Genomic DNA, 69798 nt, shown 5'->3' on the forward strand with positions numbered 1-69798 from the left:
AATTTGTACAGGACAGAAAAATGGACAGACAAGTCACAGAAGAGGAAATGTCAAAGGTCAACACACATATTAAAAGGAGCTTATCAAGGAAAAAACTAGGGAGTTTTCTTGCAGTCCAGTGGTTAGGACTCCACGCTTCCACTGCGGGGGCTGGGGGCACGGGTTGGATCCCTGGTGGGGGTATCCTGCATGCCTAGCAGCGTGGCCAAAAAAAAAAGAAAATGAAAATTAAAACAGTAATTATACATACACATATTTTATCATTTATAGATAATATGTATATTACATGTAATATACGTGTGTGTGTGTGTGTGTGTGTGTGTGTGTGTGTGTGTATACATACACACCAGATTGGCAAAAAAACAAAAGTACTCTCTCTCATCTCTCATTTGCATAATGTTAAAATGTAGTAATTTTAACATTATTGGTGGAGGGATAGCCGGGACATAACTGAACGAACTTCATGTTCTGGTCTCCCATCCACTAGCGGATTGAGAGGTAGCTACACGCAGGCCAGGGCAGACAGACTGAGAGCAGGAAGAAGGGAGAGCTTGGATGAATAAACAAACAGAACAAAATGAGAAGTAAAAAGTAAAAAATCTAAAGAGACTAACGATCCGGGCTGTCAAGGGTGAGGACAAGTGGTCCAGCACTTGCACTTAAACCCCCCAGCCCTGGAGTCAACCCCCCATCATAGCACACAAGTCACGCAGCCTCTGTAGTGAAAGCCCTAAGGCACCAGGAAACATGCATCCGCTTTTATTTTAAGAAGGCAAGGAAGTATGTAAAGCAGTTTTCAAAATTTCCCGATTGCTAAAATGTAACGAAACGGTTAAAGTGAAAAATTTACATACAGAAGGCACTGAACTGGAACCGCATTTTTGTAGACTAGCTGGTACTCTGGGAGGGTTTTTAAAGGACTGTTACTGGGGATTTGCCTAAAGCAGGGTGGGCTCTCTGAAATCCCCAGTCCCACCCCCTCTAAAATGCCATTTTTCCTTGTGAGGAAAAATGAAGGTCTTTTAAAAGGTGCATCTTAGGGTCCTGTGTAGGCATCTTCCCCCTGCCCCTCAAAATGGAGGTGTCTGGGGGCCCAGGACCCAAGATTTTCCTCTGAGAGGTGTAGACGTTTCAAAATCAGGCTTCCTCTGGACACTCTTGCTCAGGAGCATCGATTTAAACTTGAGCTGTGCTTCCTTTGAAGGCTGAGCTCACAGATCATCTCCCCGTGGGGCCTGGGCCACTCCAGCCGCAAGTGCTCTCCAGGTGCGAGGACATTCCAATCACGAACTTCTCGTCGGGCTTATTTTTGCATCTCGCACTGTGGTCAGAACAGTGCTCCCAGAACAGAGCTCACACAGGGCCGGTCCTTTGTGGACTGACAGTGTGAGACTCACATCCTGGCTCAATAGCTAGGACTGTCCTGGAAAGATGGGCTGCCTTCTCTGGGGCGCCTCTGGAGAGAGCTGGCTGGAGGTCACTCTGTGACCTCGTTATCCGGAATGACAGGAGCAGCTCGCAAATTCAGAGACACCAGATTCAGGGAGAGACTCCAGGAGAGACAGAGACAGGCACGGAGGGAGGGACTTTCAGGTGGCCAGTGCACCTTCTCTGCGGGTAGATTGACCTTAACCCCAGGCCATCAAGGTCCCCAGGATGCCACGATGTCCTCAGAGAGGCAGACTGAATCTCAGTCTCAGTGACCCTTGTGGTTGTCTCATCTGTACTAACAATAGTACTCAAGCATTGATTAGCACTTAACAAAACTTACCTCCTGGTACTGCGGTAGGAGCTATGCTGGTACACACTGCAGGATACAGTGACAACACCCAGGGGAAATGGGGGTTTTCTGGTGGGCCCTGAGACAACTTCTGTGCACTGAAATTTTATTTGCAAAGTTACTTAAGTTTTTTTTTTTTTTTTAATTTTTGTCTGCGTTGGGTCTTCGTTGCTGCGAGTGGGCTTTCTCTAGTTGCAGAGAGCGGGGGCTACTCTTCATTGCAGTGTGTGGGCTTCTCATTGCTGTGGCTTGTCTTTGTTGCAGAGCACAGGCTCTAGGAGTGCAGGCTTCAGTACTTGCGGCTCGCCGGCGCTAGAGCTCAGGCTCAGGAGTTGTAGTGCCCGGGCTTAGTTGCTCTGTGGCATGTGGGACCTTCCCGGACCAGGGCTCGAACCTGTGTCCCCTGCAATGGCAGGCCAATTCTTAACCACTGCACTACCAGGGAAATCCCCCTTAAGATTTTCCTGACTTGTGAAAATTACGCATTTGAAAAACCTTGTCCTTCCTTAAGCTTTCAAGTTCACTTTACAAATCTTATTTTTCTTTTTATCACTCTAGCTAATTTTGGGGGGTTTTTTGGCCTCACCGTGTGGCTTGCGGGATCTTAGTTTCTTGACATGGGATCAAACCTGGGTCCCTGGCAGTGGAAATGCAGAGTTCTAACCACTGGACCGCCAGGGAATTCCCAATTCTAGCTCTTATTTATTTATTTATGGCTGCATTGGGTCTTTGTTTCTATGCACGGGCTTTCTCTGGTTGTGGCGAGTGGGGGCTACTCTTCGTTGTGGTGTGCGGGCTTCTAATTGCGGTGGCTTCTCTTGTGGCGGAGCACAGGCTCTAGGCACACGGGCTTCAGTAGTTGCAGCACGCAGGCTCAGCAATTGTGGCTCACAGGCTTAGTTGCTTCGTGGCATGTGGGATCTTCCCAGACCGGGCCACGAATCCGTGTCCCCTGCATCGGCAGGCGGACTCTCAACCACTGTGCCACCAGGGAAGCCCTCCCTCTAGCTCTTTTTGACAGTGACTTTTAAAGGTCTTTATAGATACAATACATTTTATCTGTCAAACATTTATAAATTCAACATATTTGATTCCCTTCTTAAGTATCTCAGTTATCTGACAAACCTTCCAAGTATTTAAATATATCTCATAAATCTAACAATTTAAACGTCTGTACTTCCGAAACTCCCTGGGATTATTCATTCATTGGAAACAAAGTGCCAACGTCTGCCAAGCACCACTGGAGGCACTGGCAACAGCAGTGACTGAGATGAAGAGAAATCCTTGCCATCATTAAACATTCTAATGGGGGGAGGGGGGTTGCACACACAATACATACATAATACCTATTTATCAGCTAGAGTTAGGTTATAGAGAAAAAAGAAAAGCAGGGTAGGGAGGAAAGGAATTGGTGGGAGGAGGGGAACAGGGAAGACTTGGTGAGTAGATGACACAGAGCAGAGATCAGAAGGAACCAAGGAAGCAAGTGGACATTGGAGGCAACAGCAAGTGCAAAGGTCCTGAGGTGGATGTGCTTGGCCCTTTTCATCAAGAACTAGGAGGCCCATGTGTCTGGAATCGAGTGTACGAGGGAAGAGTGGTAGAAAGGGAAGTCAGAGAAATGGCTGCATGGAGGTAAGACATATGGGGCCCTACAGGGCTTGGGTTTTTACTCTAAATATGCTGTGAGGTTTTATCTGGAGACCTTCTCCAGAAAGTCATTCTAATGACTCTTGTTAAATTAAAGATGCCCTTACCCGGGGCACAGTAGTTCCATTTCTAGGTATCCACCCTAGAGAAACTGTCTCAGAATGGAATACTCTGCGGCAGAAAACAAATTAATTCATTCAGCAAGTTTTCCTGAGCACCTACTTTGTTCCAGACAATGAAAAAAAAGAGACAACAATTCCACTCTCGGGGAGTTTACATCCTAGAAAAGGAAACAGACCTATCTAGATAAAGCTCAGAAACATAACGCTAAGTGAGAAAAACAAATTGCAAAGTTATACACAGCATGATTCGATTTATGGAAAATTTTAAACACCCCCAAACAATAGTACATCATGTTAACAGAGAATCTATGCCTTAACCAAGTTCAAAAGCATATAAACATCCAGGCCCTGGGCTCAGACCACCTAGTCTATAGTCTAGATCCAGACTCTACCCCTTCCTCATGGAGAGACCTTGGGAACCACAGCTTGACCTCTCCGTGCCTCAGTTTCCTCTTCTGTAAAGTGAAGGTGGAAAAGGGAAGAGGAGAGAACAGGATGGAGTGCTTTGGCTGTAACCATAAAATTTTCTTTCTTTCTTTTTTTATTATTTTTGGCTGTGTTGGATCTTCGTTTCTGTGTGAGGGCTTTCTCTAGTTGTGGCAAGCGGGGGCCAGTCTTCATCACGGTGCACGGGCCTCTCACTATCGCGGCCTCTCTTCTTGTGGAGCACAGGCCCCAGAAGCGCAGGCTCAGTAGTTGTGGCTCACGGGCCTAGGTGCTCTGCGGCATATGGGATCTTCCCAGACCAGGGCTCGAATCCGTGTTCCCTGCGTTAGCAGGCAGATTCTCAACCACTGCACCACCAGGGAAGCCCTCTTTCTTTTTTTTTAAAAGAAGGCAAAAAAAATTTTTTTTATACAAGGTCATTTTATTTTATTTTATTTATAATAAATTTATTTGTTTGTTTTTATTTTGGGCGGTTCTGGGTCTTCGTTGCTGTGCGTGGCTTTCTGTAGTTGCAGCGAGCAGGGGCTGCTCTTCATTGCGGTGCGCCGGCTTCTCATTGCAGTGGCTTCTCTTGTTGCGGAGCATGGGCTCTAGGCTTGCAGGCTTCAGTAGTTGTGGCACACGGGCTTAGTAGCTCCGCAGCATGTGGGATCTTCCCGGACCAGGGATCGAACCCCTGTCCCCTGCATTGGCAGGCAGATTCTTAACCACTGCGCCACCAGGGAAGCCCAAGGCAAAATGTTAACATCTGTCTTGGTGGCGAGTACATGAATGTGGATATTATTTTCAGTCTATTTGAAATGTTTTACAGTTTAAAATTTAGAAATTGGGACTTCCCTGGCGGCCCAGTGGCTAAGACTCCACGCTTCCACTGCAGGGGGTGTGGGTTCGATCCCTGGTCAGGGAACTAAGATCCTGCAAGCTTCTCAGTGCGGCCAAAAATAAAAAAGTATCATCATTAGAAATTAAAAGATCACAAAAAAACACAAACAATTCTGTACGCATTTCCTCCACATGCACGCTTGCCTCCCTCCAGACCACCTGAGGCACAGTAACCAGAGTGATCGAAACATAAACTGGGTCGTGTGGCTATTACCCAGCCTCCTCCAGGGGCTCCCTACTCTTGCCCTGCATGCTCTGGTCCCTGTAGGCCTCAACTCTCTCCAACCCCAACACCCGCTCATCCCAGATCCATCTGTCCGTCACTCATCCCTTCAGGACAAATGGAGCACTTACGCTGGGCTAGCACTACAGGCAACGGGGAGAAATGATGACCAGGACAGACAGAGTTCCTCTTCTTAACAAGCTGTCATTCTAGGAGGGGAAACAAACAATAAACAAGGCAATAAACCCAGATAATCGTGGGTAAGTACAATAAAGAAATAAACAGAGTGAGAGGGAAGACAGTCATGGGAGAGAAGGAGGGGGTTAGGAGGTGCTTGCCAGGCAAAGCCAACAGAGATTCAGGATTCAGATCTCAAGTTAAATGCCTCCTCCCCAGCAAAGCCCTTCCCGACCTCCCAGGTGAGGTGGTACCCTAGGGCTGATATCCTAACAACCAGTCAGTGCTTTTTCTAACACGTCATAATCACAGCTAAGTAAACGTATGATTGGCTGCCTGGTGTCCCTTTCTCTCCCTACAAGCTCCTTAGGGACTGAAGCTTGCCCTGTTCATACATCCAGTGCCCATAACAGCGGCTGTAGGCTCTCAATCAATATTGTTAGACAGGAACCAAGAGTCAGGCTAAATGGTTTCCAGCTTCCAAATCCCGCAAATCTGATCAGAGCAATTCCCGAGAACAAATCCTTATACTGTAGATATGTTTAGGATGTATGCTTTTTCACTACAAAATGAGCGTTAGTTTTAATATTGAAAATGCTAATGAGAATGTTAGAAAAACTCTACCGGTGATGGAAGACTGCGGTGTCTGAGGGCAAACAATTATTTCAGTGATAGTATCACTATTAGCTAAAATTCATAAGGAAATCCACTAGAAAACAACAAAGGAATTTTTAAAACTTCAGTGTAAACAAAGCAAACAGCATCAGGTAGGTTCAACATTCTGGGCCAATGGAGGCTACAAGTGGGTGGAAAGCTGGAATATCTGGCAGTCCTGGTCCTGAGATGCCACCAGATTTCCAAACCCACATCCTGCAACGTCATGTGAGAAGTGAGCTGTACTTTAATGGTCAAAGTCAAGATGTCATCTTGACCAAGACTTGTTGCCTGTCCCATTTGATAAATTTGATTGAAAGCTTCTGGCTTTAGGTAAACGATTTTGTTTTCAATTTTATTACCTTTTGACATCTTTCCTCTTTTCTCTAATTGCCCTCTTGTGATAAGAGTCTGGGAGCTTAGCCTATATGTGAATTCAATTTCCTGGGATTTCACAGATTTGTCAGGAGAGAAGTGGAAGATTTGCTTGGACTCCTCTTGCCCTTTTACAAGAGCCTGTGGTTTCCCCAACACTCCTTGGTCCCTCCATGTGGCTGCTGTGTGGCCCTAGGGGAGTGGCTGGAGCTTTTAAGATCTAAGCTCTGGGGCTTCCCTGGTGGCACTGTGGTTGGGAGTCCGCCTGCCGGTGCAGGGGACGCGGGTTCGTGCCCCGGTCCGGGAGGATCCTGCATGCCGCGGAGCGGCTGGGCCCGTGAGCCATGGCCGCTGAGCCTGTGCGTCTGGAGCCTGTGCTCCGCAATGGGAGAGGCCACAGCAATGGGGGGCCCGTGTGCCGCAAAAAAAAAAAAAAAAAAGATTTAAGCTCTGTCTGGGCCCAAGTCCAACAAATCACAGAAGGCTCAGACTAGAAAAAAGAAAAAAATGTCCTGATGGTGCAGTTCTGCCTCAAAGGTCATCTTCTGATTCTCCTGGTATTCTAATCACATCAATGAACGCGGGGTCCTGGGAGCACCAACAAGCCCCTCTAGAGTGGGGTTTTTGGAGAACCAGGAAAGAGGAAAGAATTATACACCACTTTCTGCATTTACTGAAAATGTTTAGTTTCTAAACTGTGTATGTGGTGGGACATGTGTGTGTGAGTGACAGCTGACTCTCAGGAAAATATGAATATTACCACATGGGAACAATCCCAAGGGAAAACCACAAAGAGACATTTCAAAAAACGTTTATATTTCAAGAAAACTTGTATTTTCTCCTCCAGAGAAATAAAGGACCTGTGAATAATGACTCTAAAAATACACAGGATGGCTCTGTTAGTTTAAAGGGGAACGGATGAGATATAGCCAACTTCAAGTATTTTTTTCCCAAATCACATAAAAGGGGAGAAGAAAAACACTGAGTTAGTTTTGAACCTGGAGACTGAAATAATTACCATCATTAAAACAAACTGCTTCAGAATCTGAGTCATTTGAGGTTCCTGCCCAACTGGCAATAGCTTGAAAAGAATGCGGAAGCACATGTGTTCTTCCCAGCTCATAGAACACAATTGTAAATTGTGCCCACTGTCTTGAGCTTGCTAGCCTGGCTGCATAACTGGAAGAAGCAACTGGCAGACATCAATTCCATGCCGCTTATATACAAGGGAAGAAAATAGGAATCGAGGGGCAGGTCCCATGTCCTCAAGGAGCTAAATAAACACTCAGGTTGGAAAGATGAAGCACAGAGTTTACGCATGAAAAATGAATAGAACAGCAATACTGTCTTCCCCAATAAATTTCCATAATGGGCTCGGTTTCTTGAGGGAAAGAAAATTGAAAAATAAGGATAAAAAGAGAAAACAAACAATTACTTGCAGTATATATTCTGGAGCACATATTTATTTGAAAGACCAATCAACTGCCCAGAAGAGAAGTCTTCTCCCTGTAATATATACATATTTTAACTGATGATGAAAGGAAAACATTCATGGGGCTTTCGTCAGTTCTCCGATGAAAGCAACCCAGTGCCTCACAGCTGACCCAAGCGGGTCTGGAAACATGGATCCCTACTGTTCATTAAAGATACTCATATTGAACACTTACAGAGCACCAGGCCTTGTGCTAAGCAACAGGGTAGAGATGAAGAGGTCCCAATTCTTGCCTTCAATTCAGACTTTTTTTTTTTGGCAGCTTGCAAGATCTTAGTTCCCTGACCAGGGATTGAACCTGGGTCCTCGGCAGTGAAATCACAGAATCCTAACCATTAAAGTCAGATTTCATCCCGAAATTATGATGCAATACGGTATGTGCAATAAAACAGAATTTTATATGAACTGTTTTGGCAACATGGTGGGTTGGCTCCACCACTTACAACCCAAATGACACTGGACAAATTAGTCATTCTCAAGCCTGTTTCTTCATCCGTAAAACAAGGGTAATGTGAGTATCCACCTCGGGTCTAGTGCATAGTAGAGGATAGTAAATATAGTCACCATTCGTTATTTTTATTAGTTGTTATTATTATGTTAGCTAGGCAATGGGAGGAAAGATTAGTTCAACAGGTAGAGAACCAGCCCAAAAGAATACTCAAAGCACTTGTGAATATGCAGTATCTATTTTTCTGGAATGAAATTGATTCATATTTTACAGAGGGGCAGTTCCTCCTCTGCAAAATGAGAGTAATTCCCATTTTGTAGCATTATGAGAATTTCCTGATAATAAACGTCAAGTTCCAGGGTGCAGGAGCCCACCCAATGGGAGCTAGTGTTCCGCATGGGGACATTCTGAGCAATCGAGAAAAGTGGGCAAGGGCAGGTCCCAGACGTCGGCTCCGGCCTTCCGCCGTCCAGGACCGCTGGACATCAGTCCCTGTCTGTGTCCGCCGTCAGGTCCTGCGTTTGGGCGGAATGTCCACAGGCTCCGGCTTCTCCCTGCACCGGGCAGGATGCTCCTACCCTGCCAGGCCTGTCTGGCGTGCGGCCCCACCTCCGTGCAGCGGTTCCCCACGGGCCGCACAGAGAGGGCCTCCCCGACAAATCTCACAAAGACAAAAACCAACGAACGTCCCTTATTGGAGCGACCAGCCTTCTCGGAAGGCGACGCGGTCCGGTCTCGCCTTCCACTCACTACCCAGACCGTACACCAGTTGCCGTCAATAGCAACTAGCTCCCCCGCCAGGCCAGTGCCCTCTGCGCAGGCGCAGAAAGGGGCGGGCAGAAGGCTTCCGCTCGCGCCCAGAGTCCCTCGCAAGCAAGGGGCGGTGCCTGCGTGATGGCGTCATGGGGTGAGGTCTCTGGAGGCGGGAAGAGGCGGCGGGAGAATGGACGCGCAGGAGAGTGGCGGTGGCAGTGGCGAGTGCGGGGCCCAGGACCCTGATCCGGCCCCCAGCAAGGCCCCCGGCAGTGCCGGCCAGTACGAGCTGCCGTGGTGAGGATCCAGGCCATCAACGATGGGTTCTCTGGACATGTGGGTGGGCGAGTGGCGGGCCGTGTGTCCCGGGGTAACCAGGGGCGGGAGCTCATTTGGGGGTCACCTGAGCGGAGCAGGAGGCCCCGGGGTGGTGTCCAGTAGATTATTATTTGAAGAAGGCAAAGGATGTGGGTCGCTAAGCCCACCTGGGGTGGAGAGTGACCAGTCTGAACTCTGGAAGCGGGGTCTTGGTCAGAACAATGCTAGTTGTGATAATAGCCGCCCGCTGCGACCACGCACTGTGCACCAGGCGCTGTGCCAGCCGCGACTCTGATGGTCGCTCGGCGGGAAGTGTCGGACGCAGATCCGGAATCGGGATGGTGTGAAGGCCCCCGCCTGTTTTCCGTGGCTTGCTCACTTTAAATAGCAACATCCTGGGCAGCTGGGAGGAAAGGTGACTTGGGAAGTCACCTGCCAACAGGCGCAGGTGTAGGGCAGGCTCTCCACTCGGTTTCCACTCCCTGTGCGCACCTCTCGGAACTCTCCACTGGGCGTGGGAATGGTTTCCTCCCTGTCCGCTGCGTATTCCCATCCCTCCAGCCCACCCCTCTTCTTGACGAGACCAGATACCTAAATGATGGGCAGTATAGCTTACTGGAATATCTACGCTGCGCTATCCAGTCCCCCCACCACTAGCCACATGAGTCTGATGCTAGTCCGAATTGAGATGGGCTTGTAAGTGTACAATACACGCCGTATTTCAAGGACTTAGTTTTAAAAAAACTCAGTAATTTTTATATTGATTACATGTTGAAAATGATAATATTTTGAATATATTAGGTTCTCTAAATCATATTAGTAAAATAACTTCACCCATTTTCTTTTTACCTTTTTAAATGTGACTATGAGAAAGTTTAAGATTACATATGTGGTTTGCATTATAATTTTCACACACGACCCTATTTTAGATGCTTAAGATACTTCAGTGTGCAAAACAAATGCTGTTGTCACAGAGCTTACATTTGATAGAGAAAGACAAAGTAAAAAATGAACAAGTAGACATATAATATATTTGATGGTGACAGCTTCTGTGGAGTAAATCGCTATGGTGGTCAGGGAAGGCCTCTGATGAGATGATATTTGAGTAAAGACCTGAATTCAGGGAAGAAGCCATGTGGCCATGGAGGCAGAGAGAGCTTTCAGTCAGGGAGCAGCTATGAAGGTCCTGAAGGAGGAGTATGTTTGCCTTGTTCAAAGTCTAGCTGAGAGGGACTTCCCTGGTGGCTCAGTGGTTAAGAACCTGCCTGCCAATACAGGGTACACGGGTTCTGAGCCGTGGTCCAGGAAGAACCCACATGCCGCAGAGCAACTAATCCCGTGCGCCACAACTACTGAGCCTGCGCTCTAGGGCTTGCGAGCCACAACTACTGAGGCCGTGTGCCACAACTACTGAAGTCCTGGCGCCTAGAGCCCGTGCTCTGCAACAAGAGAAGCCACCGCAAATGAGAAGCCCATGGACCACAACGAAGAGTAGCCCCCGCTCACCGCGACTAGAGAAAGCCCGTGCAACGAAGACCCAATGCAGCCAAAAATAAATAAATAAAATAAATTTATTAAAACAGAACAAAATCTAGCTGAGATTTCAGCTCCAAACATTCCCAGGTGGCGATTCCTCCCTCCTCTGGGCTTCCACAGCCCGTGGTTTTCATAAGCAGTTTAGCATTGTAGTGGGATTTGCCAAGCTGTATCTCCCCTCTAGTGGGAAAGCCCTTGAGAGCAAGAACTATGTTTTGCTCATGTCTGCACCTTCTACCTTCTTCCCGTTGAGTGTGCTAACTCCTTACACACCGCTTGGCACCTGGAGGGGGCTGAGCATGAAGAATAAGTGAGGAGGAACAAGCATGCTCCATCTGCGGACCTTGGAAGAGAGCTGTCTCTGTTTTCTGCAGTATGTGGCAAAAAAGCTTTGCATGCAGCTCCTTCTGGTGCAAAACCAGTACCTGGAGGGAATACAAGCTAAGAGTAAATCAGGGACTATAATAAAGGCAGAGGAAGTCCTGATGGTCAAATCATTGCAAATCTACTTCCACTTCTATTCTCAGAGCCAGAGAAAGTCACTTTCTCTCATAGCATAGCTTGCTTAGTAGAAGAAGTATTGGTCTGAAAAGGCCACTAGGCTGTCCAGTCCACACAGCCTAATAGGATCACAGGATAGGCCTGCGGTTTCTGTCTAATCAGCCGTGCTGGGCACCTGGCACAAGTCTGCAGACACTGGCAGTTAAAGGATGAGAAGGGGCCCAGTTGCATCCATGTCTGTCAGAGCAAATGGTGTCAGTGCTGCGTGCGCTGGACCTCTGTTGTGATGGGCAGACTGTGTGGCCACACAGTGTCACATTTCTCCAGATGGCCTGCTCTGGCCCTTCTCCAGCACCAGCAGGTGTTTCTCTGCTGTGGCGGGTTTGAAGTCTTTGGTGCACAATTCTCATGCGCTTGACTTTTCAAATGGCACTCGGGCATCTCTTTAAATTTAAAACCTGCAACCATTTGATGTATTTTTATTGAATGTATAGCATCTTCTGACAAAGCTCCCAGAATTGCCCTTTAGTGCTTTCTTTTGGGTAGCGTGAAAATAGCCGTGTCAACATCTTTATGCATTTTCTTAAAAACAGGGTTGAAAAATATAGACCAGTAAAGCTGAATGAAATTGTCGGGAATGAAGACACAGTGAGCAGGCTGGAGGTGAGTTTTTAAAAGAGGATCTTACATCTCATTATTGTGACTTTGATAAGCTCAAGGCATTTGGAGGAAGACAGCCAAGGTAGCGAGCTGGGGGCTGGCCACAGATCCAGAAGAATTAAGGGAATGGGAGACATTCAGTTTGGAGAGGAATCTAGAAGACAGGGTGGGTAACTTCAGATGTTTGAAGGACTGGCTCATTGGAGAGGGCTTATCAGACTTGTTTTGTATTCTTCAAGAGCAGAGGTGGCAAACTTTGTCTGCAGAAGCCGATGAATAGATATTTTAGGCTTTGCAAACCATATAAAGTCTTTGTCAAATATTCTCTGTATTTTTTTTTGGCCGTGCCGCGTGTGCAGCTCATGGGGTCTTAGTTCCCCGACCAGGGATTGAACCCGCGCCCCCTGAACCCGCGCCCCCTGCAGTGGAAGCGCAGTCTTAACCACTGGACCCCCAGGGGAAGTCCCTTTGTTTATTTTTTAAACAACCCTTTAAAAATGTGAAAACCATTCTTAGCTAGGGAGCTTATAAAAACGGGTCTCAGGGTGGACTCCCCCCACTCCCCCCACCTTCCTCTCCATCATAATTGCTAAGCCCTGCCTAAAGCAACTAAGTGACAAGGCAACCGACTTCAGGATGACACAAACCGGGAGCAAGCAGAAACAGTCAGCAGTAGAGGAAGCTTTGAATTCCCAGCCCTAGAGGTCTTTAGGCAGAATCTAGAAGCCCAGCTATCTGAGACATGACAGAGGCGGTCTCTGTAGTGACTGGGGCTTAGACTTCAATAGCTACCAAGGTATTTATTTATTTTACAGACTTATTCATGTGGCAAATATTTGAATATCTTCTCTGGGCTAGTTATGGTGCGGTTTTAGGAACGGTTGATATAATGGTGAACAGACTAGACCTGAGCCCAGCTCTGCGTGGGATTTACAGTCGAACTGGGGCAGCATTAAAGTCATCAGGCCATGTGATAAGCACTCTGCCAGGGGATGTACAGGGGCTGTGGGGGCATGTGGGTTAGTTCAGGGAAGAGTTAACCTGTTTACAGAGTCCTAATTCCCAAATGGAAGAAGTGACACCAAAGCTAAGTGAGTGGGAGTCAGCCAGACTTGGGGGGTCGGGGGTGGAGAGAGGGGAGGCAGCAGGAACAGCATGTGCAAAGGCCCGGAGGTGAGCGAGAGCATGGTTTATTCTATGGCGGGGGTGGGGGGTGGGGGGTGGGGAACGCCATCTGAGTGGAATACAGAGTAGTGCTTTCCCGACATGGATGGCATACGAATCGCCTGGGGATGCTGTCAAAATGCAGGTTCGGATCTGGTAGTTCTGGAGTGGGGTCAGAGAGTCTGCATTTCTGACAAGCTCCCAGGAGATGCCGATGCTGCTGGTCTGTGGAGCCTACCAAGTAACGAGGCTGTAGAGCACATGTACTGGGGGGTGGGAGGGGTGAGCTGGTGAGGTGGGCAGGGCCTCGTGAGCCAGGTTTAAGGGTTTGAGTCATCCAAGAGTTCCAGTCAGGTAAGAGTGTTTTCAGAGATGTGTATTTTAGAAAATTGGTTATGTTACCATATGGGAAATGGATTGGAGTGGGGCAAGATTAGATGCAAGGAGACCAGCCAATGGCCTGTTGAAAGCAATGCAGGCAAGAGGTAATGGGCTAAGAAGAATCTAAAAAAGAGTGGCTATATGTACGTGTATAACTGATTCACTCTGCTGTACACCTGAAACTAACACAACATTGTAAATCAACTAGACTCCAATAAAAATGTAAAAAAATAATAATTTTTTTTTTTTTTTTAAATAATTTTTTAAAAAGAGGTCATGGGCTAAGAAAGTGGCAGTGGGCTGCAGAGAAGGAAGTGGTCTCCAGATAAAGGAGAAAGAGGGGCCCAGCCTTTGTCACTGAGGGGCCGCATGGGGTGAGGGAGAAGGCCAATCAGGGATGACGGTGACCTCCAGGTTCCTGGTGTGGGCGGGAGGGTTGATGCCGTTGACAGTCCACGGAAGGGGAAACATGGGGGGACCTCAGGTTTATAGGGGAAAGTGTTGAATTCAGTTTAGAGTGCGTTGACCTGAGTGTTCCACGGGGCATCCCCATGGAACAGTTTGTAGCCATGTTTGCTACACGGGCCTGTGTGGTTGGGGAGATCTGGCTCCTCAAGTTTGCAGATGAACCAGTTTTAACGAGCATTTCTTCCTTCAGGTCTTTTCAAGAGAAGGGAATGTGCCCAATATCATCATTTCTGTGAGTACTGGGTCCTGGCCCTGTCGGACATCTTGGAGGCTCGTTTTCGCCCCCTCTTAAGCGCTTTCTCATGTACAGAGCTTCCTCCTCAGAGAAGCCCATGACCACCAGAGCCCATACCATTCCCACCTCCCACTGGTCAGGCCTGCGGGTTGGTTGCTGTATTGATCTGGTGTGTGCTATGGGTTGGGAGGGCTCTAGGCGGGGGCTGAGCGCAAAGAGTGGTGAGCAGTAAATCGGGAGTTCTCATTACGTTCCTTCTGTTGGCTTGAAGCACTTACTGGAGATCTCATTCCTAGGGCCCCCCAGGAACCGGCAAAACTACCAGCATCCTGTGTTTGGCACGAGCCCTGCTGGGCCCGGCCTTCAAGGATGCCGTTTTGGAGCTCAATGCCTCAAATGACAGGTACACCTGGGAGTTAGGCCTGAAGGGTGGCAAGTGTTTTACATTTTGAGCTGTTATAGAAACAACATTTTTCAGGTCTCTAGCACTTATAGAGCTTGTTTTGCTGGCTTTGTGTTTTCCTTTAATCTTTCCAATGAAAGAGAATGGGGATTGCTGGCTTGTTGATGTGGCATCATAAGCACTTGACTTGTTGGTTTAGTTTTTTTTTTTTTAATGGAGAGTTTAAAAATTACTTTTAATTGTGCTGAAATACACATCGCATAAAATTTACCATCTTGCGACTTCCCTGGCGGCGCAGTGGCTAAGGATCCGCCTGCCAATGCAGGGGACACGGGTTCAAGCCCTGGTCCGGGAAGATCCCACATGCCGCAGAGCAACTAAGCCCGTGCGCCACAACTACTGAGTCCGCACTCTAGAGCCCGCGAGCCACAACTACTGAGCCCGCATGCCTAGAGCCCGTGCTCTGCAACAAGAGAAGCCACCGCAATGAGAAGCCTGCCTGCTGCAACGAAGAGTAGCCCCCGTTCGTTGCAACTAGAGAAAGCCCGTGCGTGGTGATGAAGACCCAACACAGCCAAAAATAAATAAATAAAATAAATAAATTTATTAAAAAAAAAATTTACCATCTTAACCATCTTTAAGTGTACAGTTCAGTGGCGTTGGGTACATTCACATTGTTGTGCAACAGATCTCCAGAACTGTTTTCTTCTTCCCAAACGGAAACTCTGCACCCATTAAACAACAACTCCCCATTCCCCTCCCCTAGCCCTTGGCACCCACCATGTGACTTTGTGTCTCTATGAATTGACTATTCTAGGAACCGCACACAAGTAGAATCATACAGCATTTGTGCTTTTGTGACTGGCTTATTTCACGCACATTTCAGGTTCCTCCATGTTGTAGCACGTGTCAGAATGTCCCTCCTTTTTCAGGCTGAGTGGTATATACCACTATGTTTTGTTTATCCATTCAGCTGACAATGGACACTTGCGTTGCTTTTATCTTTTGAATATTATGAACTGTGAATAATACTGCTATGAGCAGGAGTGCACAAATATCTCTTTGAGACCCCGCTTTCAATTCTTTCAGATATAGACTCAGAAATGGAATCACTGGATTATTTGGTAATTCTATGTTTCAATTTTTGAGGGACCGCCGTACTGTTTTCCATAGTGGCTGCACCATTTTACATTCCCATCGACAGCACACAAGGGCTCCCTTTTCTTCACATCCTCACCAACACTTGTTATTTTCTGTTGTTGTTAGTAACCATCCTAATGGAGGTGGGCTGCTAGTTTACTTTTTTTTTTTTAATTTATTTTTGGCTGCGTTGGATCTTCATTGCTACACGCTAGCTTTCTCTAGTCACATCGAGCGGAGGCTACTCTTCGTTGAGGTGCACAGGCTTCTCACTGCGGTGGTTTCTCTTGTTGCAGAGCATGGGCTCTAGAGCGCAGGCTCAGTAGTTGTGGCACACGGGCTTAGTTGCTCCGCGGCACGTGGGATCTTCCCGGACCAGGGATCGAACCCGTGTCCCCTGCATTGGCAGGCAGATTCTTAACCATTGCGCCACCAGGGAAGTCCTGTCACATGTTCTTTTAGCAAAACAGGATGGTCCAAGTTCTTGTCACAAGACATTGGAGAGCTAAGTCCTTCCTGTTGAGTGACCAACTGGGTGAAAATATGTTTAGTTTTTGTCCTTAGAGATATGTTCACACCTTGGTTCTTCAGTTTGAGAAAATTCATGGAGGATTTTGGCATCTGAAGACTCGTAGTCTAAAATTTTGTTTATGTGATCTATTTCACCATCAGCATCATCAGAGTCTAGAATCCTGCTGTCTCTCTACTTCATTTTCTGACTTGTCTTATAATGATGAAACATCTTCCGCTGTCATTTCTTTTCTCTGTGACATTATGGGTAGAAAATGAAAAATTTTGAATTTTTGGCTGTGGTCAATGAAAGCTGTCAGATGGTGTATCTGAACTACTTTTGTATCTTCCAGAAAGATAATGTAGTACCTCACAAAACAATAAAAAACCGAAGGATGAGGCAGTAGTAACAGTTTTTCCGAATATTGCATTGATCTTCTAAGCATTTCCATCATTCTTTCATTTTATTATTTTAGTCTTTTTTAGCATAGTTGGGAATAATTGATGAGTAATGATGAAATAAGTACTAGGATGATGAAGTAGCAAATATTTTAAGATACAGGAAGCATAAGATTACTGAGACCCCCAAAATGTATCTTAGATTATAAAGAATCCAGTGGACCCATATGATAATTGCAAGATAAAATGAGTTTCATTCTGTTTTTAAAAAGTAAGTAAATTTTTTCCTTTGTTCTTCTGAAGACCTCCAAGAAGGAATAAAAGTAATGAATGACAATCCTTATAAATAGTTAGATTGCCCAAAAAGAAACTTAAAAACTAAAGTTGGGTCCATGATGGTGTCCTGAGGGTTAAAAGTCCCCGTGAAGGTGAGTGAATTGGTCTCAGAAGGTGACAATAATATTGTGGCTCATTGTTTCAGGGGCATTGACGTTGTGAGGAACAAAATCAAAATGTTTGCCCAACAGAAAGTCACCCTTCCCAAAGGGCGACACAAGATCATCATCCTGGATGAAGCAGACAGGTAGAGAGTGCTTTGCTGGGAATTTGTTACCTTGATCTCTAAGTCTTTTATCTGGCCGTATTAAATCAGGAGGAAAAGCTCTCACCTTTGCACTTCTGTGACAGATTTGCGTATCACATCTTCAAAAGAGATTTAATAGAGGCCTGAGCCCTAAACCTGATCTTAATTAAGTCATTTACAAACATTTGTCTAAGACAGTTAAGGTGTTTGTTCCAACATCACTTACATGTATAATTTAAATGATTTTTTTAAATTGTGGTGAAATATATCTAACAGAAAATTTACCATTTCAGCCATTTTCAAGTGTACCGTTCAGCGGCACTTAGTACATTCACAACATCGTGCGATCATTATCAGTATAAATGAAAAAATGTTAGGTGCCATTTAGAAAAATAACAGTAATTCATGTTCTTTGAAGAAACTTTTAAAGATATGGGTAATTTCTTGCTTTATTTTATCTCCTGTTTTTCTACACTGTGCATTTTTATTTTTACATAGTTGAGATGATAATAATTATAATTTTTGTATCCTGGTTTTGCGTTTTAACGCGAAAAGCAGAGTTCCATGTTATTGTAATCTTGTTGTGAACATAGGGTTTTTTTTTTTTTTGCGGTACGCGGGCCTCTTACCGCTGTGCCCTCTCCTGTTGCCGAGCACAGGCTCCGGACGCGCAGGCCCAGTGGCCATGGCTCACGGGCCCAGCCGCTCCGCGGCATGTGGGATCTTCCCGGACCAGGGCACGAACCCACGTCCCCTGCATCGGCAGGCGGACTCTCAACCACTGCGCCACCAGGGAAGCCCTGAACATAGGTTTTAATTGCTGTATTCTGTTCCATTTTGTTCCATAGTGGGGATACACCTTAACCATTTTACTGTAACATTATTTACAGCAGTAATAGCCGCTAACATTTATCCAGCACGTATCTGTAAGCATTTGCATTATGCTAGGTGCTCTGCTACACACTTTACATGTTATTGTTTTATTTAATTGTCATAACAGCCCTCTGAGGTGGGCAGTAGCATTATCTCCTTATAGGCGATGACATTGAGGCTCAGATAATTTGCCTAAAGTTCCCACAGGAGTGGATGAAGGAGCTTTGAGGTGAGCCCAGGCAGCCTGCCTGCAGGGCCTCTGCTCTGTCCGTGTGCAGCCTGTCTGCGTGAGACCCACACGGGGTCCCAGAGAGAGACTGAGCATGCCCAATCAGGAGTGTAGGCTTCCCAGGGTCCGTAGGAGGGGATTTGTGTCCCGTGGACCTTGGGTCCCAGCTGCAAACCGCCCCTTGTGTTTTTCTTCTCAGCATGACTGATGGAGCCCAGCAAGCCTTGAGGAGAACGATGGAAATCTACTCCAAAACGACCCGCTTCGCTCTTGCTTGTAACGCTTCGGATAAAATCATAGGTGAGGGTCAGCTCTGCATGGCACGGGGTCCACGTGCCGTTCACGTTGGCTCTTTAGCAGCAGAAGAGAAGGGGCTTTTTGATCGCCTGCCGTGGGCTGAGCACTGTATAATCCGCTTTCTCATTTAATCTTATATAATTCCATGAGGAGGTATTGTTAGCTCCACCTTAGAGATGAAAAAACATGGAGCTCAGAGAGGTTGAATAGTTTGCCCAAATTCTCACAGCAAGCCGAAGAGCTGGGATTGGAATCCCAGGTCTGTCTGACTCTTGCATCACAGGCACGTGTGATGTTTTGGTATCCTGTGCGCAGTGTCACGGTCACGGCCCCTGTGCAGATGTGCTCTTGCGCTTTCTGTGTGTCCGGAGCACTTGGGATACAGTGTGTCTGCACGCTGGGTTTTGTCGTTATCAGGAGTTGCCTCCCCTGTGAAACCTCACACGCTCATCTTCCTGACCTGGCGTTGGTCCTTCCAGCCCCCTCCCTCCCTCCCTCCTTCCCTCCCAGCAGTCTGTCTTCTTCCTCACTGCTTTGAGTCCTCCCACCTCAGTGTCTCAACTTCCTGCTGGTTTCACACCCTTCCCTTTCTGATACAGACTGTGAGCACAGCCCAGCTTTTTTTCACTCTCTCTCTGACTATTTCTCACAGCTCTCTTGTCCCTCTGTCCTTGCCTCACATCCGCCCCGCTAACCCCCAGCCTGTGTAAGCTCAGACGTCCGGCTCCTCCACCCAGACAAGCATGGTACCAACCATGATGCCCCCCAAAGTCATTGTCTCCAGCCCCAGTGGGCTCGTGGCCCTTGACCTTCCCCAGGTCATGAATCTATTCCACAAACATCTACTCTGTTCCTGGTAGGTGTCGGGCACTGGGCTAGTGCAGAGCAGACAGAGTTTAACAGGAAACGTTCTCTACCTTCAAGACACCCATGGTGCAGTGGAGGAAACTGTGCTAAAAGGTCTTGATTTATGGCCGCGTGTATTGCTTGTCTCCTTACCAGTGGTAGGACAGGTCTGGGAGGGCGGGAGCCGTGTTATACTTAAAGAACTGCCCCCACCCCCCAGTGCATTTTTTTTTAATTTAAATTTTTATTATAAATTTTACTGTAAAAGTGAAATGAACAATATTCTAGAAGTCAAAATTCTATCTACAGGTAATGGCAAGAGTAGGGAAACTACAGAGTCCAGATTTTACCAAATAATGTTCAACTTTCCAGATCAGCAGCTTAACTGGAAACAACATGAACTTTGTAAGCAAACAGATTTCAAATCAAATCCCTGCTCCCCGAACTAACAACTGAGTGGTATCAAACAAGGTAGCTGTGCTATCTTTTTTTTTAAAAAACATCTTTATTGGAGTATATAATTGCTTTACAATGTTGTGTTAGTTTCCGCTGTATAACAAAGTGAATCAGCTATATGTAGCTGATCAGCTATATGCAGCTATATGTATACATATATCCCCATATCTCCCCCCTCTTTCATCTCCCTCCCACCCTCCCTATCTCACCCCTCTAGGTGGTCACAAAGCACGGAGTTGATCTCCCTGTGCTATGCAGCTGCTTCCCACTAGCTTTCTATTTTACATTTGGTAGTGTATACATGTCAGTGCTACTCTCTCACTTTGTCCCAGCTTACCCTTCCCCCTCCCCGTGTCCTCAAGTCCATTCTCTACGTCTGTGTCTTTATTCCTGTCCTGCCCCTAGGTTCATCAGAACCATTTTTTTTTTTTTTTAGATTCCATATATATGTGTTAGCATACGGTATTTGTTTTTCTCTTTCTGACTTACTTCACTCTGTATGACAGACCCTAGGTCCATCCACCTCACTGCAAATAACTCAATTTCGTTCCTTTTTATGGCTGAGTAATATTCCATTGTATATATGTGCCACATCTTTATCCATTCATCTGTCAGTGGACACTTAGGTTGCTTCCGTGTCCTGGCTATTGTAAATAGAGCTGCAATGAACATTGTGGTACATGACTCTTTTTGAATCATGGTTTTCTCAGGGTATATGTCCAATAGTGGGATATCTGGGTCATATGATAGTTCTATTTTTAGTTTTTTTAGGAACCTCCATACTGTTCTCTGTAGTGGCTGTATCAATTTACATTCCCACCAACAGTGCAAGAGGATTCCCTTTTCTCCACACCCTCTCCAGCGTTTATTGTTTGTAGATTTTTTGATGATAGCCATTCTGACCGGTGTGAGGTGATACCTCATCGTAGTTTTGATTTGCATTTCTCCAATGATTAGTGATGTAGAGCATCCTTTCATGTGTTTGTTGGCAATCTGTATATCTTCTTTGGAGAAATGTCTATTTAGGTCTTCTGCCCATTTTTGGATTGGGTTGTTTGTCTTTTTGATATTGAGCTGCATGAGCTGCTTATATATTTTGGAGATTAATCTTTTGTCAGTTGCTTCGTTTGCAAATATTTTCTCCCATTCTGAGGGTTGTCTTTTCGTCTTGTTTATGGTTTCCTTTGCTGTGCAAAAGCTTTTAAGTTTCATTAGGTCCCATTTGTTTATTTTTGTTTTTATTTCCATTTCTCTAGGAGGTGGGTCAAAAAGGATCTTGCTGTGATTTATGCCATAGAGTGTTCTGCCTATGTCTTCCTCTAAGAGTTTTATAGAGTCTGGCCTTACATTTAGGTCTTTAATCCATTTTGAGTTTATTTTTGTGTATGGTGTTAGGGAGTGTTCTAATTTCATTCTTTTACATGTAGCTGTCCAGTTTCCCAGTGCCACTTACTGAAGAGGCTGTCTTTTCTCCATTGTATATTCTTGCCTCCTTTATCAAAGATAAGGTGACCATATGTGCATGGGTTTATCTCTGGGCTTTCTATCCTGTTCCATTGATCTATATTTCTGTTTTTGTGCCAGTACCATACTGTCTTGATTACTGTAGCTTTGTAGAATTGTCTGGAGTCTGGGAGCCTGATTCCTCCAGCTCCATTTTTCTTTCTCAAGATTGCTTTGGTTATTTGGGGTCTTTTGTGTTTCCATACAAATAGTGAAATTTTTTGTTCTAGTTCTGTGAAAAATGCCATTGGTAGTTTGATAGGGATTGCATTGAATCTGTAGATTGCTTTGGGTAGTATAGTCGTTTTCACAATATTGATTCTTCTAATCCAAGAACATGGTATATCTTTCCATCTGTTTGTATTATCATTAATTTCTTTCATCAGTGTCTTATAGTTTTCTGCATACAGGTCTTTTGTCTCCTTAGGTAGGTTCATTCCTAGGTATTTTATTCTCTTTGTTGCAGTGGTAAATGGGAGTGTTTCCTTAATTTCTCTTTCATATTTTTCATCATTAGTATATAGGAGTGCAAGAGATTTCTGTTCATTAATTTTGTATCCTGCTACTCTACCAAATTCATTGATTAGCTCTAGTAGTTTTCTGGTAGCATCTTTAGGATTCTTTATGCATAGTATTGTCATCTGCAAACAGTGACAGTTTTACTTCTTCATTTCCAATTTGGATTCCTTTTACTTCTTTTTCTTCTCTGACTGTTGTAGCTAAAACTTCTGAAACTATGTAGAATGATAGTGGTGAGAGTGGGCAACCTTGTCTTGTTCCTGATCTTAGAGGAAATGGTTTCAGTTTTTCACCATTGAGAATGATGTTGGCTGTGGGTTTGTCATATATGGCCTTTATTATGTTGAGGTAGGTTCCCTCTATGCCTACTTTCTGGAGAGTTTTGATCATAAATCGGTGTTGAGTTTTGTCAGAAGCTTTTTCTTCATCTATTGAGATTATCTTTTTTTTTTTTTTTTTTGCGGTATGCGGGCCTCTCCCTGTAGTGGCCTCTCCTGCTGCGGAGCACAGGCTCCAGATGCACAGGCTTAGTGGCCATGGCTCACGGGCCTAGCCGCTACATGGCATGTGGGATCTTCCCAGACCGGGGCACGAGCCCATGTCCCCTGCATCGGCAGGCGGACTCTCAACCACTGCGCCACCAGGGAAGCCCCTATCATATGGTTTTTCTCTTTCAGTTTGTTGATATGGTGTATCACACTGATTGATTTGCGTATATTGAAGAATCCTTGTATTCCTGGGATAAACCCCACTTGATCATGGTGTATGGTCCTTTTAATGTGCTGTTGGATTCTGTTTGCTCGTATTTTTTTTTTTTTTAATATTGACATATGTCGTGAATTTTAAAATTTATTTATTTATGGCTGTGTTGGGTCCTCGTTTCTGTGCGAGGGCTCTCTCTAGTTGTGGCAAGCGGGGGCCACTCTTCATCACGGTGCGCGGGCCTCTCACTATCGCGGCCTCTCTTGTTGTGGAGCACAGGCTCCAGAGGTGCAGGCTCAGTAATTGTGGCTCACGGGCCCAGTTGCTCCGCAGCATGTGGGATCTTCCCAGACCAGGGCTCGAACCCGTGTCCCCTGCACTGGCAGGCAGATTCTCAACCACTGCGCCACCAGGGAAGCCCTGTTTGCTTGTATTCTGTTGAGGATTTTTGCATCTATGTTCATCAGTGATATTGGCCCGTAGTTTTCTTTCTTTGTGACATCTTTGTCTGGTTTTGGTATCAGGGTGATGGTGGCCTCGTAGAATGAGTTTGGGAGTGTTCCTCCCTCTGCTGTATTTTGGAAGAGTTTGAGAAGGATGGGTGTTAGCTCTTCTCTAAATGTTTGATAGACTTCGCCTGTGAAGCCATCCCCCCAGTGCATTTTGCATAGGGCTATGCGTGGATGGGTCTGTTTTGTGATTTGAAACTGCAGTTATTGGTGGAGAAAGGTCTGGCCCTCCCTTTTCATGAAATTAATTTTTCTGGTATATATCGGTAGCATTCTGGTTATTTTTTAATTTCTAAAGGGATATAAGAACCATGTAAACCAAATCTCTAAAGAAATGTATTGCTTAGCTTTAGAGGAGATGGTTCATGATCATATCACTGCAGAGCTGATTTTTGAAACTGTCAGTAACAACCTCACCTTAGCTCCTGGAGTTACACCAGTTAAGGGAGAGCTCTGCTTTCTTGGAGGAAGGCTAGGGCTGCTTTATTCTGACGTGTGTCTGAATTCGCAGCTTTTGGTACTTCTCCAAAGAGAAAAATCTGAAAGGAAACTTCTAGTGTAGTTTGCATATTAATTGCTTTTAGATAAGAATTCCTTTGTGTGTTTTTTGTTTTGTTTTGTTTTATTTTATTTATTTTTTGGCCGCACCGCGTGGCACGTGGGATCCTAGTTCCCCGACCAGGGATCGATCCCAGGCCCCCCGCATTGGCAGTGCGGAGTCCTAACCACGGGACCACCAGGGAAGTCCCAAGAACTCCCGTCTCGAATTGGTCTTTCTCTTGTCTGTGCTGTTAAGCCAAATACGTAAAGAAGGTTCTGTCGTGAATCTTCCTGATTTCAGACAAATTGAAATGAACCCTTAGGAAAGCCGTTCTTTGAAACGTCTCATCCATTGGGCAGATGTTGAACACAGTGTTTTATGTGCACAGCATCTCCTCCACCCAAGGCACAGTGGAGGCTACAGACCTGTATGAGGCTCTGTCCCTGCCCGTCAGGGGCTCACACAAGGCAGGGGGTGTGTCCCAAAGCCAGCAAGCCCTGAGCCATCTCAGGTCCTCCCTTTTCTGCTCACCACCACAGCCAGCCCCTCACCAGAATCAGATCCAAGGTCATCCCACCTCCCCGGTGTCTTGAGCCCCTACCCCTCCTTCCCTCACTCTAGGTCTGGCCTCAGTTTCTCCCCTTCACTGGTGCAGTGTCCCTGCAGCTTCTCTGCACCTGAGTCACCAGCTGGCTGCCGGGGTCTTCTCAGCACAGGTCTGACCCTGCCACTCCCCCACTGAGCCCTTCAGTGGTCCCTTATGGCCCACACAGCCACGCCCGCCCCCATCCTAGCACACAGGAGCCCATTACCCGCAGCCTCATCTTCTTCTACGCTGTGTGACGCAGCTGCACAGTGCCTCACGGCTCCCCAGAGCCCCTGTGCCCTTTCATCACTCCTGCCTTTGAATGTGCTGTTCCTTTTGCCTTTCCGGCCTGGAAAGCTCGTCCCTAAAGGCCCAGCTCAGAACTCACCTCCACTGAGCTGATCGCTCTCCGGCTGGGCTCCTGGAGCCGTTCCTACAAACCTCTTCCATGGCCCTGTCCCGGGGTGTGGGAACGTCCCTGTTGATGCTCACTCCTCTATCCCGGCAAACCTAAGTTCTGAGGGGCCGGGGCCTGGTCGTGGTGTTCGTCCACTGCATCCCTGGGGGAGGTAACTGGTTTCTTTAATGCAAAGAAACGAACAGGAACATGTTCCTTGAAAGTGTATGTGAGAGCAAAGGAGGGGCGGTCACTTCGGTCTGGGGTGGTCCGGGCCGGCTCCGCGAGGAGGAGGGTGGGAGAAGAGCTTTTTCAATGACGGCTGTGATTTAAGTGGGGAGAAGCTGGGAAAGGACGTCCTTGGTGGGAAGAGCTGCCAGGAGAGCACAGGTCGATTTTCCATGGGAGGCACGCGGGCTTAGGAGAGGAGAGACGGGTGAGGCTTGCGGAAGATTTTATGTAGGAGGGTCAGAGGTGGTCTGTACTGTGACCTTGGTGGGCACAGGGTTTGCCTGGGCAGGCAGAGGGGACGACGGATCAACACATATTGAGGAAAGCCAGTGGGGCAGCAGAGCAGGATGGATCAGAGACCCACTCGGGGCGTGGAGATCATGGAGATGCTGTGGTCATGGTCTGAACTGAAGGTCAGGGATAGCACCCAGAGTCCGGCATTTGTCCATCTGGTGGTTCTCATGTGCCTCAGAATCTCCTGTGGAAGCTTAAAGAAGCCACGCAGGTGCCCTGTTCTCACCCCAGACTGGCTGGGTCGTGACCTGCCCAGAAGGGCCCAGACGTACCTTCTACCCGGTGGTTCAGGAGGCCACCTGGGCGCGCACTGACTCTCCTGTGGGCTGTGGCACGTGGCTGTCTCTATCCTGGAGGATCTTTTCCCCTTCTGGAAGCCCTGGCCAGCCAAGGTCAGCCTGGGCAGTCCTAGCTGAGGCCACTATTGGTTGGTATTTTGAAATTGAGCCTGTTTGCCGGGTCCCTCTTGGGCACTGCTGGGCAGGGGCTGTGGCGTCAGCATGGCTGGGCCTCGTGGCTCTTGCGGCTGCTTCCGAGTAACTCAAGGACCGACGGGGTCACGCCGTGCTTTGCTGGGGAGCCTCACTCCCTTCCTATCCCGTGCAGAGCCCATTCAGTCCCGGTGCGCGGTCCTCCGCTACACCAAGCTGACCGACGCCCAGATTCTTGCCAGGCTGCTTTGCGTCATCGAGCAGGAGAAGGTGCCGCACACGGACGACGGCCTGGAAGCCATCCTCTTCACCGCCCAGGGCGACATGAGGCAGGTGCGTGCGCCACCGCTTGGGCGCCGGCCTCCCGGGCTTGCTGCACCCCTCGTTTGGGGGGAGAGGGGGGCGACTGCTGCCTGGGGATGAGTGTAGCCAGACTGGGGAACGTTGACCAGATACACTGGTGGGGCCTCGGGCCAGTGGGGAGCAGGCCTGCAAGTAGGGGGGCAAGTTCGGATCCCAAGAGGGGAGATGGGGCGGGCAGAGACCGAAGATCACCCTGGCCTTGTTTCTGCTCCTCGGCAGGCGTTGAACAACTTGCAGTCCACTTTCGCGGGATTCGGCTTCATCAACAGTGAGAACGTGTTCAAGGTAAAAGCTGGCGTGGGCATCACAGTCGACAGAGCGTCGTGCACCTGCCGGGGCCAGCAGAGGAGGGCGGGCGGGCGGCTTTGGGAGGAGGGGCACAGACTCGCCCCCGCGGAGAGCAGGAGGGGCTCGGCTGTGGCGTGGTGTGGGTGGTGGACGTGCCCCGCTGCTGCGGCAGGCCCAGGGCTTCCACATGTGTCCTGTTTGATCCTCACACATCCCTGCCCGCAGATGTTCTCATCATTTTGGGGCTGAGGAAACAGGCCCGAGATCACGCTGAGGCTGGGGGCCCTGTCCAGGGCAAGCCTGTTCCTATTCCAGGTGGGAGATTGGCCCCCAAAGACCTCCCAGTTCTTAAGTGGGTTCAGAGAGTCCACTGGGCAGGTCATCTTCCCAGTGATGTAAGACAGGTGACTCGTGGCTTTGAAGCTGCCCCTTGCCTGTACATTCCTTATTGGCTCTTGTGAATTCATCTTGTGTGAGAAATCTGTAATGATGATGTCACAGGCTTTCCCTCACCACACTAGGTCGACACCGAACTCTATTTGGTGACGACTCTGGTGGTGAGAGAGGCATTCCCAAACCTTGTTCTGTTTGCTGGAGAATTCAATGTAAACAGCAAGTGAAGACGGTGGGTACCTAGGTTGCCCAGACGTGGGTCTGCCAGGGCTCTTCCTCGGATGGCCCCCCTCAGCCCCAGACCGGCCTCTCTTTTCTGTTTGCTCAGGTCTGTGACGAGCCCCACCCCTTGCTGGTGAAGGAGATGATCCAGCACTGTGTGAGCGCCAGTATCGATGAGGCCTACAAGGTGGGTCTCCTCCCCCTTTCCTGACGCGGGGGGAACCTCTCGCTTCTTGAGCCGGGCAGAGAGGGCGCTCCCTGTGCTGGGGACTTTGCTCCATCTCATTCTTAACTGATGCTGGGAGTTGGGTACCCTCTACAGGTGAGAAAACTGGCTCAGAGGCTAAACTCGCTCTAAATCACACTGCTTGAAAGTAATAGACCTGGAATTCAAAGTCATGCCTTTCTACTCAAATTATATTCTCTGCAAGAGGAATTTGTCCTCCTAGGACATGAGGAAAGAACAGCCCAATTCCTTGCTTTATAGAGAAAAGCCATCTTTCTCTTTGTGGAGGGGAGCTGTCCCCCTCTATCTTCCTGAAGAGCCTGGGAATGGGCATCCTGGGACCCAGAGCCTAGTCCTATGAGCAGATTCCAGTGGGCATCGTTGGGGTGTAGGTGACCCTCAAGTCCACATGGGGGGCACTGATGTGATCTGAGGCCATTGCTCTGATTGCAGCCGGTTTCCCTCCCCATGCTGCCACCAAACTAAGCTACAAGCTGAGTGGGTTTAGGGCAGAGCTCGACCTCTCGTGAAACTGGCGTGCAAGGCAGGGAGACCCAGGCACGTGGCCTGAAGGACGCCGTCAGATTTATGGACACGGGGCTAACCCCACCCCCTGCGTTTGCCCCAGGGAGCCAAGGACTCCAGGCCCTGCAGTTGGGGTGGGGTGAGCGTTGGAACTGGGGCCTGGGGTTGAGAAGGCAGGAGGCTGAGACCACTGCGGTCATCTCTGCCCTGGTCAGGATTTGTTCAGGCCTAATCTTCCCGGGGGTGTTCATTTATAAGAGTGGCAGCTCAGAGAGCGTAGCAGACACTCTGGGGTGCTTACTGGGACGATTAAAAAGTCTTTTTAAGAGCCTTGGATAAAGACGTTACAGGGTATGGTGGTAGACCGTCTTGCAGTATGGTTTAAAACATTTGCGATACTATCTCTCTGCCTGCTGGGAAGATCGATCACCCCACATGACCTAAAGGGTGCGGCCCACCAGCAGGGCCGCTGCGTTGGGCCGATTCTTAGAAGCACTCGTGCTGTCTCAGATGGCCTGTCTGCTCCCAGCTGTGTGACGGGCCTGAGGCTGGTGTGGGTTTGACCTCACTTCCCCCAGCATCCTTGTTCACAGTTACGCGGCCTCCGTGTGTTTTCTTTTGTCTAGATCCTCGCTCACCTGTGGCATCTTGGCTATTCCCCAGAAGACATCATTGGCAACATTTTTCGAGTGTGTAAAACCTTCCAAATGGCAGAATACTTGAAACTGGAGTTTATTAAGGTCAGTGAGAGTAGAGCAGTGCTTCTCTCGTCAAGAACGTGGGCCATGCTGAGGTTTTGTTTTACTCGCAGACCAGGTGCCTGGAAGATGCTCAGTCAATGGCCGGTCATCCTGGGGGCTGGGGGTTTGTTTAAGTCAGTCCTGCCAGGCAGTGACCTAGTGTTCCTTGGAATGACTCTCTTTATGAGAGAGGTATTTATTTGTTTGTTGTTTAAGTGAGATTAACTGAGGTGTAATTTAAATAGAGTAAAATTCAGCCTCTTGGGTGCATTCTGTTGACAAAAGCATTCAGTCTTGTAAACACCACTACAGTCAAGATATGGACAGCTCTGTCATCTCCCCAACTGTATGGGCTGCTTGGTAGTCAGCTTGTCCCCCTAGCACCTGGAAACCACTGATCTCTTTTCTATTTGGGGGACAGAATTTTCCAGAAGGCCATACAAGTGGAATCAAGCAGAACGTAACCTTTTATGTCTGGCTTCCCTCACTTCACTTAATGCATTTCGGATTTGTTCACGTTGTTGCCTATGTCGGTGGGTCCTTCCTTTTCATTGCTGAGTCGTGTTCCCTTGTGTGGACGTCCCACTGTTGTTCACCAGTTGAAGGACACTTGAGTTTCCAGATTTTGGTGACAATGAATAGAACCACTATAAACATTTGTGTACGTGAACTGGTGTGAACATGAACCCCAGTTTTCATTTCTCTTGGGTAACTTCCCAGGAGTGAGATTCCTTGGTTGAATGGTAATCGAAGGGTTAACTTTATAGGAAACTTCCAAACTTTTCCAAAGTGGCTATAGAACTTTGCCTTTGTGTCAGCAATATGTGAGCATTCCAGACAATGCCCCTTCTGGTCAGCACTTGGAATGCTCAGTTGGTCTTTTTTAAGCCATTCTAATAGGTGTATAGTAGTATCTCATTATGGCTTTAATTTGCATCTCCCAATAACTAATGATGTCAAGTACTTTTTCATGTGGCTCATTTGACATCCATGATCTTCTTTGAGGAAGTGTCTAAGTCTACCCTTTTTTTTTTTTTTTTTTGCGGTACGCAGGCCTCTCACTGTTGTGGCCTCTCCCGTTGTGGAGCACAGGCTCCGGACGCGCAGGCTCAGCGGCCATGGCTCACAGGCCCAGCTGCTCCGTGGCATGTGGGATCTTCCCGGACCAGGGCACGAACCCGTGTCCCCTGCATCGGCAGGCAGACTCTCAGCCACTGCGCCACCAGGGAAGCCCTACCCATTTTTAAATTGGGTTGTTTGTGTTCTTATTATTGCGTTTTGAGAGTTCTTTATATATTCTGGTTACAAGTCCTCTGTCAGACATGTGTGTTACAAATGTTTTTTCCCAGTCTGGCTTTTTTTTTTCTTTTTCATTTTCTTAGCAGTACCTGTCAAAGAAATATCAGCAACCTTTTAGGAAATAAATTGAACTCCTCAGAGTTCATTTTCCAGCTGGAGTTTGAGTTCACTGCATCACTTTTGAGCAAACCATTCGTTTAGATGTTCAGATTTTAAAAACTAAACTTCTTCCCTCACTTATTAACCAGATTTAAATTTGATTTTTTTTTTTTTTTTCAGGAAATTGGATACACTCATATGAAAATAGCGGAAGGTGTGAACTCCCTTCTGCAGATGGCAGGGCTCCTGGCCAGGCTGTGTCAGAAGACAATGGCCCCAGTGGCCAGTTAGAGCAGAGAACTCAGTCGCTGGGTTATGAGTCCTCGTCACTGAGAGGCAGGAGTCATAGCCTTCTGATGTGGAAAAAGTGCTGCCTTGGATGGCCCTGGAGTGCATCTTCCTTGCCGTCGCCTTCCAGTACGTCTCCCCTGCTCCTGGAGCGTTTACCCTCAGCCTCAGACTCGCGGTGGGGTGACAGCATGGAAAGACCCCAGAGACCCTCCAGGGCCCAGTGCCTGATCTGTGCACGTGTTGGCATTTTAGTAATAAAACCGTACAGCTTTGTCAGCAGAAAGGTGGCAGTGCAAGGCCACAAGGAAAGCTGGCTTCCCGTCTCTGTGTATACGCCCCCAGTGTCCTACAGGTAGAAAGGTGATTTCGATAATAGACTGGACAGGCTAATCTCAATCTTTCTAGAAGCCTAGAGGACAGTCCCACAGGGTGAGGCAGGGTTTGTTGTCATTTATCAGCTTCTCAGAACAGCCCAGGGCCCTGAGCCCTTCAGAAAAGACTTGGCGAGAATCACAGAGGAGGATGGTGCAGACAGGCATAGGGGACCCTCCCACCAGGTCGCCTTTTCTGTGCAAACGGGTGTACGCATTTGCTTTAGAATTTCCCAGTGAATTTTGCATTAATTTGTGGAATTGCTTTTTCTTTTTTGGCAAGGTGTTATTTTTTTCCATGTTTAAAAATTATGAAAAATATCAATTGTACGTAAAACAGAGAATGATACAGTGAACTTCCACTTACTCATCATCCATCTTAGCAGTTTTACCAACACGTGGCCAGTCTTGTTTCCTCTGTACCCGACACCAGCACCAGCATCCTACCCCACTCCCAGATTGTTCTGAAGCAAATCCCAGGCAGGGTTAGACACGTGTCCAGACCACGTGGTTGAACGGATACAGGAAAGGCTCCAGGGTCACTGGTTCTTTGCGGTTGGGGTTTTAAGAGGGGGAAAAAAAATTAAGGTCCTCAGAAACTGCAGGGGGAAGGTTTACAAAAATACTTCGGCATACCGTCTCAATTGTTTGTTTTGTTTTGTTTTTTGGCGCACGGCTTGCGGGATCTTAGTTCCCCAACCAGGGCTCTCACCCAGGCCCCTGCAGTGAACGCACCGAGTCCTAACCACTGGGCCACCAGGGGAATTCCCCACCTTCTCACTCTTATTTTTTGTCTGGAGCCTTGGGACCCTTATGAGGCGAAGGGATGCTCGTGCCCATTGTGCAAAGTGAGACCCCAGCTTCCCACGCTCAGTGACAGCGGGGCAGGACCCCCTCCCGCTGGAGCCTCACTGCAGCCCCACCACACCTGTGCTCAGGCCTAAGCTGTCCTCTCCACGTCGTGAGGCCAGGACTGCGGGGTGTGAAGAGACAAGTGGCCAACAGCTGTGTTCTAGATGTTTTTTCTTCTAATTTCCTAACTTGCAGCATTAACTTCGTCTCACAGAATCGGTGCAGCCTCTGGAAAGAGGGTTGGACTCAGGGACCAAGTTCTTGTCCCCAGCCTTCTCTCTCTCTAGGCCTCAGGGTCCCTTTCTATGAAACAAGAAGCCTGACTTTCATTGCCTTAGAAGGTTCTACGTGAAGCAGGGAAAGCAGACGGGAGAATCGCTGCCCTTGAACTGGAACGGTTTATTGAGATGTTTCGGTTGGAGGAGGCATTTTGTTTCCCTGACTCTGGCTTCTCTGACTCAGAAGGTCCCTTGGACCCCGTCCTTCCCATGAGACGGTCCTGTTTCTGCCCAATCAGCTGAGGCTCCAGGCCACTCCACTCCGCCTGTCCCTTCCCCAGAACCGTGACGTGCTCTGTCCACAGCAGACACTCCTGCTGAAGGGTCATGAAGGTGGCCGTGGCATCATCTCTGATTCGGTCAACGGAGGGCCAAAGAAAGGAGCGCCAAGGCGCCCCGTAACTCTGCTGAAGTTAAGTACGTGTAATGCTTACAGGAGACAAGATGGACACAACCTCTACTCTGAAACGCAGAATATTAAATACAACTCCACCTATATAAATTAACTGTACAAGCTTATCCACCACGCACGAGAATCCCAGCAACCAACATTAGTAAGCAATTTGGGATCAAAATCCAAAGCAAAAAAGGACACGAACACCCATGTAGTATGATGTTTTAAATGCGGTTAAGGGGATGCGACTGCCCTGAGTCCTGGGCATCTGACCACAGCGGGAGCTGCCCTCGGCCCCAGGCTCCTGCCTTGCCCGTGGGAGCCAGTCAGAGGGCGGCTCCATGCGTAACTGTCCTTTCCCGGGCTGGGTACCCCGTGGCCGGCTGGCTGGTCCTCAGGGTGCATTGGTGCCCCTCCCAGGAGTAGCCGTAGGGGGTCTAGAAGTTGAGCAGCTCTGGAGAAGGGACCCTGGGGAGGCAGTATATGGTTCCCTGGCTCCTTCAATGAAAAGGAAAAGTATTTGTTAAAGAGGGAAAGGTTTGCCTGGCCTGACGCTTTGTCCCCTCAGCCCCGGAGCAGCCGGCACGGGTCGGGGAGGATGCACATTGGTCAGAGTCCAGTGAGCAGAGAACCCGCCGTCAAGCAGCCTTAAGCATGTTTCTTATTCCAGGAACGTCTGCTTTTTGTTTGAAGTCCTGACTGCTCGGTTCTGGCCGAGGCCCGAGTTATTCTGACATGCCTTGGGTGCAGGAACACCCTCTGCACAGCAGCTGGCGGCTTTCCCCCGCACGTGTCCTGGGACCAGTACCATTAAGCTGCGTCCTCTCCCCTCGAACCCAGAAGGGACCTGACGGGTACTGGGCCCTAACTCCACTCCGCCTTTCCCCTTGCCTGGCAGCCCTTCCACCTGCTAGAATATAGGGATTGGGCCTCTGCAGTCCTGTCGGGCTGCTGTGGGCCCCAGCCCGTGGAGTTCAGTCCCTTCTGTGTGCGGGGTCCCGGGTGTAAATTCCAGCCAGCCGTAGCCGACCCAGACTCGAACTTCCCGTATCGTTTGTCAGCATACAACATACTCTTAGTTTCTTTCGTCTGAAGAACCTGCACAGCCTCTCCACTCCTGCCTGTCCCTGAATCCAGGCGCAGATCTCTAACTGCCCATTTCATACATCCTCCTGCACGGCATCTCCAATTTAACAGGCCCAGAAATAAACCGGCCTTGCCCACAAAACCCGCCCCGCCTGTAGCCTCCCTGATCTCAGTTGCTGGCAGCGATGGCCTCTCATTACTCAGGCAAACCCCTGCAGGCCTCCTCAAGTCCTTGCTCTACTGGGCAGCCGACACGCCACGCATCAGTGAGCCCCATCGCTCCACAAAGTCGCTGGATTCCTGCCTGAGCACACCGGTCTCCCTGCCTCCACCACGTCCCCTCTACGCGGAGGCCAGCGATCCTTTAGAAACAAGTCACTCTTCTGTTCCAGACCTTCCCCTGCCCCATCTCAGGAGAACCCAGGTGCTGGCCCTGCACACCTCCCGCCGCCGCCCTCCACCTCTGCCGATGCTCCCCCATCACTGTCTGCCCACACACATTATCAGACGCAGATTCCTGCCGGGGGTCTTTGCCAGTCCCTCTGCCTGGGTGTCCCTCCTGTCCCCAGAGGGGCGAGGAGCGGAGCTCAGAAAGGCTGCGCTGTCTCCCGGCTTGAATCACGGCACCGCCTCTCCCCACCCCACGTTGCTCCCTGCCCCTTCCCACGCCTGCAGTCCTAACGCGCTGCATTTCTCTCCTCTTCTCTTCCAGCTGGTTATGTTCTCTCTCTCCCACCAGAACGGAAGTTCTAAGCGGACAGGGATTGTGTGTCTTCTGTTCATCACTGTGTCCCCAGCCCCTAAGGCAGGACTTGCCCCTGGCAGGGGCCCTCTAGCTACTGGGTGAATGAATGAACCCCGGGCTCTGACCGCTGGGCTTAAACTGCTACCACCGATCCTGCTGCTTGTTCTCAAACGGCCCAGACCGGCCGCCCGCTGAGAGGACTGCCCGTGTCCCCCACATTGGGACCTGCTCCCCGTGAGGCAGGGCCTGGGCTCCGACATCGGAGCGCCTGGGGGACCGTTCCCTCCTCCACTCACTCTAAGTGGGGCCTCGGGCAGGTGGCTTGTCCACTCTGAGCCTTGGGGGCGCCAAGAGACGGTGTGTGTGAGCACTTGGCACCATTTCCTCCCGATCCCGCCCCATCCCTGAGTCCAACTGGTCCTGCTTTCCGTGCTATGCCTTGTGCGTGTTGTCAAGACACGGGTCCCAGTAGCTGCAGGTTGCAAGCAAGGAAATGGGTCGAGGGAGGTGAAGTCTCTCGCCCAAGGTTGCAGAGGCCCACCCAGAGCCCACCTTCTCACCCCATGACTCACCAGCCTGCCCTGCCTGACACCCCCTGGGCCGAGACTTTGTGTCCACCGTGGGTCTGTCACCTCCCCACACCAGCCACAGGAGCGGGGGGTGGGCAGGGACCGCTCGGGAGGCCCAGCACCCAGGGCGGCGTCCCAGCGCCCCGAGGAACCACCCCGTTTCAGCATCCGTGGGTGCTGCCCCATGGTCCCTGCTGTGGCTCCTCCCGCCCCAGCTCTGCTTCTCCCTGGGAGCGCAGCCCCTTAGGCCCGTGCGGCCCCCACCCTGGACCGTACCTTCCTCCAGGGCTTCTCTAGGCTTTGATGGCTGCCACGTCCCCATTCACGTAATCGGGCTCCCCGTCGTCCTCGTCTGGGCTTCCTACCGGGTAGGGAGGTGCTTCCCTCGGGACCGGCTCTGCGACCCGCGGGCACATGGTCAGAGGGTTCACACGCACATGCCCAGCCCTGTTCCCGCCACCACACCGCCCGCAGGAAAGGCTCCACTGGATGGTGTGTCTGTCCCGTCCTCTCTGGGATTTGCCAGAGGTGCGTCCTGCGGGGAGCAGGGCGAGTGCGATGCCGTGTGTGCGGCTGGATGGGCAGCCGGCCAGGAGGACCCAACCTCAGGAGGCCATGGTGTTGCTGAGGGGGGACCTGGCACGGTTCGAGCCTCTGCAGCCGCTGATGTGCCAGAAGCTTCGCTGTGGAATCAGCTGGACTGGCCGTAGGGGAGCCCACCCGGCCTTGCCCTCCCAGCCAGATCCCCTAAGCTCCCCTCTCTCCCCCTCCCCTCGACTGTCTGTCCCAGGCCTGGCCCCTCTGAGCCTGCTGAAGGTGACCGTTTGGAAGCACCAGGGCTCCGGCCGCATACCCACGACTCTCCTGGACTCCCGCCACTGCCGGATGGATGCTGAGTTCTGATAACCGTCAGACTCCTCGTCCCCTGCAGGGAGGACACCGGGGGAGGGGCTGGCAGAGGGGCAGCCACCATGGCCAGCCCTCAGGCCAGAGAGGTGCCACGTCCACCCCTCCAGAGGGGCAGCCTGTGTCCTCGTGCTGGAGGGAGGGAGGGAGAGTCCAGGACTGATGGGGACTCCTCCTGGACACAGGGTCTGATATTGGTGAACCGTGCAGCGGGGACTTCAGAGCTCAGCGGGGCAGGCGGGCCTGGCCTAGGAGGCCTGCCTCCCTGCCCTGCTCCGGGGAGGGCAGCCTCACCTGATTCGGTTTTCTTTGGCTCACAGATGAGCACGTTCTCATAGGAATTGGTGTCATCTTCATCTGCCAGGGAGAGGGGAGAGGGCGCAGGATGCTGGTGGGCCCTGCCCGACAGGCCTGGCCCTTCCTCTCTCCCTCTGTCTCATCAAGCCCCCAGCCCTCTGGGTCCCCCGGGGCCTCGAACATTCTCCTGGACAAGCTTCTTAATGGGTGCTGGCCTGGCTCCAGCAACCTCCACCCTGGGCTCCTTCTCTGTCTTCCCCTGAATGCCCTGGGGAGGGGAGATTAGGGGGTGTGGGGGGGGGGTGCAAGCAGGCCCACGAGGGACAGTCGGAGAAGGGAGGCCCATCTCTATGGGGCAAAGAGGGGCAGGGAGAGCCGCTGGGGGTCCAGGGGACAGGAACCTGCCTAACCCTTCAGGCAGTGGGGTGGGCTGAGGGTCCTTTGTCCGGGGGCCTAGGCTGGTTGTGGCATATCAGAGCCTGGTACCCCGGTATTCCCCCCCCAACCCCCAACGGGGAAGCTGAGCTCTAAACGCCACCCCACCCTGCGTCCATCTGTGTCGAAGAGGCTCTGAGAAGTGAGGGCCTCTCCCCAATTTAGAAACGCAGCGGGGAGAAAAGGACCCCCCCCCACCTCTCACCCCAGCCCGGCCCAGGCAGGAGCCCAGCCCTGTGCACCTCTCAGCAGGCACTGCCCACCCTCAGTTCTCAGTTTCTGCAGAGCAAAGGTGTTAGGAGCACCTTTGCTCTTCACAAAGGGTGCCAGTATCCTCGGAGCCTGGAGGGCTCAGCGTTTGTCAACAAGGCTGACCGGTCCAGGGCCTTCCTTCAAGGTCCCCTGTGTGCCCAGCCTTGAGAGGGGCCTGGATGACAAGGGGACCAGCCTGCCCCCTGCCCCTGCCCTCAGCTCCCCTTCTGGCCCCCCTACCCCCTCTTCCTGCCCATCCTTTCCCTCCTTCCCTCCACAGGGCCAGCCTCCCCCAGGTCCCCCGGCCCAGCCTCCTCCAGCCACCTAAACCTAGGCCTGGCCTCCTGCTTTACATCCTCCCGCCACCTCTGGCCCCGCCCCGGGGGTGTGACTTCTGAAGCTGCACTCCCAGGCCACCGCCTCCCTCTCCCCTTCAGCGACCTTTGCCTCACCTTCCGGGGGCTTCTGGAACCGCCCACTATCGAAATAGTCCGTGGCGAAGGGGTGTCTGGCAAGAAAACATAGACACAGCACCAACTGCTGGGCAGGCCCATGGTCGGGCCGGGAGCTTCCTGAGCAGGCAGCGAGGCCAGGGCTGCTCCTGAGCAGGCAGCGAGGCCAGGGCTGCTCCGGCCGTCACTGCCCCAGAGCCTGCGGGGGGCCCTGCCAGGGTCTCCCCCGATCCTCCCACCCTGCTTCCCTGCACCCCTGAGCTGCCCTGGCTCCAGCCACCTCACCGTGTGGCCTTATGCAAGTTACCTCCTGCCCTGGGCCTCAGTTTGCCCAACTGTGAGATGAGGAGACGTCCTGGGGGCCCTTCCTATCTGAGGGTCGGTGGAACTCGTCTCTGACCGGGTGGTGCAGGATGAGGTCCCCCAACGGCCTCCCCCACCCCCAAACAGAGCAGGGCTCCTTCCTGTCCCTGTCCTCAGCCCCCCCAAAGCTACGGTCATCTGAGGGAAACAGAGCTACAGAGAGCCTGCCTGGGCCAGTGGGTTCCAGGGCAGGAGGCCTTTCTCACGTAAGGAGGCTGCGGGCAGGGCGGGCAGGGCGGGCGGCGGGGCGAGGGGGTGGCCAGGGCCCAGAGAAGCCCGCTCACATGTAGGATGCATCTGATGTGCGTCTACTTCCTGCAGGAGGAGGCGAGAATCAGGCCTGAGCGCGGGCTGTATGCCCCACTGCGGCCCCCTCCTCCATGGAGCCCACCTACCTTTGCTGAAGTTCTGGTACCTGGAGGATGAAGACTCTGGAAGAAAGGCCAGGCCTCTTGGGTTGGCTCAATGCTGGTTCCCCAGCCCCCGCCCCCTCCCAGCTGTGACCACCGGAGGAAGAAGCCTAGGTGTTTCCAATCTTCACGCCCTCACACCTGCTCTCCGTTCCCTCCCCCTGCTGGGCCAGCCCCATCGGGCCTCCCAGCCCAGCTCACAGCGTCTCTCCTCTGGGAAGGCTTCCTGCTCAGTACCTGTCCCACCAGGTATTCACCCATCTCCGTCCCACCTCGCCCCTGCCCCCAACCCTGTGTCCCAGGGCACTCACCCTCGAGGCTGGGGGAGAACTGCAGCAGCTTGTCCTTCCTGCACGGGAGTGGGGCAGAGGCTAAGGAGGGGCTGGGAGAAGGCCCCGGGTTTCCTGGGGGTCTGGAGGCCACAGTCCCACAGCCCCCCGGTAGGGCCCTCAGAATCAGAACTGGGGCTCTGAGGTCCGAGGAAGGAGCAAGGTCTTGGCCTGGGCTCAGCCAGGTGGGGACCCTGGGGCCCACCTCATTGCCTCCCGTGGGGCTGGGACAGGGGCTCCTTCCTACCTTGCTGATGCCGCGTTGGAGGCCGTGTCCACCAGGGGCCCTGGCCAGGCCTCCCTGACCACTGCAAAGGTTGACGGGGTGTTGGCTGGGCCCCCAGGCCAGCTGCCCAGCACAGCCCCCTCACCCCATCACCCCACTAGATCAGGCCTGGCCACAGCCTCAGAACAATGGGGACGAAAGGGACTTTGATGTGGACACTCCCAATCCCAAGCCCAGCCCTGGACCCTTCTGTCTGGGGACTCACGGGTATAGGTCCGGGCCACTGCAAAGTTCTGCTGATTCTCTTGCCTGGAAACACATGGAGCTGTGCTGAGCCAGGGCCTGGCCTCCCACAGCCCCAGGGACAGAGGGGCAGGACAGACGGACAGGGAGGGACAGACCAGGGCGAGAGTGAGGAGGGGCTGCCAGCCCCCCAGGACTCAGATCCAGGGCTTCCTGATGCACCCCTTCTCTAGAGTGCTTCCCTGCCTGCCCACCGCGTGCCCACACTTCTCACATGGCCCTGCGCTGGAGCCAGCTGCCAGCCAGACATATGCCCCCACAGAGCCTCCCCAGGACCCCTGGAGATGCCCAGGAGAGTCTGTGGGTAGGACTGGGGCAGCTGCTCAGGGACCTGGCAGTGACGTCAGCCAGGAGCAACAAAGAGGCTGCTCCCACCACCTGCCATCCCAGGAGTGTTTAACGTTCCTAAGAGAGCACGGTCCTCTTAAGTTGTTCACACACGCCATTTACTCCCCAGTACCTGATGAGGCAACTTCAAGGCTTAGCAGACACAGCCAGGTATCTAACCATCACCTTCTTCCTTTGAAACAGAACCTGATTTTCATTTAGACAGCCACACAACCATCCAAAGGACTGTATTTCCCAATAAATGGGACTACCTCAAACTAGAAACCTTCTGCTCAACAAAGGAAATCATCGACAAAACAAAAAGACAACGTACCGATTGGGAGAAGGTATTTGCAAATGATGTATCCAATACGGGGTTAATACCCCTTATAATATAATATATAATTAACTCAACAACAAAAAAACAACCTGATTAAAAAATGGGCAGAGGAACTGAATAGACACTTTTCCAAAGAAGACATACAGATGGCCAACAGACACGTGAAAAGCTGCTCACCATCACTAATTATGAGGGAAATAAATGCAAATCAGAACCGTGATGAAGTAACACCTCACACCTGTTAGAACGACTATTATCAAAAAGACAAGAAATAACAAGGGTTGGTGAGGATGTGGAGGAAAGGAAACCCTTGGGCACTGTTGAGGGGAATGTAAATTGGTGCAGCCACTATAAACACAGTATAAAGATTCCTCAAAAAACTAAGAATAGAGCTACCATATGAGCCAGCAATCCCACTCCTGGGTATTTATCTAAAGAATACAAAATAACTAATTTGAAAAGATATATGCACCCGTATGTTCATTGCAGCACTATTTACAATAGTCAAGACATGGAAACAACCTAGGTGCCCATCAACAGATGAATGGATAAAGAGGATGTGGTATATATACACACTGGAATACGATTCAGCCATAAAAAAGATGAAACCTTGCCATTTGTGACAACATGGATGGACCTTGAGGGAATTATGCTAAGTAAAATAAGTCAAACAGAGAAAGAAAAATTCTGTATGATTTCATTCATATGTGGAATATAAAAAAGAAACAAACAAAAAAGCCCAAAATAAATGAACAAACCAAACACAAACAAACACATAGATACAGAGAACAGAATAGTGGTTACCTGTGGTTACCAGGGGTGGGGAGAGCAAAATGGGTGAAGGGATAGATGGAAACTAAATTTTTGTTGGTGATCTCAATGTAGGGTATACAGAAGTAGAAATATAATGTCGTACACATGAAACTTATATAATGTTATAAACCAGTGTTACCTCAATTTTTAATAAAAGGCTATATTTCCCAGCCTCCCTTGCATTTATGTGTGACCATATAATTCTGGTTAATGACATGCAAAGCCAAGGTTGTTGGGCTTTCAGGAAAACTCCTTTAAGGAGGCACTGCTAACTGGGATGCCCCATTTCTGTCCTTCTCCTTCATTCTTACTACTTACTGCCTGGAAGGCAGAGATGAGGGCTGGAGCTCTAGCTGCCACTTTGGACCATGAAATGCCCTTGGGAATGAAAGCCACTGCTAAGGATGGTGGATCAGATTAGCTAATCATTAAACCATTTTGGGTTCCTCCCCTGGACCAGAATGGTGACCTGCCCCAGCCTTCCAGCCTGGGGGGCTGGGGGTCAGAGTGATCTGATTTAGGAATGATGCCCTAAAACCACAGAAGAGAGTCAGGCATGGCTTCCCAGAGGAAATGAAGCAGGAGCTGGGCCTGGCACACACAGGCTGATAGGACTGAACCCAAGTGAGGTGGGGAGAGCCCAAGTCTCCCCTCCCAGCTCCTCCCACTTAGGCCTAGTTTTCCCACCTCCCACGTGAGGTTTAACTTGTGCCTCTGACTATCTTCGGTTCTAAGATTAATCAGGGGCCTGGAGTGGGCAGGGACTAAGGGAGGAGGGGAGAGGGAAGATACTGAGGAACTTGCCCTGGGGCAGGGGTGTGGGTGGGCACTAGGGGAGCCCAGCCCAGCCCTGGTGGAGGTTATGGGCTGGCGAGCCAGGGGACCAAGTGGCCCCAAAAGCCTTGGAAAGTCCAGCCCCGGCCCCAGGAGTGGGCATGGATGGGAAAATTCTATTTTCAAATCTCATTGTGGTTTTTCAGTTGCAAAAGGAAATGAGAGAGGGTGTGTGTGTGAGTTTGTATGTGAGTGCCTGCCCAGGCGTGCAAGCGAGTGCCGTGCGTGTGAGAAGTGCACGCATGAGCGAGTGCTGGGGGAGCCTGTGGGTGCGAGTGGGCATGCAGGCCTGTGCACGTGTGTGCACGCAGGTCTCAGAGCCCTCCACCAGGCACTGTAAGGACACCACTGGCTGCTGCCCTCCTGCCTCGAGTTGTTCTTGGGTTGCCCCCCGATCTGCAGCGCCCAGCACTGCTGACCCTCCCACGGCTCACAGAACGGCCAGCCTGTCCCCAAGGTGCCTGGAACTCCCTCCTGCCCAGGTCCTGCAACTCTGCCTGGGATCAGTGGCCCCGTTTCATCTCACCCCCACTGCCCTGCTTCCAGCTCTCCCGTGGCTCCCTTTGGCCCTTAGGACAAAGGCCAAGGTCTCTCTCCACAGTCAAGACTCTTCTTCCTCCGCATTCAGCTGATCTCTCTCAAGACATGCTCACAGCGACCACCTCTTCCCCAAGACAATGTCCACCCCGGCCCGACATCGGCAAATGCCCACACCATTCCCTCTCTCTCTGGATGTCCCCTTTCGCCTTCTTTCTCTCTTAAAATCCCTCCCGCCTCCTCCAGGAGGCCTTCCCTGGTCCCCCAAGTTTCACACCCATATCCTCCCCTGAGGTCCTTTAGTGTTTTCCAGGGGAGACTCGGACACAGCGCCCGGTCTCTGTTCCCCTCACTGCCCCGGGAGGGTGGGATTGCTCTGTCGACCTCCAGCACCGGCACAGCGCACTCCCCAGGGCTGGGGTCACTGCGGGGATTTCTGGAGATGCTCCTGGGCTAGCTGGAGTGTGGCATCCCCTCCTCCCCTCCTGTGGCATCCCCAGCCCTCCCCAACCAGGCTGGGGCCGGGTCTGGACAGCCCCTGGGCACCCCCTCGCCCTCTCCTAACTGCTTAGAACCCACTAGAGCCCGGCACGGAGGAGGTGTGAGTGAAGGGTTAGGGGTGGGGCGTGGCGGTGCCCGAGGGGATGCCCACATGGACACCCATGCCCAGGGCACACAGCGTCACTGTGCTGGGGACACTGAGACACTCACAGGCTCCTCTGCTCATAGATTTTCTCGGACCTCTTTGCACCTGCAAGAACAGGACCAGATTAGCAAGCGTCCCGGGGCCGGGTGGGAACTGAGATCCGAGGCCCAACCATCGTGTCTCCCCTGTGCCCTGTGCAGGCCTCAGACCGGACGTGCGGGCTAAGCCACCATCACTGGGGGCCACCTGACACTGGCAGGGGTTGCTCACCATTTATTTAGGAACGCGGAGCGTGGAGAAGGCGGACGCAGGCAGCCCAGCCCCCCTCCCCACGCTTGTCCAGCGCAGTCCATCGGCCCCAGACACACGCCCTTGACCCAGCAGAACCAAAGCCCCCAGCGAGCCAGACCCATTGTCTTCAGAGGAGAAACCCAGGCCCCTGGGGTTCACTTCTGCCTCCTGAGGCTTATCTGACTGCCCCTTCCGACTGCAGCCAGGTCTGGGCCTGAGTGGCTCGCTGGGTACACCGCACGCCCCTCCCTCGCACCTGTGACCCCAGCCTTTACCTGCACGGGGGGAGCAGCGCACACACAGGCCGGCCGCCGCCCCCAGCAGCAGCAGCAGTAGGGCCGCCCCCGACCACAGCAGCTCCGTGTCCGCGCTCATGTCCACTCCTGGCCACTCTTCCTGCAGGGCTGCAACGTGGGTGCACTGTGAGCTGGGGTGGAGGCTGCAGGGCCGCCCCCTTCAGGAACCCCAGGTTTCTGGCCCCCACTGTCCCCTGCCAACCCCACAGCTGAGCCCAGCATCACCTCCCCTGCCTGCTCTGGGACCAGGCAGGGACAGAACCAGCCCTGTTCCCCCATCTGACCCCCAACCTGCACCCCGGGCTCCCAGGGCCATCATCAACTCTTGGTTAAGTGCTGGAAGGTTCTGGAGACCCGCCAGACAGCACCACATGTATGTGCACACTCCCACACACGTCTTCGCTTACCCCCCAACTGCCCGTTGAGGGAGAGGCTCGAGCCATTTCACAAACAGAAAAACAAAAGCCAGAGATCCCACAGCTGCTAAGGGGAAAAACAGGATTTGAACTCCAGCCTCCAGACCCTAATGCTGGCTCCGCCCACTGCATCCTGTTGCCTCCTGCCAGCCCAGCTTTATTCCCCAACCTCAGAGTCCATGGCCCCTTCTGCCTGGGAGCCCCTGGCAGCCCCCATCCACCCTTGGGTGGTTCTCCGCTCCCACCCATGGCCTCTGGGGAAGCTGGGGGTGGGATTTCCATTCCTAAAACACCCATCTGCCCAGATTCCTCCTGCCCTGGGTGATGGAAGGAGGGAGGTCAGGAAGGCTTCCTGGAGGAGGTGGGCCTGAGACCAGGAGGGGAAGAAGGGCGCCTGGGCAGATGGACCTTGGTGGCTGGTGGTGGGATGTGCTGGGAGGTGGGGCTAAAAGGCTGCTTCTTGGTCAGTGGCCGGTCCCAGCCTCGGGGCCCCGCTGTGACTGCCAGGCCTCAGCAAAGCCACAGGCACCCACACAGGAGGGCCTGGTGAGTACAGCCCTCTTGAGGGGCCCTCCAAGGAGAATCATTACAACTATAAAGAGACTCAGCTCCCCCCTTGCAAATGCCAGTGACAGAGCTGAGGGCAACCAGGGGTCCTGAGAGGGCAGTGCCCCGTGGTGGGCACGTGGAGCCCACGCTACTGAGTGTCCCCTCGGTGAACACCTGTTCCTCCTGCCGCGGCCCACCTGGGAGGAGCCTTCTCCCTGCTTCCCAGCTGGGGAAAGCAAGGCTTGGGGAGACCTGAGCTCTGTGCTGCCCGCCTCCTGCTCCGGGCTCCCCAGAGGCCTGCACTGCACCCAGCCGTCCCCCTCGCCGCTCTGAGCTTCCTGATTCCCTGTGGCAAAGATGACAAGGAATCTCCGTGCAGGGCTGAGCCCCAGTCAGGGGCCCGTCATGAGGAAGTCACCTCTCCTTCCCCCAAACTCCAAGTGAGTCAGCGGAAACATGACCATTCCCAAACCTCATGACCCAGCAGCCTCCACACGAGGAGAGAGGATGACCTGATCACCCCAGGAGGTTGTCCGAGGGGATCTACGAGCCTGGGCACTGCCCTCCCAGGCCGCATACCCTCCGCCCTCCCCCCCACCTCGTTCTGCCCCGGGGCTGCCTCCCTCCCGGGCCTCCAGCCAAGGCCCAAGTCCATCTCAGGCTGGTGAGGTTGGGAGCATCTGGCCTTGAAGCAGGGAAGCTTGCCTGTGCCTCGGGGTCTCTTGGCATCAGTTTTCTCATCTATAAGACTGGGATCAACCCAGGCCGTTCCTCAAAGAGTCGTTGGGTGGACAAGCACGTCCAGCCTGGATCACGGTTGGGGTTTCCGGAAGAGAAACTTGCTGAGGGTGTTATTTCCAGCTGGCTGGTCTGGACAGTTCCCTTGGGCTCCCACCCTTGACGTCTTTGTCCTTTGGTCAAGACAGAGACTCTTTCTGCCCCAGAGGAGGTTCAGGCACAGACACATGGGAGAGTTGCACCCATGGGACAATGGTCCAGCACTGGCCACCGCCGGGGTCTGCTTAAGACCCCAGGTTCAAGTCCACACTCTCAGCTTGGCATTCAAGGCCCTGGGACCTGGGCTGCTGACCTCTGCTGCCCTCCCTCCCAGAGGACCCCGACCATCAGAAAGCCCTCTTGCTTCCTGGCCCTGCAGACGCTCGGGATGCCCCCAGCCCTGGTCCATCTCCACCGACCTGGCACCGGGTGAGGGAAGGGAGGGGAGTATGAGAACACAAATTCTGCCCCAGCTGTTGAATCCCAGTGTCACCAGCCTTCGGTCACCCCTCTGTTAAACGAGGGAAAGAATGACACTCAACACTCAGGTTGCCACCTGAGGCCCAGCATTGAGAGGATGCCTGTAAGGTGCTAGTGCCGGCCGGTGGGACATGGTTGCCTGTGACCACTGTGACTTGCCATCATCACGGTCCCTGTGGGATGGGAAGAGACAGCCGCATCCTGTCGGGGCCAGAGCTGGCTGGACGGCCCGCACTGAGCAGTGTGGGTCAACCCTACCTGAAGCCCTCCCTGCCGGGTCCCCCAGACATGCAGGCCTGAGACCCCCCTCTACTGCACCATGCAGGGCATCGTGGTGGGACCCTGGGAGGGGCTGGGATCTGAAGGAGAGCAGCGCTGTTGCCCCAGCCCTTCGGTTGTCACAGACGCGGGTAGCATCACCTTGGAGATGCCAGCTCCTTTCTTCCAAGGGAGGAGAGGGAGGCCCAGAGAGGTGAGTATTCTGCCCAAGGTCACACAGCTGACCAGTCACAGAACCAAGATCTACACCCAGGGCAGGCTGACTCCAAGGCCTACACTCCTTTACGTAAATCCTTTCTTATATTATATATATATATATATTTGCTTATATTACATTTTTAAGAATCATGCAATATTTTTTAAAAGAGAGGCTCATTTGAGGAAAACTCTGTGGCTGCCCCCCAGACTGAATCAATCTGTCCTCTCTCCTTGCTTTCCCAACCAGGCCTGAGAACAAGTGGGGCAGGGGAGGGCGGAGGGAGAGGGGCTGGGCCCCTGGCGCAGGCAGGCCCGGCAGCCCCAGGAGGGCCCCAAGGGGCCAGACAGGGCTGAGTCGGGTGGGGAGGGGAGGGGAGGCCGCCACAGACCGTGGCCTGCAGGCCAAAATAGCAGAAAGGGAAGTGGGCAGTTTTCATATGAACAAGTTTTGCAACAAGCTGACGGCGGAAAAGCTCTCAGGGCCGGGCTGAGCAACCCTCTGTACCCAGCCTCTCACCCTGAAAGGCCCTTGGCAACCCTGCTGCCCAGCCTCCCAGCCCTCCTCATGTATTACATGGGGAAACTGAGGCCCACCAGGGCCGAAGGTCAGGCTGCGGGGGTAGGGGTGGACCCAGAGGTCCCCGTCCGACCCCTGGAAAGGCTTATCCGCTGGGCTCTGCTCCGTTTTCCCAAATAACCTTGGCTTTCAGATGAGGCTGACCGAGAGGTCTCTAATGGAGGCTCTTATGCTCAGGCGGCCGGGGTAGGGACCGGGGCAGCCCTTGTTCCGGGCACGGGTGCGGGATGGTGAAGGCCAGGGCCACCCGTAGGCAGAGCAGGGTGCCAAGAGCACCCCAGGTCATTTGTAGAGACGTGGATGCATCTGGAGACTGTCACACAGAGCGAAGTAAGTCAGAAAGAGAAAAACAAATATCGTATATTAACGCATATATGCAGAACCTAGAAAAATGGTACAGGTGAACCGGTCTGCAGGGTAGAAATAGAGACACAGATGTAGAGAACAAACGTATGGACACCAAGGGGGGAAAGCGGTGGTGGTGGTGGTGGTGGTGGGATGAATTGGGAGATTGGGATTGACATGTATACACTGATGTGGATAAAATGGATAACTAATAAGAAACTGCTGTATAAAAAAATAAATAAAATAGAATTTAAAAAAACAAAGAGCACCCCAGGGCCTACAGTTTCTCAGCCCCCCAGCAGAGAGCTGGTGGCCAGCCTGGGGGCTGGGCGGGGTGGCCGGGACAGCTTCTTCCTCCAGGCTAGGGGCAGGACCTGGCTCTGCTTATCTGTAGCATCTCTCCCATCCTCCCACAGCCCTGGGGCAGGGTTGTTACAGCCCCATTCTACAGATGAAGAAACCAAGGCTCACGGGTCTGGGCCTGCGGAGCTGCTGTCCTCGACCCTCACCCGACTCTGGAAGTGATGGAACCCGCCCTGGGGGGCTTCCCAGGGCTGTGCAGGCTGGGCCGGGGAAGGCGGGGCGGGAGAGGGGCCAGAGCCCCAGAATCAGCTGCCCCTCTAGTGCCACAGGATCTGGGGCGAGGGCTTGCTAGCTGGGGGCGCCAGGACAGGGCTGGGGCCAAGGGAGGGGGTGCCGGGCATCCCGGCTTCTTTCCAGCCCACCCGCCGGGCAGCCAAGCGCTCCTGCTGGGCCAGCAGGGCCACTCCCAACCCCGTGGGGTGTCGGGGGGACAGCCTCAGGACCCCTGCCTTGGGGGCCAGGCTCCAGGCACCCCTGGAAAAGGCTTACCTGAGAGCGGGGGTCTCCTCACTGCGGCCACCTCATCCTGAGCCCACACACCTGCCTGATCCGATGTCAGTGCCACAGACACTGGCAGGCAGGATGCAAGGCGGCGAGCTTCCTGTCAGCCACTGAATCATCCCTCATACATCCGCTGCTCTGCCGGACAGGCTCTGCTCTTAACAGACAGAGGCAGAGAGACAGACAAACAGAGACAGAGAGACAGAGAGACACACACAAACAGGCACAGAGAGAAAAGAAAGACATGGACACACAAACACACACAAAATTCACACTAAATACACACACACAAACGCATGTCTCACAAAGAGGAAGTGACACACACTGCGGGACAGGGACAAAGGGAACGAAATGGGGGAGCGCACACAGACACGCACAGGCAGCGAGAGAGTAGGAAGACACGGAGAGACACACTGAAAACACACACACACACACATAGAAATACACGTCCACAATGAAAAAACACACACACACAGATATACGTGCAGGGAGAGAATGAGAAACACAGATACACACACACACAACATCGGATGTGGGTGGATGGGCACAGACAGACATATATCAGGGCAGACATCACAAACGAATGGGCAGAGACAAAGACAGATGGACAAAGGAGTGGACAGTCCCTGGCAGCAGAGGAAGGGACCAAGCTGAAGGACAGAAGGAAGGACAACCATGACTCCTCTGCCAGGCCTGGGAGCCTCCACACACCCATTTTCCAGATGAGGCTCACAGAGGCGTGGAGCCAGCCAGGGCGGCTAGAGCTCAGCCCCCACTCCCTCCACCTGCTGCCCTGGTGCCTGGGCCCTTCCCTCAGAGGTGAGGATGGCGCTAGAGAGACGGGTGCGCCGCACGCACGCAGCAAAAAATGTTCCCCAGTGCCTCCCGTTACTGGCCATTAAATAACTTGCCCAAGGCCGCTGAACTCTTAGTGGCGCCCCACCAGCTAGAGACCAGGAAGTCCACAGGGGCCACCCCAACCCCCATCTGTCTGGCATCCCAGAGCCTGGGCTCCCCAGCTCTGGGCCCCTCTCTGCTGGGACAAGGTTTTTCTTTCAGCCCCAGTCCAGGGTCCACAGGCTTCCCAGACCCAGCCAGGCGACAGCGGAAGTGCCGCCAGGAAGCCCAGCGGCAACCAAAAGAGAAATGCAAGGGCTGGGCGCCCGCTGCTGCCCCCCCGCGGGGGAGAAGGGTGGTGCAGGGACTGGAGCTTATGGGAGAGCCCGTGGGCCCTGAGCATCAACAGCAATCCGCATCCCCGCAAGTGGTGGCGCCAGGACTAAAGCCGACATCACGTGACTCCCAAGCCTGAGAATCACTGCTGCCTCCCTCATCCCACGTGGGGCAGTGCTACGTTCAAGTCCCACAGCAACTCTTGGAGGGAGACCTTACTTTTCTTATACAGGTGAGCCGACTGAGGCTCAGAGGCTAAGCTGGATTTGAACCCATACTCCAAAGCCTCCAAAGCCTGTCGTCTTTTCACCACCCTTGAGCGCAGGTGCTCTCTGGGACCGCCTGCCTGGCTTCTCCTCACCCACTGGGACAAGCCTGTGTTGGTTTCCATCCACCTGGACTATGTACCTGCCCAGGGTTTCCTGCCCGCAGAGACGGACAGAAGCTCCAACATGTCCAGTGGGAATGGCGCTCTGTTCTACATGCTGGCTTCTGTCGCGGCCTTAGCGATGGCAGATGCTGGAGAAGTGACCTCCAACCACCGGCAAAGTCTCAGGGCCCGTCTACAGTGGCACCTAGGAGCCCTCTTGCACCCTCTCTGAGCCCATTTTCCATCTATAAAAACAGGGGCCTGTTGGGCTTCCCTGGTGGTGCAGTGGTTGAGAATCTGCCTGCTAATGCAGGGGACACGGGTTCGAGCCCTGGTCTGGGAGGATCCCACATGCCGCGGAGCAACTACACCCGCGAGCCACAACTACTGAGCCTGCGCATCTGGAGCCCGTGCTCCGCAACAAGAGAGGCCGCGATAGTGAGAGACCCACGCACCACGATAAAGAGTGGCCCCCGCTTGCCACAACTAGAGAAAGCCCTCGCACAGAAACGAAGACCCTACACAGCACAAAATAAATAAATTAAATAAATAAAGTTACTCAAAAAACAAAAAACAGGGCCCTGTCAATCTAAAGACCCTTTTTGGCCTTGAGTGGAAGGAGGATCCTGCCCCCTTTTGGGCAATTCTCAAATTCCTCCAAGTTCTATTTCATTTATAGACCAGTTTTCAAAAAAAAAAAAAAAAAAAAACCAAAAACCCAAATTAGATATTTCATGTCTGGTTGTGTAAACGCTAGTGCACTTGGGTTTTGTTTTGTGCTCGCAGCATGTGGAATCCTAGTTCCCTGACCAGGGATCAAACCTGCAACCCCTGCCTTGGAAGTGTGGAGTCTTAACCACTGGCCCACAAGGGAAGTCCCGGGGTTTTTTTATTGCTTTTTTGTTTTCAATTCAATGGTTGCTGGTATATTACATTTTAAAAAGTTGTGACAAAACATATATAACACAAAAGTTACCACTTTAGCCACTTTTGTGTGCAATTCAGCAGCATTCATTATTCACGTTGTACAACCGTCACCAGTCTATTTTCAAAGTTTTCATCACTCCAAACAGGGCTAATTGGCTTTTCAGCTCACAGCTGAGTGTCAGTTACGTACACGTTACAGAAGCGAGATATCTAGGTAGTCATGCAGCAGTTCTAAGAACTCAACAACTCCAAGGCTCAGAATATTCGGGCATCATACATGCCTTAAAGGCTAGCGTGAAGGGAGGGATTTTCTTCAGAAAAATGCACCTTGAGAAGCGTACACAACATTCTAGAAGCCCCTGGAGCCTGTCTATAAAGCTGTCTGCCACCCTCAACTCTCAAGGTACAGACAAGCATCATTCCTGTCCCTCATCTCCAGCCATTTATGATTTACCTTTGGTCATGACCTCACTACCCAACGGAACCTAGAATATCCTCCCAATTCTTCTGCCTCCCCCGACCTACGTGACTTTTTTGTCATCTATGTGTATTTCTCAAGTGTCTTTTATGTATAAAATTATCATGCTGCGTGGCTGTTACTTCTCTTGGGTACATATCTGGGAGGGGAACTGCTGGGCTAGAGTGTGGGAACATTCAATTTTCAGGTTAATGCTAATTTCCAATGAATTCCCACAGCAGCTGTACTCACAGTCTCATTTGTAACATGTTGAGAGACCCACTTGCCAGCAACCGGTCTGTCAGGCTTCTTGCCGTGTGGAGGGGTGTAGAAAAGTATTTTCTTTGTAGTCTTGATTTACAGCTCCTTGACTGCTAATGAGGCTGACCATTGTGGGGCCATATTTCCTCTCCTGTGAAATGCCTGTTCACGTGTTGCTTAGTTTCCTACTGTTTTTCTCTTACAGATCTGCAGGAAATCATCATATACCCTTCATGTATTTTTAGAATGTAATACCTCCGTTTTATCTATATTTTGATACATTACTTTAAAAAAAATCTAGTGAGCATATTCTTACTTTCAAGAGTATAACGCATGTGAGAGACTTCTACCAATTCCGAGGAGTCTTGGTGCTATTTACAGAACCTCTGGGCTACCTGGAAAGCTTCTCTGATCTCCCTCCCTCCCAATCCCGTTTGGAAAGATAAGCTTCTAGGCCAGTAATTTTATTACCATTTACCTTGTCTCCCACAGTGAACGGAAGAACAGGTACAGGAAACAGATTTTTTCTAAGTGCCTGAACTGAAAACCAAAGAGCCTGCCGCTGCAAAGGAGTGCGCTTCTGTTTGTATATTTAATATTCTACAGTTAGAGTGTGGTTACAGATGGAGGAAGAGATTAGTAGGAGGCTATAATTAAGTACAGAGCTTTCATTATTTCGGCTCATTTTCATGACAAAAAACTGCAAAAGGAAAACTCTCAGATACTAGATGTGTTTATAAGCCTGTGAACCTCTCCCAAGCGAGAAAGTAACTCAAACATCTCAATGTTGTTAAAGACTGCCAAGAAAATGCAAAAGACAGAGCAAAGCTCCTCACCAACAAGGGCAGATGTGGCCAGGCCCAGGCCAGCTGTTCCTGGAAAGAAGCACAAGGGGCCCAGCCTGCCGTCCACACAGCCTCCCTTCAGGGGGACCTTTTAGGATGGTTCACTACCCTACATGCCAGACAAACTGTTTGGGGAGGGTGGGGAGAGCCAGGAGACAGCCATCTGTGACATGCGCCACAGACTTCCGGTACAGATGATCCTTCAGAAAGTTCAGGACGTGACCCATCTCCCTTCCCAATTTCCCTACAGAAACAGTGGGGAGAAATCCCACTGTGCAGACATCAAGCAGCAGCTGAACTGCAAACAGACCACTGACCCCATCCTCCACGGGACCAAGTAGCCCCACAGACAGCACTGGGCCCCCTCAGGTCCTACTGAGGTGGTCATTCTAAAGAGTGAACCTTGTCGCGGTACTAGTGACCCCGCATGACCTCAACAGCCATTTGGAATTTGAGAAGAGGACTGAGAGGAAGCAAAAGCGTATCTGAAGCATAACTCGTGAAGAGAGATTATAATAAGGTTGTTTAAAAAATCAGGCACAGGAATCTCTAGAGGCTGCCTTGCACCATCTCAAGACATAGCAAAGCAATGCTGTTTCTAACGCATCTCAAGCCAGAGTGGCTTTAACAAACTCAAGTCAATCAGTTTTTCTTCTTCTAGACTTGATCTCTACCAAGTAACTTCCTTCACTGAGAAAAGCAGGCTACCCCTAAGCAATGACGAATGGAAAGGGGATGCTAGGTAACAATGGCAACACCTTCCTTCCTCACCCGCACGTACGCCCCTCCTGACTACTGCCCCCTTTCTGCCTCGAGCTCACCAAGACCTCCCTGAAGAAACAAGACATTTGAGTCATGAGGGGAAACCCAGGCTTCTGGAAGCCTGCTGTGGAAACTTGTCCTCTTCCGGGACCTGGAGAAACAATCGCTTTGGACAAAATGGACTCCGAGGAAAGAACATTCTTAGAAACCTGAACCCCTTATTAAAAGGGCCTCACTTGGCACTCCACTAAAATGTTTCTCTGAAACCAGTTCAAGAATAGCAGAGAGAAACCAGATGTCAACTATCTGTCTAAACCTATCTCTGGAACACTCACATAGGTGGTACACACTTTTATGAAAATGACCCTATTTATTTAGGTGCTTATTTGGAGAAAGACGTACCTTCCCGTCTCAATTCAGTTACTTATGGATGAGACACAGGTACTAAAACACTGTGATGTCTTAATATTACGAAAGTATTACAGGCCAAGGGAAGAGGTGCTTGTGAGAAGCAACCACTGCATAGTAACAGCAACATCTGGGGGAGGCAGAAAGACAGCTGCAGTCTCATTTCAATCATAAGAAACCTCTGAATTACTGGGAGACATAGATGATCCTTCCAAGGGTCTGAACATTCCACAGGCCCTTTAAGACGGAATCCAAAGAACCTTTGGAAAAAAGGCTCATAGAGTTGGATTTCAAGCCTCTGGCCACCAGTCCCAGGAAAACCCTCCAGGAGACCAAGTTCCAACGCCTTAACTTTGGGCAGAGGGTTTCCAGCCTCAGGAATGCTCCCACTCTTTTAAGGAAACACCCGTCGGCATCAAGTCCTCTCCTCCAAGCCCGCGGCCGAGAAGCAGCTGCAGTCATCAGTCCCTCACGCACTTGGCCGGAACAGCACCCATCCTCCCCGCCTTGTTTCTCCAGATTAAGCTGCAGTCAGGCTCTGACCGCAAGGTAAGCAACTTCTGCACCCTCCCCACCAGCCTGGCCTCTCCCACACGTAGCTCAAAGCCCTGCCCCTTGCCCACTGGGTCATAAAATCACTCAACTACACAGCAGTGCCTCCTCAAACACACAATCTGCTTGCCATGAAGTAGCACCCATCATGCACACGAGGAGCACCTAGGATTTCTTCTCAAACAAGCAGTTATTTTTAAAAGTTCCTTTACCCAACCAAAAACTATGACCGCACCATGTAACATTTGTTAGAAAAATTAGTTTGGGGACTTCCCTGGTGGCACAGTGGCTAAGAATCCGCCTGCCAATGCAGGGGACGTAGGTTCAAGCCCTGGTCTGGGAAGATCCCACATACTGCGGAGCAGCTAAGCCCGTGTGCCACAACTACTGAGCCTGCGCTCTAGAGCCTGCGAGCCACAACTACCGAGTCCACATGCCACAACTGCTGAAGCCCGCGCGCCTAGAGCCCATGCTCCACAACAAGAGAAGCCACTGCAATGAAAAGCCCACACACTGCAACAAAGAGTAGCCCCCGCTCGCCCCAACTAGAGAAAGCCCGTGCGCAGCAATGAAGACCCAACGCAGCCAAAAATAAATTTAACCCCCCCCCTCAAAAAAAGAGAAATTAGTTTTTTGGGGAAAAAAAAAAAACAGGAAGAAAGTTGGCATCCCATCTCTGATCATCACCAGCTTCTAAAATAATTTCACAAATCTTGTAACTTCCGAAAGCAAGACGCTTTGCTCACTCCGCAGTACATTCCACTAAATTTGGACACTACTTTCCAAATTTAAAATTAACTTCACAAGCAGCTAAAAAACAACTCAAAAATAAAGACAAGCATTAAATATTACGTAAGGTTTTCTTTTATTTAAAAGATCATTCACAAAATACCATATCCATAGATTTACTTTCTGTCATATAGCTGAATGTGTTAAGTGTTTGGAATTCCATTCTTACATTTAAAAGTCAACTGGATTGCCCAGAAGTTTAGATGAATTTGTTTTGTTCTTAATCTTTTCCACACTGAAGATGTAAGTAGGTCATCTGAAAGCATCAGGTTTGATTACAACCACATAATGCATGTCTTTCTTAAGGTAAGTATTGGTGTTACACAAATGGTTCTTATTTCAGAAGCAAACATGACAGGTGGAAGGAAGGAAAGGAGGGAGAGTTCTGTAAATTGCTGAGACCTGGTGACAAAGACAAAGTAAGAGGGGCCGAGGATGGCAGCTAGTGAGGAGCTACTTTCTAAGCACACTGCGTGGGCCAGCCTGCCCCCGGCCCTCCAGTCATGCTGGTGAGGGTCTCTCTTTTCCGGGGCTCTAGCTGACCCTGAACTGCTCCCAATTGGATGAAGTGGGACTCGGGCGCTCAAGAATTTGTTCACACAGAGGTGTTCAAGCTCAAAAGCTGCTGCCTAGCCTGGGTGAGTGCTGAACACTGTACGTGGCAGTGAACGTCCTAAAGCTGAGAACTAGTGACCTCAAGCCACCTACCAGTTACCTGACAGCTCTGCATAGTCAAATTCTCAATTCATCAAGTGAAAGAGAGTCATTCTAGGCCCATTCTTTCACTCTAAAATTAAGAGATGGTGGGAAGCGCAGTATCTCACTATTACTTGTATCAGGGAACAGATAAACACAGGGAGTGATGCAGAACACACGACAACAGGGGTTTGAGAGGAAGCAGCGTCCGCACTAGGAAGTGAGCCCAGCACCACGCTACCACCTGCAGTGCCCAATGCACCTCTGCAGCCAGCAGAAAGGAAACCAGACAGCAGTTCGCTACATCCAGCCACAGAGGAGCCTCTAAAACGGCCAGTGAAAGAAGGGAACCAGTTTGGACACGGTATTGAAAGAGCAATAATAAAGCACGTGAACACAGCAGTGTATTCAATTTATCTCCTATGTGCACCCTGCCAGCAGTTCACATTATCTTTTTAGGTTTTGCTGTTTGAAATGTAAGCCTATTCTCCCATCTGGGGAGGGAGTAATGGAGTCAGGACTATCTATAAATAGTTACAGGAAGGAATTTGCAAAGATCAACAGATATTTTATCCTTGTTTTGAAAGCAATGTGTCCCAAATTCTGTATGTTGATAACAGCTGAATAAAAACAAGATGCTATCCAATTTGTGACTTGTTTTTTTTTCTTGGAAGCCACAGCAATACAGAACTCAACATGCAGGTTGCTGAGAAAAATCAAAGGAAACGCCCAGTGTGGCTGAAGGAAAAACAGAAAAGCAAAGGAGAGAAATGAAGCAGCATTTCAATATAAAGAACTCCCGCATGGCAGCTGCCTCTGTCCCTCTAGAGAAACTCATGTGCTGGAAAGAAACAAGGAGCGAGAAGGAAAAAGGACAGAAGGAAAATAGGAAAGGAGTGGCAGGAAGGAAAAAAAGAAAAAAAAAAAAGCACAAAACAGGCACTAGGTAGATTCAGCAAAGCCAAGAATGTACTAAAAACCACTTGTTAACTGCTGACATGCACTCACAAGCTCTGTGTTTCCATTGTAAGAAAGGAGGACAAAGGTCAGGCGCAGGAATGGTAACTGCAGGACTGCCGGTCTGGGGGGCAGCCAGGCTGTGCTCTCGCTCGAACCCCCCCCCCACATCCCATTCCCTCCCAACCGCAAGCTCATTCTTGCTCCTTGTGAACGACTTCCTCTCTGGGCCTGGCTCCCCCGAAGATAGCAGAGTTGGGGTTGGCTACTTGATTGAGGGGCGTTGCAACTGTTCGAGGTTTAAGCTGGAGCCGTGGTCTCTGTGCTCTTTCCTCTGGGGGAGGGAAACACAACATGGCTTACAAATGTGTCACGAAAAGACACCCTTCAGAGCTCCATTTACACGTTCACGTTATCGTCATACCTTCTGTTGGTTCTCTGAAATCCATATTGGGCCCTCGAAGGGGAGGGCCATCTCTGAAACGACTTCCCATTGGGGGGCCTGTTCGCCGGTCACCTGGGCGACTCCCTCCCCTGCCTCCTAAGAAGTCATCCCTGAAGCCTGAAGGAGGAAGATGACATTGAATTATCTTTTAAACTACTGTCTCAAAGCTGATAACATAGCTTGTGTGAATTAAGTTTAATTTTAAATTCTTTAGTTTGTCCAGCATCAAAAGTGCATACAAAATGAGTCCAAACGTGAATCTGTTGGGTAATTTCAATGCTAACAGACTTCTAAAATAAAAAAAGAATCTTAGGAGAGAAAAATAAAACGAGCTGTAAATTCTTAGCTTGCAGGAAAAGTCCATAATATTCTAATATGGCTTAACACAAAAATGCTCAAAGCACGTTTTATTGTTTTCTAATACAATCTATACAGTTATTAAAAAAGATAAACCTGAAATTTAGAAGTTATAATTTAGAACACAAAATCAAAAGGAAAAAGCTAGATATGAAGACAAAATAAAAATACAAAGTCACCTCTGGGTGACATCCCCCATTTTTCTGTTTCTGCTGCGATTCGGGTGTGGATCATTCTAAAAGCAAAGCACCTGTGTGTAAACAAAGCTGTGATCAGGCCCACTCCCTTCCCAGAGAGGGCGCCAGAGAGCAGGAACCGCAGACCCAACCCACACCTCCTCTGGCTGCAAAGGGTTCCCACACCCCATTCATTTGTGCACCGCTAAAATAATTACCAACAGAAGTAAACTGCATCTCATTTAGAATTAAAAAGTAAGTTGCAATTTGGACTTCCCTGGTGGCGCAGTAGTTAAGAATCCTCCTGCCAATGCAGGAGACACGGGTTCGAGCCCTGGTCTGGGAAGATCCCACATGCCGCGGAGCACCTAAGCCCATGCGCCACAACTACTGAGCCTGAGCTCAAGAGCCCACGAGCCACAACTACTGACGCCCACGCGCCTAGAGCCTGTGCTCCGCAACAAGAGAAGCCACCGCAACGAGAAGCCCACGCACCGCAACGAAGAGAAGCCCCTGCTCACCACAACTAGAGAAAACCCATGCACAGCAACAAAGACCCAACGCAGCGAAAAATAAATAAATAAGTAAATTTATATTAAAAAAGTTACAATTCTCATCAGTGTGAAGAATATCTTCTCAATGGACTTTAAGAACCTTAAGCCTTATTTAGTTTTGCATTTAACTGAAAGTCATAGGGGGAGGTTAAGATAATTAACCTTTTAACAGTATAACCAACTTAACTTTCAGTAAAAATTTAAGCAATAAGACTATAATTAAACAAATGAGCTTGCCCCCTCTGTTTAAGCTCCTGAAGGTGACTAGTTTTACTCACTCCAAGGACAGTGCGATTGCTCAAAGCTTTGCAGGAACTTATCCTTGAAGAAGGATCCTGAGCTTGAGAAATATTCTTCTACTAAATAGTTGACTCCCATTATTCATAGATTTCACGTTTGCAAATTTGTCTACTCACTAAAATTTATTTGTAACCCTGAAATCAATACTTGGGGCCTTTCGCTGTCATTCAGACATGCACAGAGCAGTGAAACGTCTGTCACCTGACACATACATTCCCAGCTGAGGGTTGAATGAGCCAACACTCTGCCTTGTCTCAGCTCAAACAGTAAACAAGTGTCCTTTTCACAATCTATTTAGTGCCAGGCTTTCTGCTCTTTTGTGCTTTTTGTTAGTGATTTTGCTGTTAAAATAAAACAGCACCCAAACATCATGCTGAAGTGCTGTCTAGTACTCCTAAGTACAAGGCTGGGATGTGCCTTGTTAGAGAAGCCTCACGCAGGCATGAGTTACAGTGCTGCTGGCCGTGAGTTCATTGTTAATCAATCAACTATATATATTAAACAAGGCGTCTTTAAACACAAACACATAAAGCAAGGTTATGTATTGAATGGCTGACAAAAATATGACCAGAGGCTCACAGGAGCCTGTGTATTTCCTCTATGAGCGATGGCTCCGTATCCGCCAATTTGCTGTTTGCAGTGGTTTTAAAGAACCTAAGTACTGTGAATATGGAGAATTAACTATCTGCAATGGTGGGGTTCTTTTGTTCTTTAAGGGTAGCAAGGAATTTTTAAATTGATCAAGTTATCTGAAACTCAGTTCAGAGACTAAATCGAACAATTTCAATTTTAACAAAACAAGTAATGAAAACAATTCTAATAAGGTTCAGACCAACAGGAGCACTGCTTTGGGGGAAAACCCATTTTGGAAGCATATCATCAAGTATAAGTTTCTTTACAAAATCTTTTCTATCAACCAGAGAGGATACACCATTCATTAAACAAGCTTAATTAGTATTCAAACATTTAACCTGACATTTCCCCCAAACTAAACTGTGTGTACCTTTCCACACTGATTATGAAAGTAAAGTTACTTCCCTCTTAATGAGATTAATTTTTGCTACCAGTGTTTAGCATAAAACAAATTAGCTCACACCCACACTGACAAGGCACATAAACACAACTGCTACTTTGTCCAGGTCCATGAGACAAAGTATAGTGGGGAAAAACCCCAAAACCTAGTGTACATTAACATCAAGTGACCACCTCATTTCAAAACTCTTATGATATGAGCGATGGGAAGATTATGAGGGGGGGGGAACCAAGGTTTGACACTAACAATTATCTTTTCATCAAGTTTGATGACAGATTTCTAGGAGGCACACTATTCATGAAAATCTTCTGAGCTTTCTTTACGAAGTTTAGTTTAACACACCGCCTAGGGACTTCCCTGGTGGTCCAGTGGTTAAGACTCCGCACTTCCACTGCAGGGGGCGCGGGTTCGATCCCTAGTGGGAAACTAAGATCCTGCATGCTGCATGGCACGGCCAAAAAAAAAAAAAGATAAAAAATAAATAAAAGCACACTGCCTATTTCTGGTTGACAGGGACTTTCTTATTTGTTTTCTTCTTTATATATTTTTTTGTACTGCTTAAAAAAAAATTTTTTTTACAATGAGAGTATGTCATTTAAAAAAAGGCATTATTCTAAAGAGTAAAAATGGTCTACCTATACAAATAATGTATATAGGCCGTACCCCACCATGTGCACACTGCTGGTTTTAGATTATTACCAGAACACTGTAGTTTACACTGGTTGGTGGCAAGGTAGCTTCTCTGGCTATGTTCACTATATGTCTTGCTTCAGAGTAAAAAAGCCCAACCTAAGCCAGCAGTAGAAAGACATCAGTTCCTTTGGTAACCTCCAAAGCTGTGAGCTCACTGTACTATTTCTACAGTACTAGGAAAGGCAAAACTGGCAGATTGGAGACCACCACTCATCAAGTCACTAACTACTACACCTGAGGTGGCTTTGAGATGACATCTGTTGCATTTTTCAATCAGAGACTAGCTTATACATAAAATTACAGGTTTACTGGATTATACTGTACTTTTATGAATAAGCTCATTTCTGATTGGCTATAGGACTTTTAGGAATTAAATTATTCAACAGATATAAGCAGTAATCTGTTTAGCTAACACAGTACTGGAATGAACTTTTAAAAAATTTCGACTCACAAGACAAGTTCCTCCCATACTTACCAGTTACTTTCTACTGATTTTTGTTTTGATTGGGGGGGTGATGGGGGGGCGGGCACTAATGATCTCATCTTATGTGGTGGCAAATGCAGAGACAACCTCAAGTTTGTAGGAAAGAAAACAGACTTGTTTTTCATTCTCTACCTTATGGTTACAATGGACATTTTTACCATATGATTTACCTTGATAATTAAAAAAAAAAACAAGTAAAGAGATGAAGAGATGTTTAGGAGATCAACCCTTCAAAGCCTGGCATGCAAACTGACCTCTTGAGTTGACACAAGGAGGCACCCACTGGTATGCTTTGATGAGTTAAGAAAAGCAATGATAAAGTGGATTATGTCCACTTAAGGGACAGGTGCTCCACGCCCTTTAAGAGACAAAGAGGTCATCAGGACTACCTATTACCATCTAAGAGGGAGCCACCAGGAACCATTAGTATGAGGCTTTCTGTAAGCTTCCAGAACCTTCAGACTTCTAGAAATAATAGTACTTCTATTCATGCCATACACACAAGCATCATCAAGGGGCTCCCCTGGGCTAAACCCTGAGAAAGACAGCATGAGACACAGGCACATATAAGAACAGTAGACTAAGAAAAGGTAACAAAATAAGGCGGATCAGTCCAACTTGCCCACGATGTGGAAGCTTTCAAGTCCTACCCCAAACACTGAGGTTCTAACAGAGGCTTATTGCATGCCTGGGTACCTTTTCGGAAAGTTTCATTTGTGAAAGGAACTAAAGTAGTCCGGCCAGGCGGGCTACTCACAAGAAATGTACAATAGCAGCAAGGCCACTGAAAAGGGTAAGTGGTGATACTTTAAATACTGATACCGGAATTGCAGTCATCCCGGGAATCCCATCCACCTCTAGATTCTTGAGAGCCACCCATTCCTGAGGATACACAAAAAAGATAAAGTTGAGGTCGTATCATTACCTTGCTGCACAAACATGGAAAAATTCATTGGGAAGACGTACAACTCATGTGATGGGAAGTTCAATGAAATTATAAGAGTTTTTGCTGCCAACAGGAAGAAAAAAACCCAGGCTTGCAGAAGCATCATCCATTCTTTCTAAGATTTTACACATTTTTAAAAGCTCATAAACACCTATCAGACCTACAAGATAAGAGTTCTTCTGGTAACCTTCAAGAGCTGTAATCAGTGGGCATACAGCAAGTTTTATGCTCAGTTGTAGAAGAACCAATCACCTCTGTCATCTGGTCCACCTTTCCTGAATCCAAAGCCGCCTTTATCTTGTTTTCTGCCTTCTGCAATGTCCACACGAAGTGACCGGTCACCCAAGAGCTAATAAGTGGAAAACACTGTAAGTACTGGCAAGAAAAAAATCTCAACTACTACCACCACAGAGAAAACCTGAATATACTTACTGCACCATCGTATGTCAAGGCTTCCTTAAGGGAATCCACTTCATCAAATTCTACATAGCAGAATCCTGTAAGAGAAAACAAACCCCCGATTTCCTCAAGGAATTCCGGGTTAAAGATAAGGTGGGATCCCTGTCTGTACCATTTCCCTACATCATAACTACCACTTCGTACCATTTCCCTACATCATAACTACCACTTCTGTTGCATCGAGATGGTAGCAGACTTGCAGAACCTGAAAGAGCATATTTTACTTTCTAATAAATAGAACTTGACTGGTATTCCTCCCTCTTAATTATATTTTTTCCCCTCTTAATTATATTCTAACAGAAAGTGCTAATCAAATAGGTACTGAAATAGTAGCTGTGTTTTTATAAAGCTTTATGTTTTAACCATAATATTAAAACCTTCTTGGGTCACTGAAGAGCTGTTAGTTCTGACTTCTGAACGACTTTCATATAACCTAACAGGGGCTTTAAGACACAGACTTCAAATTCGATACCAAACATGCTTTGATGGAACAGGCTGAGGGCGCCATTACTTACTACTCAGGTAGCTGGTATAAAACTTGTTTTACAAAGCTAAAAAACATACCCTCGGCCACAAGCACATCCTCCTCAGGATGCTAATTAATTAAAGACAGATGGCCTTGGTGCAGCATGCTTTATTGACAACTTGAGTCTCTAACGCTAGATTCTGACACAGGCCTGTAAGCAGAGGACACTCCAGGCAGAAGAAACCACACCCTCTCTCTCACCTCCAACCTCTGAATAAGCTTTTCCTTCTAGCTGCAACACTCTTGTCCATGCCCTCTCGGTTAAATCTGGGTTAAGCACTCCCCCTGCCCCGTATGCTCACACTGCACCCTGTATCACCACCCTCCCGATCCCCATCCTGTATGTCGATTACACTTCACCTTCAAAGCCCACTAGACTGCAAGTGCTTCTAAAGCCTGGGTCCAAACTTTTCCTGTTCGCCATTTGCTTACACAAAGAATGTACTGCTTGGCTGTAGAGTTCCCCGTCCTCCACCCCCAACCATACTCCACCTCCCCATCCATGCCTTTTCCCCTAAGTGGATTCAATGCTTAGAAGAACTGAGAAAACTACTTGCAAGTTCAAAGAGGCAACAAGAGCCTAGTCACTCCAGAGCTCCCACTCATCTCACACTCCAGAGCTGCTGAAACTAAAGATGCCCTTCTATGAGACAATCTCTGCTGCTGCTGACTCAGCCCAAAGGCTGGCTTCACCCACACATTTTTACCTTAAATTTGCATTCCTAACGCTTCCTAGCAGCAGGACTTACTGCTCCAAGCTTAACTGATACATTCTTTTTCACTGTTTGATCACTTACTATAACAAGGCTCCAGGTTCTTAAGTCAGAAGGCTTTCAGAACAACAAAACTTATGGAACCGCTCTGCTGAGCAGCACCCCTGCTTCTTCTACAGCCCCACAGCCTCTGTGTGCCTTTCATGGATGTACTTCTGGGTAAATAAAGCAAACCAAATGCCCTTGTCTCTGGCATCACGCACTTAAATACAGGGCACATCTCCCTTTAGGAAGCCTTGGAAGTTGGATAATGCCCATCTGGTTCCTCATTCTTACTCCTCTGCTCAAGAACCTGAAAGACTAACCTACAGACACTAACTTTATCTGAAATTTGAGCCAATCATTTCCCTAAACACATGCTCTGAAATCACAAATGTACAGTGACAACAAGTACTAGGTTACCTTTTGGATTTCATAATAAACTAGATTACAGAAAAACTACCCCCTAAAAATGCAGGAGTCGGCCAAGGTGATATGCACCTGAAAAGTCCTGAGTTTTATCTGTTCATTTCTTTTCTGGTAACTCCTTTTCTGGCAGAGACAGGATTGCTATGTAGCTCAGGAAAACGCCAGATTTACTTGGGCATATGCCACATATTTCTACAAACTAGATTATGTATAACACTTTCCCCCCCAAATAGAACTGAAGGCCTATGCGTTAAAGCGCTAATAAATGTTTATTTCAACTGCGTGGAGTAGGCAAACGTTCGGAACACTTTCATTGAAACACTTTCATAATTAGAGCCCTCTGGTTTAGACCCTCCTCCCCTTACAATAATGCACAGTAAAAATCCCCCAAACTCACCTTTAAATTTGTCTGTGTCTTTGTCTCTGACTAGCCGTACACTCCTTATGCTGAGATCCTTAAAGATAGCGTCTATGTCGCCCTGCACCGTATTAAAAGGTAGATTTCCTACATATGCTGTGTAGGGGGGCTCTGTGGGCAGCTCCTTCTGGCTACGGGAACCATGGCCACCAGCACTGCCACGGGACCTAGGAGGGGAAACAGACAGGATTCAACTCTAGCCCTGTGTACTTGCCCCAGAGGGCCAAGGAAAATGTTTCCCACTCAGCCACACCACCCAGGCAAAATAATCCTATATAATGTGTACAGTAACATCTCCTTGAAATAATAGAGTATTCCAAAATATTTATGAAAAACATGCTTATTTCTGGATGACAGAAATGTCCACAGAAACACAGAATCTCTGTGAACGTACATTTCCCTGGAGAATCGAATCCAAACATTAACATCCTCCTACAGACAAGTGGTTCTCTCCTATTCACTAAGAATAGGAGAAAAGAACCTAAGCCAATGCCCTCCTTCACACCCGATAACACTAACACACACAGAAATGGAGTGTCCACTTATTACCCTGAAGCTGAAGTTTAACTCATTCACAATACAATTGTTTCTTGCTGATTATAGATAATATGCTCTAATAAAAATTTTAGATTTTGTGCAGCAAGTACTATGTATTGTACATATTACTCTCCACTCCCCCATGCACTACCTCACTGGATCCTCAAACACAAGGTGCATATTACTAATTCATTTAAACGTCAATGTCATTTCCTCAGCTAAGTCAAGAGGTGTTTAGCTTGTCTATGGTTACAGAGCTTAAAAGTGGCAGGACCCTGACTCCACCATATCATGGCTAATCTGCGTACGCACTGGTTTAAATCCGAGCTCTACCACATACTTACTCCACCATATAATCTTGAGGAGTTACTCAATTTCTCTAAGCCTTATTTGGAAAACTGGGTTAATACTAAGAGAGACCTTGAATTATTGAGAAATAACATATGGTGCGTCATACACTGCCTGTCACATAGTTCACATGTGTAGAGTAACAATGACCATAATAACTGCCGTCTAACACCTGAGGTTTACAATGTTTTATAGATAATTTTAAAATAAATGGGACCAGCTTCCCTGGTGGCGCAGCGGTTGGGAATCCGCCTGCCAATTCAGGGGACATGGGTTCGAGCCCTGATCTGGGAAGATCCCACATGCCGTGGAACAACTAAGCCCGTGTGCCACAACTGCTGAGCCTGCACTCTAGAGCCTGCGAGTCACAACTACTGAGCCCACGTGCCGCAACTACTGAGCCCACACGCCTAGAGCCTGTGCTCCGCAACAAGAGAAGCCACTGCAATGACAAGCCCGCGTACCGCAGCAAACAGTAGCCCCCGCTCGCCGCAACTAGAGGAGGCCCATGCGCAGCAACGAAGACCCAACTCAGCCAAAAAAAAAAAAACCACAAAAAGCAAACAAACAAATAAATAAATAGGGCCACGGGACTTCCCCCTGGTGGTCCAGTGGTTAAGACTCCACGCTCCCAACGCAGGGGGCCCAGGTTTGATCCCTGGTCAGGGAACTAGATCCCACATAATGCAACTAAGAGCCTGCATGACGCAACTGAGGATCCTGCGTGCCTCAACTAAGACCAACTGCAGCCAAATAAATATTTTAAAAACAAACAAAAAAATAAATGGGGCCATTATACATTTGTCAAAACCCATAGCACAGAATGGACAACACCAAGAGTGAACCCTAATGTTAACTATGGACATTGGGTGATAATGACATTGTCAATGCAGATTCATTGATTGGAACAAATGTACTACTCTGGTGCAGATGTTGGCAGCAGGGGAAGCTGTGCCCCTGTGCATTTGTGAGGGCAGAGGGCATATGGGAACTCTATACTTTCTGATCAATTCTGCTCTGAACCTACATTGCTCTAATAGATGGTCTACTAAATTAATGGGAAGGGAGCTCTTCTTTACATCAATAAGGCTGTCAGCTAAAAAATGTAGGAGGAATCATGTAATTAGAAAACCTCTACTCTGCAACCACCAATGTAGTAGTGACTGATTCAGGCAAGGCTCAAAGGATGCCAAAACACTGATAAAATGAATCTGCCAGTCACTACTGCAACCAGGTAACTGAACTTAGTATCACTAATAATGGGAGAAATTTAAATGTGCCTTCTATTTTGGCACAGATTCTTCAAATATGTAAAAGTCATGAAAGACAAAAAAGGCAGGGGAACTAACGAAATGATAACCAATGCTACATGTGATCTTTGGATCCTGGAACACACAGCCATAAAAGAAAAAGCAGATGGAGAAATCTGAATCTGATGAGTATAAATATTATTGTGAGCATTAAATTTCTTAGGAGTGATTAATTGGTACTGAAGTTAGTAGGATGCCTCTGTTCTCAGGAGAGACAAAGTACTTAGGAGTGAAGTGTCAGGACAGCCATTTATTTTCAAAGGGTTCAGCATAAAGCCATGTGTGCATGCACGAATATATAAAGATAAAGCAAGTGTGAAACTTGTGACATCTACCAGTGTCCATCGTATTGCATTCTTTCAACTTTACTGAAGACTTGAAAAATTTCAAAATAAAATGTTTGCAGAACACAGGAGAAAACAAATTTAAAAGGGGGAGGTGTTGTTTTTCTTTAAGAGACATTTAAAGCAAAAGAGTCTCCTCACATCAGTCAAAAATCTGCTTAAAGTCAACCTTCCTTTCTTTTGGCAGAATATATATTAATACCAGGTCTTCGAAAGTAACTTGATTTTTAAAATTCATATATTGCTAGAAATATCATGAAAGAGATTCCACATCTTGCCTGACACAAATTCCAGATATCTCAAATATTTGATAATAAATACCAGTCTTTAAGACAACGCTTTCTTTTTTTTTTTTAAGCAGAAGAACCAGGCTATGAAGTAATTATTAGATGGCTAAAAATTTTAAGTTTAATTACCTCAGAACTGCTGCTTCCCAACAGAAAAATCCTGCATTCTGTCCTAATACCAGAAAAATAGGCTTACAAGTGAATGTGACTTATTTTGCATTTCAATAACCATAAAACTGGGACTTCCCTGGTGGCGCAGTGGTTAAGAATCCTCTTGCCAGTGCAGGGAACTAGGGCTCGAGCCCTAGCTGGGGAAGATCCCACATGCCGCGGAGCAACTAAGCCGTGCGCCACAACTACTGAGCCCGCGTGCCACAACTGCTGAAGCCCACACGCCTAGAGCCTGTGCTCTGCAACAAGAGAAACCACTGCAATGAAGAGTAGCCCCCGCTCACCGCAACTAGAGAAAGCCCACGCGCAGCAACGAAGACCCAATGCAGCCAAACAAACAAAAAAACCCACCAACAACAAAAAAACCCCATAAAACCTAAAATATTCTCAGTAAGATACTCTTTGGGGCTGGGTACTGAACATATAAAATACAGTATAAACACTTGGAAAACTGTCAAAACAGGGGACCAACTATAATTAAAAACACTTTAAATTCATCTACTCAACATTTATTAAACATCTGGTGGAAAACAGCCCCTTGTCCTGGAATAGCTTACACCTGAGTAGCACATATAAAACATAAATAACTGTAAATGCATACATGCATGTTTGTGTATACATTTACATAGACATGTAAAAAAGCAAAGGGCTACAATGATTTTTTAAAAATTCAACATGAAGGTGAGGATGAAGAAATGATAAATTTGGCAGGTGTCTGTTTGATGAAGCAAGAAAATGGAGGTAGGAAGTCTTGCTAAAAGGGCACATGAGAACTTCTGTGGGGTGCTGGACAGAGGACTGAAAAGATAGGGTCAACCGACCTCTGACTGAGTACAGAAAGCCATGAAAGCAAGCCTTGATAAGGACCGCTGCCCAGGTGAATGCTACTGAGGGGGGGGGCACTAGCAAGAATGCAGCAGGATCAGAAGCCAGATCTGTCTTTGCAAAGATAGAAAAATCCTGCTTCAGGCAAGCAGTACTTTAAGAGCTGGAGATGTGGAAAGAGCTAACCCAAGCCCATCAACTTGCTCATTTCACCCTAGCCTCACAAAACTGCCAGTGGCTTAACACTCTAGATTTTACAAGACTAACCGATGCAGTCCTCAATACTGCCCTACCTGATCTGGTCAGTTCTACAGGACTTGAGTGGTTTTTAGCTTTTCCTTGAGTAGTTCACTGAAGACATTACAATGCAGTGGGACTGGGGCCAGCCTGGTAGATTTCAATTTATTCACTCTATGAAGAGTCTGCAGTGTGCCAGCAACTTGAGAGACAAGGGTGAAGAAGACAAACCCCAGAGAATGCATATGGACGTAATAAAAGGATACATTCTGTCATCAATCAAATAAAAATGTCAAATGTCAGAAATTCTTTGAGCTAAAATTCTTATGAGATACTTCTGACACTAATTTAAGTTTAGAGGGGACTATTATCTAAATAAGCTATGTTACATGAAAGCACTTTCTAAAACAGGTTAAAAACACAGAAGACACACCTGGCACCTTACTTAGCTTGGTGTAGGACCTCTTCCAAATCACCTCTGTACCTCGGTTTTCTCACCTGTTACTTTATAAATATTTCAAATTTCTATGTTATAAAGGAGTTTGAAATTGACCATAAAAACACTTCACAGAGACTGATTGCTTTACAAAAGTTTAATAATTCTAAAGTGTTATGGGTAAATTAAACACGCTACAGGATACACTGCTTATACAGAAGGAGGCTGACTAACAAGCCATGGATGTAAAGCAGGCAACAGATGAGGCAAAGCTGCAGGCCTGGGCACACACCCCCACCTCCCCACCACCCTGCAATTCAGAATAGAGACCTGAAGGGCTGTGCTGCAAACTCCCAGGCCATATCGCTCCCACTGAGCAATGGGCTTGCCCGCTCATTACTGCTGCACAAAGGGACAGTCTATTGATTTAAAAAAAAAAATACGAAAGTTTTAAAGTAATAATCACATCCTCAGTCATTTAGGAAATCCAACTTTCAACTCCAGGTGTGACCAAAATCACACCTGGAGCTACAGGCAAATCACGTTTCTTCACTCAAATCAACAAAGTATCTGAATGTCTATTAAATACAGAGCACCATATTGAGGGCACAAACCTAAGACTTGTTCCTACCCTCAAGGAGCTTATAATTCAGCTAAGGGGGTCCAGGCATCTAGAAAGGAGAAATCACATCCCAAGTAAAAGACTGCAGAAAATTCAGGAGACAGCAACAAGCACTGTCTCTGCAGGGTGGAGCAAAAGGCACTTGGACTCTATTTTCCAGGCAGCAGACAAAACACTGAACTCTTAAGATGATAATGTGTGAATAAGCAAAGATATATAGGAGTGAGAGGAAACTGGAGGAATGGCAACTATAAGAAAAAAGAAGAGAAGAGATTATTAGGGCTGGGATTAGAGTCAGTAAGTGGATGAAACAAAATTAAGTGCTCAAGACTTGCTTCCAAAGTGTAAAAGATAATAAAAAATGAAGGCCACATGCTATTATTTCTGGACAAGAATTTTACGAAGATTCCTCGGTGCATTAGAAACTATACAGAATTTAAGTACTGTTGCTGTCATTCTTAAAACTTTAAGACCAGTGCCAAGATACCATGACTATAGAGTATTAACCTCTCTTTGGTATTTGGAACATTAGGTGCTCTCCCTCTATTACTTCTAGGTGATAACTGAGTTTGTTTCATTGGGGCTGATCAACAACTTTGGTCTTTCATGCGCCACCTAGAGCTTATTAGCATATATCACATGGCCTGAGGCACTATCCTAGATCCTACATAAAATCACAGTAAGACTACCTTTATGAGAATAAAATCCAAGTAAGCAACAAAGACAAAATCCTCTGAGCATGCAGAAAGAAAGAAAGATCAAAATGTGTAACCTACTTGGTTTCTAGACAATAATCAAAAAAGGTTAGGCTCTCAAAAGCCAAGCCCTTATTTCATAAACACCCTTTTACACTACCTATTAACATCTTACATTAGGAAGATACACTGGTTACAATCACAGAACCAACATCAATACATTACCAACTAATTCATTACTAACTAGTTCAGTTTATTCAGATTTTCCTAGCTTTCACCTAATGTCCTTTTCCTGTCCCAGGATCCCATCCAAGATGCCACATTACATTTTAGTTGTAACTTAGGTTTTAAAAAACTAGTCCAATGAACTTGGATTAAAGACCCTTCAGTTCCAAGCAGATCTTCCTCTAAGTGTATGTATTTTCCAAGGCCTTCAATTAGCACTCAAAATTAAATCCCTTTATCTTGACAACTGTCATTCCTACAGGATGTGCATGAAAGCCTGTGAAAGTTTCTGGTAAACACCGGGGGTGGGGAGGGAGCAGTGTCTATGGTGAATTCTTCAATGAGCCCTATTTCAAGGAGCTCTTTTCTGCTGTGAATGGGAACTTAATAATTCAATCACATCGGTAAGATATAAAAAGCAATGCAGAGAAATGCAAAGTTGTTCTGCGGCACGAGCTCCTGTCTTGTTCACTGCTTTATCTCCAAAACTATTACAATATCTGAGACTTAGGGTGGAAGGAATGAAGCCACAGGCCTACCAACTACTTTAGGGTTGCCAGTAACTTCTTCACCAATGTGGGTACGCTTATTTGGAAAAAAATTTAGATTATAAGAGAGGGTTACATGTATTCAGAAGACATCCCCAATTAGGTACTTAAGTTTTTTTTTTTTTTTTTTTTTTTTTTTTGCGGTATGGGGGCCTCTCACCGCTGTGGCTTCTCCCATTGCGGAGCACAGGCTCCGGACGCGCAGGCTCAGCGGCCATGGCTCACGGGCCCAGCCACTCCGCGGTATGTGGGATCCTCCTGGACTGGGGCACAAACCCCCGTCCCCTGCATCAGCAGGCAGACTCTCAACCACTGCGCCACCAGGGAAGCCCTGTATTTAAGTATTTTTCAAAAAATTTTCAGGCTGTGTACAACAACAAGAAATACATTTTACATCACAACTTAATACATGCATACATTCCTGCATGTTAACTACACAAATTAAT

At 49.0% G+C, this 69798-nt stretch overlaps 3 protein-coding genes and 1 non-coding gene across 13 annotated transcripts in view; 1 reads left to right on the top strand and 3 right to left on the bottom strand.

The window, feature by feature from the left end:
- Positions 1–9144: 9144 nt before the first annotated feature.
- RFC2 (replication factor C subunit 2) lies at positions 9145–31098 on the top strand. The gene is made up of 11 exons (XM_004268778.4): positions 9145–9300; positions 11952–12021; positions 14222–14263; positions 14563–14669; positions 17200–17301; positions 18603–18703; positions 25891–26048; positions 26298–26363; positions 27088–27168; positions 28359–28472; positions 30051–31098. Exons 1-11 carry the CDS (start codon positions 9194–9196, stop codon positions 30159–30161), a joined length of 1059 nt encoding a protein of 352 aa, XP_004268826.1. The 5' UTR covers positions 9145–9193; the 3' UTR covers positions 30162–31098.
- Positions 23906–23978, bottom strand: TRNAG-GCC (transfer RNA glycine (anticodon GCC)). The gene has a single exon. It is a non-coding gene; the product is annotated as a tRNA-Gly (tRNA).
- Positions 31099–32266: 1168 nt separating the features above from the next.
- Positions 32267–48119, bottom strand: LAT2 (linker for activation of T cells family member 2). Of its 9 annotated transcripts, XM_033426329.2 has the most exons (14): positions 46987–48051; positions 45911–46102; positions 42493–42621; positions 41992–42031; positions 38392–38435; positions 38148–38208; positions 37883–37920; positions 37557–37592; positions 37446–37476; positions 36799–36854; positions 35657–35719; positions 35310–35381; positions 34733–34853; positions 32267–32554 (listed from the first exon to the last, which is right to left on the bottom strand). In XM_033426329.2, the coding sequence occupies exons 3-13, from the start codon at positions 42590–42592 to the stop codon at positions 34750–34752; spliced, it is 645 nt and encodes a 214-aa protein (XP_033282220.1). In that variant the 5' UTR covers positions 42593–42621; positions 45911–46102; positions 46987–48051; the 3' UTR covers positions 32267–32554; positions 34733–34749. The 9 variants fall into 9 exon arrangements, 8 of the variants coding, with proteins under 8 accessions (XP_033282220.1, XP_049555819.1, XP_012388218.1 ...); XR_007472334.1 differs by lacking the exon at positions 45911–46102 and having other exon boundaries at positions 36799–36883; positions 46987–48075; XM_049699862.1 differs by lacking the exon at positions 45911–46102 and having other exon boundaries at positions 34733–34817; positions 36799–36883; positions 46987–48110.
- A 5480-nt stretch (positions 48120–53599) lies between these two features.
- The window catches only part of EIF4H (eukaryotic translation initiation factor 4H), a 24573-nt gene continuing 8374 nt past the window's right edge, over positions 53600–69798 (bottom strand). Inside the window, exons 2-7 of one of the 2 annotated variants that reach the window (XM_004268781.4) lie at positions 62747–62934; positions 60616–60680; positions 60436–60532; positions 60060–60119; positions 55620–55757; positions 53600–55529 (exon numbers count right to left, since the gene is read on the bottom strand). In XM_004268781.4, the coding sequence (XP_004268829.1) occupies positions 55390–55529; positions 55620–55757; positions 60060–60119; positions 60436–60532; positions 60616–60680; positions 62747–62934 (688 nt within the window). In that variant the 3' untranslated portion in view covers positions 53600–55389. The remainder of the gene's footprint in view (positions 55530–55619; positions 55758–60059; positions 60120–60435; positions 60533–60615; positions 60681–62746; positions 62935–69798) is intronic. The other variant, XM_004268782.4, reaches the window with a different exon arrangement.

The sequence above is a fragment of the Orcinus orca genome, chromosome 16, assembly GCF_937001465.1.
Source record: "Orcinus orca chromosome 16, mOrcOrc1.1, whole genome shotgun sequence".
Lineage (NCBI taxonomy): Eukaryota > Metazoa > Chordata > Mammalia > Artiodactyla > Delphinidae > Orcinus > Orcinus orca.

Coding starts and splice junctions, on each gene's coding strand:
- LAT2 (XM_033426329.2), bottom strand. CDS start 42,592: ATGAGCGCGGACACGGAGCTGCTGTGGTCGGGGGCGGCCCTACTGCTG. Junction 38,209..38,391: donor AGTGGCCCGGACCTATACCC/GTGAGTCCCCAG, acceptor CAACCTTTGCAG/TGGTCAGGGAGGCCTGGCCA. Junction 35,382..35,656: donor GCCAAAGAAAACCGAATCAG/GTGAGGCTGCCC, acceptor TCCTCCCTGCAG/GGGACGAGGAGTCTGACGGT.
- RFC2 (XM_004268778.4), top strand. CDS start 9,194: ATGGACGCGCAGGAGAGTGGCGGTGGCAGTGGCGAGTGCGGGGCCCAG. Junction 14,670..17,199: donor CTCAATGCCTCAAATGACAG/GTACACCTGGGA, acceptor TCATTGTTTCAG/GGGCATTGACGTTGTGAGGA. Junction 27,169..28,358: donor GTATCGATGAGGCCTACAAG/GTGGGTCTCCTC, acceptor TCTTTTGTCTAG/ATCCTCGCTCACCTGTGGCA.